General features: G+C 65.3%; 2 protein-coding genes across 5 annotated transcripts; one reads left to right on the forward strand and one right to left on the reverse strand.

Moving 5' to 3' along the window:
- Positions 1–15,178: 15,178 nt before the first annotated feature.
- Positions 15,179–47,208, reverse strand: RTKN (rhotekin). Of its 4 annotated transcripts, none has more exons than XM_039542639.1 (13): positions 36,364–36,429; positions 35,210–35,601; positions 23,732–23,931; positions 23,550–23,611; positions 22,089–22,142; positions 21,885–22,002; positions 21,274–21,498; positions 21,104–21,198; positions 20,824–20,930; positions 20,107–20,238; positions 18,552–18,717; positions 17,961–18,065; positions 15,180–16,625 (listed from the first exon to the last, which is right to left on the reverse strand). In XM_039542639.1, the coding sequence occupies exons 2-13, from the start codon at positions 35,312–35,314 to the stop codon at positions 16,228–16,230; spliced, it is 1,767 nt and encodes a 588-aa protein (XP_039398573.1). In that variant the 5' UTR covers positions 35,315–35,601; positions 36,364–36,429; the 3' UTR covers positions 15,180–16,227. The 4 variants fall into 4 exon arrangements, with proteins under 4 accessions (XP_039398572.1, XP_039398573.1, XP_039398571.1 ...); XM_039542640.1 differs by lacking the exons at positions 35,210–35,601; positions 36,364–36,429 and adding exons at positions 17,550–17,658; positions 32,088–32,405 and having other exon boundaries at positions 16,483–16,625; XM_039542638.1 differs by lacking the exons at positions 35,210–35,601; positions 36,364–36,429 and adding an exon at positions 46,914–47,208 and having other exon boundaries at positions 15,179–16,625.
- A 7,474-nt stretch (positions 47,209–54,682) lies between these two features.
- Positions 54,683–58,337, forward strand: INO80B (INO80 complex subunit B). Its single transcript, XM_039540062.1, has 5 exons — positions 54,683–54,842; positions 55,471–55,669; positions 56,028–56,146; positions 56,722–56,897; positions 57,281–58,337. Exons 1-5 carry the CDS (start codon positions 54,782–54,784, stop codon positions 57,743–57,745), a joined length of 1,020 nt encoding a protein of 339 aa, XP_039395996.1. The 5' UTR covers positions 54,683–54,781; the 3' UTR covers positions 57,746–58,337.
- Positions 58,338–65,865: the final 7,528 nt, after the last annotated feature.

Here is a 65,865-nt window from a genome sequence, read left to right on the forward strand (position 1 = left end):
CGGCCAGGGGCAGAGCAGCTGGAGCTGGGGGACTAGGGGGTGAAGTGTGTGGGGCAGGGGCTGGCGCTCTCCTGTCCCACTGGCCCCGGAGCAGGGGGCATGTGCCATGAGGGAGCCCAAGTCACCAGGGTAGGAGAGGACCCTGCTGCCCCTGGCTCCGGAGCAGTTTGGGCCCAGGCTGGGTCCTGGTCCCCCACCCCCCAAGCTCTTTCCCTGTCAGCGTCTCAACAGCCTGACTTCCTGCAGGAAAGCCACTTCCTCTGGGGCCGCGCCGGGCACAGAGCTGGGGCCAGAGAGCGGAGGGGGGGGCAGGAGACCTTTGCAGTTTGACCCCAGCAGCTGGGGATGGAGCAGCCTGTGCAGGGGAGGGGCTGGTGCTGGGCGTCGGGAGGGCTCTGCCTCTGGCAGTGCAGTGGCGGCTACGCCGGTAACCGACAGCAGGCCCCCCCCCCCGCCCCCGCTGGGCTAAGGGACAGCTGCAGCGGGCGGGGGAATGCAGAGGAGCGAGGCAGAGTGGGATATGGGGACGGCAGGGAGATGGATCTGCCCCAGAGCCCTGGACAGGAGATGGGAGGGGACCATGTTGCCCTGCCTGAGCCCCCTTTGGACTCTGTATTGCACTGGATGTGCAGGGCGCTGGCCTGTGCCGCTGCGTCAGATCCCTGGCTGTGTTACACAGACGCCCCAGGCAGCTCCTGTAGGGCAGAGCTGGACTGGGGGTGCTGTGGGGTTACCAGCTGACAGCCAGGGCCTTGGGCATGGCAGGAAGCTAAAGGAGCGGGCTTGGATCATAGAATTACAGAATATCTGGGTTGGAAGGGACCTCAGGAGGCATCTAGTCCAGCCCCCTGCTCAAAGCAGGACCAAACCAAACTAAATCATCCCAGCCAGGGCTTTGTCAAGCCTGACCTTAAAAACCTCTAAGGAAGGAGATTCCACCACCTCCCTAGGGAACCCATTCCAGTGCTTCACCACCCTCCTAGTGAAATAGTGTTTCCTAATGTCCAACCTAAACCTCCCCCACTGCAACTTGAGACCATTGCTCCTTGTTCTGTCATCTGCCACCACTGAGAACAGTCTAGATCCATCCTCTTTGGAACCCCCTTCAGGTAGTTGAAAGCTGCTATCAAATCCCCCCTCATTCTTCTCTTCTGCAGACTAAACAATCCCAGTTCCCTCAGCCTCTCCTCATAAGTCATGTGCTCCAGCCCCCTGATCATTTTTGTTGCCCTCCGCTGGACTCTTTCCAATTTATCCACATCCTTCTTGTAGTGTGGGGCCCAAAACTGGACACAGAACTCCAGATGAGGCCTCACCAGTGCTGAGTAGAGGAGAATGATCACGTCCCTCGATCTGCTGGCAATGCCCCTACTTATACAGCCCACAATGCCATTAGCCTTCTTGGCAACAAGGGCACACTGCTGACTCCTATCCAGCTTCTCGTCCACTGTAACCCCTAGGTCCTTTTCTGCAGAACTGCCCTACAGGGAGCCTGTCACAGGCCTGGGGTCACTGTCCCTGGAGGTCTGGACTGTCTCTATCCTGCTAGACTCTGGATCCAACCCCAGGGCTCGGGCTGTCAGTATAATGGCTGGTGCCTGTGGAGGGGGTTGCTGGGCTGGGGGAACAGGTGCTTGAGCTGGGGGTGGTGGAGGAGAAGATTGGTTGCCCCTCCCGTCTGACCTCCCCTTCTGCCCCACTCTAGGGCCATCTTTGCATATGGGAAGCACAATGAGCTGAAGCTCCTGGACTCGGGAGGTAAGAGGTGCCCGGGCACTGGATCCACAGCCCCTCTCCCAGCTGCCTGCCCCGCAGGAATCCACAGCTGGGGAGCGATCTGGCAGCTCTGTAACGCCCCCCGGCAGCATGGGCCGGTGTCCCGCTGCGAGTGCCGAGGGGCTAGAGAGCCCTGCCAGCGCCCCACGCCGGGACTGCACCCAGACACAGGAGAGATAACTCCGCCTCGCTGTCACAGCTCACCTCGGCCCAGCGCCCCTGGGGCCAGCCCTGACTGCCAGGGGAGAGCCCCCCTGCCCTGCTCCCTGCAGCCTAGTACCGCCCTGAGGTCAGCCCTGCCTGCCGGGGGAGAGCCCCCCTGCTACCCCCTGCCCTGCTCCCTGCGGCCCAGCACCCCCTAGTGCCCCCCTGGGGCCAGTACCGACTGCCAGGGGAGAGCCCCCCTGCTGCCCCCTGCCCTGCTCCCTGCGGCCCAGCACCCCCTAGTGCAGCCCTGCCTGCCGGGGGCGAGCGCCTCCTGCTGATCCATGACCCGCTCCCTGCAGCACAGCGCACCCAGCACCCCTCTGCAGCTAATCCAGCTGCCGTTTCCTGATCTCTCCTACCCCCCTGGCCTCTCTCCATGGGGCCAAGGGAGCTGCCCCCTGGGCGGGGGGAATAAGGATGTGTAGGGAAGCTGCCCCAATGCCCCTCCCCCAGACAGGGAGTGGGGGCAGCCAGCCCCCTGGAGCACTGTGGGGGCTGGGCCCTGCTGACCCGCCCCCCCCCCGGTCTTATTGCAGCCGGCGGGGTAGACGAGCTGGCCGGGAAGTTCTCCAGTAGCAGCATCATGTACGGCCTCTGCCGTGTCCAGGACCCCAGCTCCGGGCAGCCCCGCATCATCCTCATCAACTGGGTGAGAGTCGCGGGGGGTGGGGGGCATGGCGGGTCCCAGCCCCAGCTGGGGAGGGGGTCCCTCTGCCGGGCGCCAGACTTACTGGGGGTGCTTATAGCGCCCTTAATGCCTGCAGCAGTGAGCACCCAGCTGAATTTTTCTGGGTTGCTGGTTGGGGGAGCGGGGGCTGCTTGGGGGGCTGGGTCCCCAGTTAGGGGGGCTGCGGCCGGTTATGGGGCTGGGTTCCTGGCTGGGGGTTCTGGGGCTGGTTGGGGGCTGGGTCCCTGGTTGGGGCTGGTTGGGGAGCAGGATCCCTGTTTGCGGGGCTGGGTCCCTGGTTGGGGGTTCTGGCGCTGGTTGGGGAGCTGGGTCCCTGGTTGGGGCTGGTTGGGGAGCAGGATCCCTGTTTGCGGGGCTGGGTCCCTGGTTGGGGGTTCTGGGGCTGGTTGGAGGCTGGGTCCCTGGTTGGGGGTTCTGGGGCTGGTTGGGGGCTGGGTCCCGGGTTGGGGCTGGTTGGGGAGCAGGATCCCTGTTTGCGGGGCTGGGTCCCTGGTTGGGGGTTCTGGGGCTGGTTGGGGAGCTGGGTCCCTGGTTGGGGGTTCTGGGGCTGGTTGGGGGCTGGGTCCCTGGTTGGGGTTCTGGGGCTGGTTGGGGCTGGGCCCCTGGTTGGGGCTGGTTTGGTAGCAGTATCCGTGTTTGCGGGGCTGGGGCCCTGGTTGGGGATTCTGGGGCTGGTTGGGGGCTGGGTCCCTGGTTGGGGGTTCTGGGGCTGGTTGGGGGCTGGGTCCCTGGTTGGGGCTGGTTGGGGAGCAGGATCCCTGTTTGCGGGGCTGGGTCCCTGGTTGGGGGTTCTGGGGCTGGTTGGGGAGCTGGGTCCCTGGTTGGGGCTGGTTGGGGAGCAGGATCCCTGTTTGCGGGGCTGGGTCCCTGGTTGGGGGCTGGGTCCCTAGTTGCGGGGCTGGGTCCCTGCTTGGGGGGCTGGTGCCTGTCTGGGGATCACAGATGGCTGCTGCGGCCCAGCCCCAGGCTCCTCACCAAGTGCTGCGGGGCCTCCCCACCCGCTGACTCACTCGCTGGCAGGGCCCAGCAGCCACAACTGCTTCTCCTTCCCGCTCACTGGGGCGGGGCGAGGGGGGCGCAGGCTGGGGGGGCTCAGTGGATGGGCGGGTAGCAGGAGGGGTTTGGGGGCGGCGGGGGGGTCACATATGGGGCCCTAAGTGGCCCCTTGTCTCTCCCAGCCCCTTGGCACCCAACGGAGTGGTGGGGGGGTTGTGTGGGCTGTGTACTCCCCCTGCAGGCCTATGGGTGGGTGCAGCCCCACCCCCCGTGTGCCGCCCCAGGCGCAGGGAGCTGCGTGTGCCCCACGTGCCCTGGCACAGGCTGCACTCGAGTTCCTGACACGGCCCCCGCCCGGGGTGCAGGCCGTTCTCCGCTCTGCACACACAGCCGTGGCCCCCCTGGAGGGCCAGCTGTGGGGGGGCTGGGGCGGCAGGCACTGAGCACCCCCACTTCCACTACTCCAGCCCTGGCCTCTCCCAGCAGGGAGCGTTGTGGGGAGTGGGGCAGGAGCCCTGGCTGTGGGGGCGCTCCCACCCGCTCCAGCTTTGGCCTCTCAGCACATCGGGGTGCTTTCTTGCCCCCGACACCCGACTCCCCAGTTCCAAGAGCTCTGGCTCATTGGGGCCGGCTGCCAGGTCCCCCACACCCAGCCCTGAGGCTGTCTGAGCAGAGCTGGCGGCGAATCTGCTGCCTGGGGGAGCCCCCCAGCGAATCGATACCGTCCCGGGGTCTGTGGTTGTGGGCAGCAGGGCCCCGCCATCCGGAGCAGGGGGTGTCTCTCTTGGTCCAGACAGACCCTGCGCTCTCCGGCTCTGGGCAGCACTCCCGAAGACAACTGCACGCTGCAGGGGTCAGCTGGGGCTAGCTTAAGGGGGTGTGCGGGTGTCTGAGGGGGACGGGGGGGAAGTGGACACTTGGCCAACTTAGGGGAATGGAGGGAAACTGAGGAAGGGAACAGCCAACGCCCCGCAGGGGAGTGGACTCTGAGGGGAGCCCCAGCCCTGGTGCCGAATGCAGGGACGGCCTGCCAAGCTCAGTGACATTCTGTACCCACAGGGAGGAGGGGGAGCCGGGTCTCTCCTGGGGGGGCCCTTCTCCAGGGGCTGCAGGGGGAGCGCACGGCAGCCAGCCGCGGAGGCGCAGGGGGTGGAGTGAGCTGGCTCGGTGTGGGGCCCTGCGCTGGCACTGGCTGCCCGGCTGAGCCGATGTCTGCTTGGTGCCCAGGTGGGGGAGCAGGTGCCGGAGTCCCACAGACAGACCTGTGCGGGGCATCTGCCTGCCATCAAGGCCTTCTTCAAGGTGAGCTCCTGCCCGGCGGGGGCACCCCAGGGAACGCTGGGCACTGAGACGGGTCCATGAGAGAGAGGGGTCACAGAGACTGTCGCAAAGGGGGCGCTGTGGGGGCGGGGCAGGAGCGCTGGCTGTGGGGGGGGGCTCCTGGCCACTCCAGCTCTGGCCTCTCCCAATAGGGGGCGCTGTGGGGGCGGGGCAGGAGCGCTGGCTGGGGCTCCTGGCCACTCCAGCTCTGGCCTCTCCCAAGGGTAGGGCGCTGGGGCGGGGCAGCCAGCTCTGGCCTCCCAATAGGGGCGCTGTGGGGCGGGGCAGGAGCGCTGGCTGGGGGCTGCTGGCCACTCCAGCTCTGGCCTCTCCCAGTAGGGGGCGCTGTGGGGGTGGGGCAGGAGCACTGGCTGGGGGGGGGGCTGCTGGCCACTCCAGCTCTGGCCTCCCAATAGGGGGCGCTGTGGGGGCGGGGCAGGAGCACTGGCTGGGGGGGGGGCTGCTGGCCACTCCAGCTCTGGCCTCTCCCAGTAGGGGGCGCTGTGGGGGTGGGGTGTGTCGCTGCCCACCCCCACCAGCCCCTGCCACGTCCCTGGTGTTTGGCTTCATTTCCCTCAGACTCACTCCCTGGCCCTCCCCCAGCTGGGACCCCTGCCCTGGGCAGCCCCTGGCCTTTGGATGCTTTGGTCAGCACATTCCCGGTGCTGCCGACTCAGGCTCTGCCATTCCCAGCCTCGGCTGCGGTCCCTCCTGGCCCTGGAGCTGGGGGGCTTGCACCGGCTTTCCCCGGGCAGGAAGGGGGTGGGGGAGCAGCTGGGGCCTCTCTCTAACCCCCCATCGGCCCGTCTGTTGTTTGGGTCTGTCCCGTTCCCAGTGCTGGAGCCTTAGCTCGGTGCACGGGTGCTCCCCTCCCCCTAAGGGCAGGAGCAGGCACCGGTGAGTGGCCCTGTCCGTCCCGTCCTCCCCCAGCCCGGGCACCCAGCCCCCTGCACGGCCTAGCCCGGGGGAAACGGCTCAACCATCTGGAGCCCAAGAGCCTATCAATAGCCAGGGCTGGGGGGCTGGGCAGGAATCTGCCAGAGCCAGGCTGCAAACCAGCCAGCCGGCGTCCTGTCCCCGATGGGGGGCACGGGCCGGAGCTGGGCATGGAGCAGGCTGCATCCAGGGCCTGCGCTGGGAGAGCTGCCTGCCTCCCTCCCAGGCTGTGGCTCCCCGTCCCCGGGGGGCTCCCCATGTCCCAGGCCTGGGCGGGCAGAGGCTGACGCTGTCCTCCCCTCCCCTGTGCAGGAGGCCAGCCTGGTGCTGGGCGCCCGCCGCCCCGATGAGGTGACGCAGGAGGGGCTGCACCGCGTGCTGTCCCGGCTCACGCCAGCAGGGGGCAGCGCCTACAGGCGAGCACCAGCCAGCGGCTCTGAGGAACTGGTGGTGAGTGGGGGGGCAGGCGGGGCTGGCAGGGGGGGAGGGGAAGTGCAGGGATTGGGGCCAGACGGACTGATGCTGTGGGGTGCGTGGGGGGAGGGGCTGTTGGGGTTTCCCTGCAGATGGGCCAGGCTGGCATATGCTGCACCGGGCGCAGATGGGAGCCTGGCTGGGGCAAGGGGGGTGATGCCGCCTGCAGGGCCCTGGGACCCTCCCCCCTCACTGAGCTGCCATGACCCAGCACAGGGATGGAGATGTCCCGGGGAGGGGGCTGCTCTGAGCCCCCCCTTGGACCCATTTCTGCCTCTCCCCACAGGGCACCAACTACAGGAAAACGAACCCCGCCCTGGAGATCCGCAGGACCAAACGGGATTCGTTCTGGGCGCAGGCCGAGGTGAGCAGACAGCGCAGTCCCAAGAGACCCCCTGCTCAGGGGCATGAGCCCTACCCCAGGCCCTGCCCCACGCCCCACAGCGCCCCCTGCTGGGAGAGGCCGGGGCTGGACTAGCCCGGAGCTCCCCCCACAGCCAGGGCTCCTGCCCCCCTCCCCACAGCGCCCCCTGCTGGGAGAGGCCGGGGCTGGACTAGCCCGGAGCTCCCCCCACAGCCAGGGCTCCTGCCCCCCTCCCCACAGCGCCCCCTGCTGGGAGAGGCCGGGGCTGGACTAGCCCGGAGCTCCCCCCACAGCCAGGGCTCCTGCCCCCCCCACAGCGCCCCCTGCTGGGAGAGGCCGGGGCTGGACTAGCCCGAGCTCCCCACAGCCAGGGCTCCTGCCCCCACAGCGCCCCTGCTGGGAGAGGCCGGGCTGGACTAGCCCGAGCTCCCCACAGCCAGTGCTCCTGCCCCCTCCCCACAGCGCCCCTGCTAGGAGGCCGGGGCTGGACTAGCCTGGAGCTCCCCACAGCCAGGGTTCCTGCCCCCCACAGCGCACCCTGCTGGGTCAGGCCGGGGCAGGCCCAGCCTGGCGCTCCCCCCACCCCCCGGGCTCCCGCCCCCCCCACAGCGCCCCCTGCTGGGAGAGGCCGGGGCTGGACTAGCCCGGAGCTCCCCCCACAGCCAGGGCTCCTGCCCCGCGCCCCACAGTGCCCCCTGCTGGGAGAGGCCGGGGCTGGACTAGCCCAGAGCTCCCCACAGCCAGGATCCTGCCCCCACAGCGCCCCCTGCTGGGAGAGGCCAGAGCTGGACTAGCCCGGAGCTCCCCCCACAGCCAGGGCTCCTGCCCCCCCCACAGCGCCCCCTGCTGGGAGGGGCCCGGGCTGGACTAGCCCGAGCTCCCCACAGCCAGGGCTCCTGCCCCCACAGCGCCCCTGTTGGGAGGCCGGGGCTGGATTAGCCGGAGCTCCCCACAGCCAGGGCTCCTGCCCCGCGCCCCACAGCGCCCCCTGCTGGGAGAGGCCGGGGCTGGACTAGCCCAGAGCTCCCCCCACAGCCAGGGCTCCTGCCCCCTCCCCACAGCACCCCCTGCTGGGAGAGGCCGGGGCTGGACTAGCCCGGAGCTCCCCCCACAGCCAGGGCTCCTGCCCCCACAGCGCCCCTGCTGGGAGGCCGGGCTGGACTAGCCCGAGCTCCCCCACAGCCAGGGCTCCTGCCCGCGCCCCACAGCGCCCCTGCTGGGAGAGGCCGGGCTGGACTAGCCCGGAGCTCCCCCCACAGCCAGGGCTCCTGCCCCCCCCACAGCGCCCCCTGCTGGGAGAGGCCGGGGCTGGACTAGCCCGGAGCTCCCCCCACAGCCAGGGCTCCTGCCCCCCCCACCGCGCCCCCTGCTGGGAGGCCGGGCTAGCCAGACTCCTGCCCCCCCAGCCAGGGCTCCTGCCCGGCTCGGCTCAGTGCCCCTGGCTCAGCCAGGGGAGGTTTCATGAGGAGGGGCGGGAATGCTGAATGAGTGGTCCAGTGGTTCTCAAACTTTGTTTTTCACGGACCACTGGTGCGTCCCCGCAGTACTGCCATTGGGGAGACGCCTTGGGCCCCTGCTTTGGGAGCAGGGCTGGTTGGAGACGCGGAGGGGGGCCGGGGGGAGCTCTGCACCTGGCTTCGGGGATCGGTCCCTGCCCCCGGTGCTGGAGGCTGTTTGGGGTCCCCTGGAGCTCAGCGCCCTGTGCTGTGCCCAGAGGGAAGAGGAGCAGCGGAAGGAGGAGGAGCGCCGGCGGCTGCTGGAGGAGCGCAAGCGCTGGGAACGCGAGCGCATGGAGGAGGAGAAGAGAGAGGCAGCTGAGCGAGAGCGCAAGTTCAAGGAGAAGGAGAGGCTGATCGAGGAGCAGAGGTGAGTCCCCCAGGGCTGCCAGGCCTGGCACCCCTGCCCCATCCGCAGACCTGCCTGGGAGCCCTGCACCTGGGCCGAGCCTGGCCCAGCCAGGGCTCTCGCGCTCCTAGGCTGACCCGGGGCGCCTGCCCTGCCTCCCTGGCTCTCTCTGCAGGAAGGAGCAGGCGCGGCTGGAGGCCGAGGAGCGGAGGAAGGAGAAAGCCCGATGGGTGAGTGGAAGCAGCGCCCGCCCTGCCCCTACGTCAGGGAGCCAGCAGCCAGCACTGGGCTGGGGCCTGCGGGGGAGCCTCCTCCAGGGAAGGGCTAGGGGCTGCCAGGCAGACGCTGAGAGGGGCTGGGGGCAGCGCCGGAGCCGGGGTGGGCACTGGCTGAGTACGGAGGCGCAGGAGGTGGCACAGGGCGTCTTGCGGCTGGGGGAATCCGGCCCCAGGAAGGAGCATGAACCAAGGCAGGCAGCGGGCAGAGGACATGGGGGCGCTGCCCCCACAGCTGGCGCCCCAGTTCTCTGAAGGTCTCTGCTCCATCCCGTCCCAGGAGCAGCAGCAGCGGGAGCACGAGGAGGCCATGCGGGACCGGTTCCGGCGCAGCGAGTCCATCGAGAAGGCCGTGGTAAGTGGTGGGAGCCTAGAGAGAGCGCCCCCTGCTGGGCCGGGCTCGTCCTAGCCTCCTGCCCCCCACCCGGCCAGGGCGCCCCCTGCTGGGCCGGGCTCGTCCTAGCCTCCTGCCCCCCACCCGGCCAGGGCGCCCCCTGCTGGGCCGGGCTCGTCCTAGCCTCCTGCCCCCCACCCGGCCAGGGCGCCCCCTGCTGGGCCGGGCTCGTCCTAGCCTCCTGCCCCCCACCCGGCCAGGGCGCCCCCTGCTGGGCCGGGCCCGACCTAGCCTCCTGCCCCCCCCCCGGCCAGGGCGCCCCTGCTGGGCCGGGCCCGACCCAGCCTCCTGCCCCTCACCCGGCCAGGCGCCCCTGCTGGGCCGGGCCCGACCTAGCCTCCTGCCCCTCACCCGGCCAGGGCGCCCCTGCTGGGCCGGGCCCGACCTAGCCTCCTGCCCCCCCCCCGGCCAGGGCGCCCCCTGCTGGGCCGGGCCCGACCTAGCCTCCTGCCCCCCACCCGGCCAGGAGGCCCCCTACTGGGCTGGGCTCGTCCTAGCCTCCTGCCCCCCACCTGGCCAGGGCGCCCCCTGCTGGGACGGGCCCGACCTAGCCTCCTGCCCCCCCACCCGGCCAGGGCGCCCCCTGCTGGGACGGGCCCGACCCCAGCCTCCTGCCCCCACCCGGCCAGGCGCCCCTGCTGGGCCGGGCTCGTCCTAGCCTCCTGCCCCCTCACCCGGCCAGGGCGCCCCCTGCTGGGCCGGGCTCGTCCTAGCCTCCTGCCCCCCACCCGGCCAGGGCGCCTGCTGGGCCGGGCTCGCCCCAGCCTCCTGCCCCCACCCGGCCAGGGCGCCCCTGCTGGGCCGGGCTCATCCAGCCTCCTGCCCCTCACCCGGCCAGGGCGCCCCTGCTGGGCCGGGCCCGACCTAGCCTCCTGCCCCCCCACCCGGCCAGGGCGCCCCCTGCTGGGCCGGGCCCGACCTAGCCTCCTGCCCCCCCACCCGGCCAGGGCGCCCCCTGCTGGGCCGGGCTCATCCTAGCCTCCTGCCACCACACCCGGCCAGGGCGCCCCCTGCTGGGCCGGGCTCGTCCTAGCCTCCTGCCCCCCCACCCGGCCAGGACGCCCCCTGCTGGGCCGGGCTCGTCCTAGCCTCCTGCCCCCTCACCCGGCCAGGGCGCCTCCTGCCCCCACCCGGCCAGGACGCCCCCTGCTGGGCCGGGCTCGTCCTAGCCTCCTGCCCCCCACACCCGGCCAGGACGCCCCCTGCTGGGCCGGGCCCGACCTAGCCTCCTGCCCCCCACCCGGCCAGGACGCCCCCTGCTGGGCCAAGCCGACACGAACATCCTCCTCCCTCAGGCTGGGATGCAGAGCCCCCTGCCCGGCCCCTCGGGACCCCCCTCACTCTCTGTGCATTGCAGGAGGCGGCCACGCTGGTCTCCCAGCGTTCACAGAATCCCCGGGACTTCTTCAGGCAGCGGGAACGCTCCAGCTCCACTTCGGGTGCCCAGTCGCCCCCCTCGCCCCTGGGTGTCAGGCCAGGTGAGTGTCAGCCCCCGGCGCGGGATTCGGCTTCATTTCCTGTCCCGAAATGCTGCCTGGCTGGGAGCCCTCGGATCAGGCTGGTGCTGCCGCCTGCAAACCGAGCCTGCCATTTGCTGGGGGCATGAGGGAGCTCTTAGGGGCCTATGGGTTAAGCAGCTGCCGTGTTGCACCCAGAGGTGGCTGCATGGCAGTGGTGGGTGATGGTGCGGGAGGGGCAGTGGAAGCAGCTACTGACAGTCTCCTCTGTGCTTCCCCCCAGGAGCACCCCACAGGCCTTACCTGCGCTACCAGCGCAGCCTGACGGAGTCTGCCTACATCTTCCGACGGCCAGAGCCCCCCACTTCGCCGGGTGACTTCCTCCCGGCCCCCTCCAGCCCTCGCCCCGCTGAATCCAGCTCCAGCAGGGCTGCTCCTCCTGCCAGTCCACGCAGACCCACACCCCTGTCCCCCACCAGCCCGCCCAGGGCCCAACCCCTGCCCCCCACCAGCCCACGTGGGACAGGGCCCCTGCCCCCCACCAGCCTGCCGGGGGCCCAATCTCTGTCCCCCACCAGCCCGCATGGGACAGCGCCCCTGTCCCCCACCAGCCTGCCCGGGGCCCAGCCCCTGTCCCCCACCAGCCTGCGTGGGACAGGGCCCCTGTCCCCCACCAGCCTGCCCGGGGCCCAGCCCCTGTCCCCACCAGCCCACGTGGGACAGCGCCCTGCCCCCACCAGCCGGCCCGGGGCCCAACCCCTGTCCCCCACCAGCCTGCGTGGGACAGGGCCCCTGCCCCCCACCAGCCTGCGTGGGACAGGGCCCCTACTCCCAGCTATTCAGCCCAGGACCAAAGATTCATTCCACATCAGCCCAGATGGAACCATGACTCTGCCTCCCATCAGCCTGGCTGAACCTGGGTCTCCACCCCCGGCCCCCCATGCTAGAGCCAGGTCTCCAGCCCCTGCCAGACCCCCACCCCCTCCCAGAGCCGGGTCTCCACCCCCTGCCCACCCTGCCAGAGCCAGGTCTCCATCCCCTGCCAGAGCCGAGTCTGCACCCCTGCCAGCCCCCACCCCTGCTACCCCTCCCAGAGCCAGGACTCCACCCCCTCCCAGAGCCGAGTCTGCATCCCCTGCCAGCCCCCCACCCCCTCCATCCCCTGCCAGAGCCAGGTCTCCACCCCCTCCCTGAGCCGGGTCTCCACCCCCTGCCAGCCCCCCACCCCTGCCACCCCTCCCAGAGCCAGGTCTCCATCCTGCCAGAGCCGGGTCTCCATCCCCAGCCAGCCCCCACCCCTGCTACCCTCCCAGAGCCAGGTCTCCATCCCCCAGAGCCGGTCTCCACCCCTGCCAGCCCCCACCCCTGCTACCCTCCCAGAGCCAGGTCTCCATCCCTGCCAGAGCCGGGTCTCCACCCCTGCCAGCCCCCACCCCTGCTACCCCTCCCAGAGCCGGGTCTCCACCCCTCCCAGAGCCGAGTCTGCATCCCCTGCCAGCCCCCACCCTCCATCCCCTGCCAGAGCCGGGTCTCCATCCCCTGCCAGAGCCGGGTCTCCACCCCTGCCAGCCCCACCCCCTCCCAGAGCTGGGTCTCCACCTCTTCATTCTCTACCCTCTGCCACCCCCCCCTCCCCAGTGTCTCTGAGCCAGCCCCCAGCTACGTTTCTGCCCCTGGAGGAGGATGCCCCTTGCATGGCTCCCACATCACTCCAGGGCCCCTCCGAGGGCTCCTTGCTGGCAGAGCTGGTGCCCACTGAGGGGCCCCATGGCAGGCTCCCAGATGTGGCAGCTGGGCCCCTCGCTGACCCCACTAATCCAGCACTGGCTGGGGGGGAGCCTGCTCAAAGCTGCCCAGTTCTCTCCAGCGCAGGGTCCTGCTCCCTGGAACCTCTGCCTCAGTCCGTGCCCCCGTGGCCCTGGCATCCCGGCCCCTCCACGGCTGCAGCCCCCATGCCTGGCGAGGACCCCATGGCAGGTGGGTGTTCAGGGCAGAACGGTGCCGTTGCACACACAGGGAACTGCCAGGCTGAGCCAGCACTGGGGTCACCTGAGCCGGCGGGTCTGCCCCCCCCCCAGCACAACCCCCAGCAGGAAACCCCTTGGTGGGTCTGTCCCCCCCCGCCTGGCATGGCCCCCCGCAGCAAACCCCCCCAGGGAGGGGGCCACGCAAGGCTGCTTGGCCGGGCTGTCACTCGGGGCGTTCTGCTCTGGGGGGAGGCGGCGGGATTCCTGAATTGCCATCAGCCAGGCTGGCAGAGCGACGGAGCCCAGCCGCCCTCCGCAGAGTGAGTGCCAGGCGCTCAGCCCTCACCCATCTCCCCGTAGGTGGGGAGGCGCCGCCGGAGCCCTCCCTCGGGCCCTGCCTGGCGCCAGAGGCCAGCCTGGCCGAGCTCCTCCCGGAGTCAGGGCACAACGGCATAGCAGGGCAGGAGGCCGGGAGGTGGCCAGAGCTCAGGGACCTGGAGCTGGAGCTGGAGCCAGGAGAGAAGGTAACGGAGCCAAAACCTATAAGGAAGTTTAATGTCAGGGGCTGGCAAGTTTAGGACATGGGGCCTTTCCCCCACTCCAGGAGGCACCAACTCCACTCTGCGCAAGGGCTGGGGACTGGCTGGATCGGGGGGTGGGGAACGGGGCCTTTCCCCTGTAGGGGGCGCTGGCTCCGATCTGCCCCAGGGCAGGGGACTGGCTGGAGCGGGGGTGGGGAGGGGGAGAATGGGGCCTTTCCCCTGTAGGGGGCGCTGGCTCTGATCTGCCCCAGGGCAGGGGACTGGCTGGATCGGGGAGGGGGGGGGAGAATGGGGCCGGTCCCCTGTCGGGGGCCCTGGCTCTGATCTGCGCCAGGGCAGGGGGCTGGCTGGATCGGGGAGGGGGGGGGAGAATGGGGCCTTTCCCCTCTAGCGGGCGCTGGCTCTGATCTGCCCCAGGGCAGAGGAGTGGCTGGATCGGGGGCGGGGGGGGGGGAGAATGGGGCCTTTCCCCTGTAGGGGGCGCTGGCTCCGATCTGCCCCAGGGCAGGGGACTGGCTGGATCGGGAGGGGGAGAATGGGGCCTTTCCCTGTAGGGGCGCTGGCTCGGATCTGCCCCAGGGCAGGGGACTGGCTGGATCGGGGAGGGGGGGGGAGAATGGGGCCTTTCCCCTGTAGGGGGAACTGGCTCTGATTGAGGCCCATGGCAGGAGCAGGTCCCATGTGGCATCAGCTCAGGCTCCCTCCGCAGGCCCCCATGGGCAGGTGCCCCCATTGCAGCCCCCCCCCCGACAGCTGTGCCAGGCTGCACAGGCCCTGGAGGCCAGAGTATCTGCCCAATGGGGGGCCAGTGGGAGCGCCCTGCCCTGCCCCCCCGTCAGTGCCCCTCTCGTCCTGCAGGGCGCCCTGAGCGGCGGTGCCAAGCTCCAGCTGCAAGCGGCGTGGGATCCCCCAGCAGGTACCGCGGCTCCGGCCTCCCCCCCACTTCGGGACTCCCCCAGGGAGCGGGGATGGGGCAGCCTGGCCGGGATGCCCTGCAGCAGGGGAGGGAGGGCTGGGCCGGGCCGGGCCGGGGGGCGACTCCCCAGCAGTGGCGCCTGTTGCTGAGCTGCCTCTCTCTCCGCAGGGGACACAGCCTGGGTCTCTCTGCAAGGCGGCGCCAGGCGGGCGGCGCTGGAGGGGGGGGAGGCCGTCGAGGGCCCCTCCCCCCGCACTGCGTAGACAGCAGGGGCTGCCGGACCCCAGCACTCGTCCGACCCACAGAGCCCGCGTGGGTTCGGCTTTATGACTGCGACGTGCCGGGGGGCTGCTCGGATTGCACCCCCCCGGGCCCTTCTAAGAACCAGCAATTCCCCCCCCCGGGGGTGCCTGCACTCTGAACCCCCAGCACCCCGGTCTCTGCTCGCTGGGTGAGCCCCTGACCCACCATGTTACCCTGCAACCTGGACCACGGCCTCCATGGCCCAATAAAGGAGCTGTGGGAACTGGCCGTGGGTCTGGCTTCTCTGCCCCTCGCGCTGCCCGTGGGGCCTGGACTCCTCCCCACCATGGGGCCCAAGGCCACTGAGCCAGCCCGGCTCATCAGCAAGTCACAGGGGGGCGGGGGGGGGGCATGGCCCGGCCCAACCCTCCTGCTGGGGACACCACTCGCCCCTGCGCCCCCAGCTGTGGGCAAAGCAGCCCCCCCGCGTCCATTCTCGCCAGGGCCGGGGCTGAGGCACGTGGGGCCCAGTACCCAGGTTGGCCTCACAGGAAAGGGGGGGCGTTGACTGGAGGCTGTGGGGTGCTGAGCAGGGGGCGCCCCACCCCAACAGCAGAGAGTGGCCCAACCCCCCTCAGCTGCTTGGGGGGGAGGGCTCCCCCATGGAGGGGGGCTGAGCTGCCTCCCTCCCCCAGCTAGCTGCACCCAGGGAGGGCAGGTTGGGCTGGGGCTGGGGGGCTCCCAGCAGCTCCGGTTCCCAAGGGCCACTGGCTGCTTGTGCCCTCACAGCTGCCTGCAGGGCCCCAGCTCGCGGGGTGGGTGAGGCCAGCTGGGCCCAGTGAGCACCCTGCCCCCAGCAGGGCCAGGGGGGGGGGGGGAGCCCCTAGAACACAAAGCCCCAAATAGCGGGACTGTCCCTGTAAAACCAGGACATCTGGTCACCCCAGCAGGGCCGGTCCCGCCCCACTCCTCCCCCTGCCCCAAATCAGAGACTGGGAACATTAAATACATTTTAATGCATATTAATGAGGCAGCTGCAGCCTCGGTTCCCTCCCCCCGACAGCCAGCCCCATGGGGGAGGGGCTGTGCACACCGCTGCAGGGGAGCTGGGCTCTTTTGGGGGCGGGGGCATGGAGCCAATTCCAGCCCCAGGGGCTGGTTAGTGAGGAGAAGCCGTTAGAGCTGGAATTAGGGAATCCCCAGGCCCATCCCCCTCCCCTTCAGTGTCACCTGTGCCAAAATAATTCCAGTTTTTTGTCCCGAAGCCCCCCCCGGGTTCAGCCTTTGCTCTGAAGCCAGTTCAGCCGCCCGCCCCCCACCACGGGCCCAAGAACCCGCAGGCTGCCCCGCTCCCGGTGCTGTGTCTGTCTGGGGCAGCTCCCGGGGGAGGGGGTGAGCTCAGCACCTGTGGGGCAGGCCCTTGGCTCAGGGCTCAGCGCAGCCGGGGGAGCGAGCAGACCCCGTGCCCCAGGCTGGGGGCAGGGACGGTTGTTCCTAACCCCCTCCCCAGCAGATGCCAGGCAGCTGGCCAGGGATGCCCCGGGTGGGGACGAGGGGGCTCGGGCTCTGCTGTGGTCTCCCCACAAGCCAGGCCCCGGTGGGGTCCCTTGGCCCTGCGAGAGCGACGTCCCCGGGGGCGGGGGCTCAGCGGGAGGACGGGGTGGGGAGGTGCTGCTCAGGACGGAGAACTGACAGCGCGACCCAGCCAAGGCTGCTGCCTGAGCAGGGGGGCCATGGGGCTGGCTGGGACCCCTGCCCGGGGCATCTCCCCCGTCCCCTCCAGTCCTGGTCAGGGTGCAGGCGCCGGCTCCGGGCACCCCCTGCTGCTCAGACCTGGGACTGCAGACAGCTGCGGGGATCCCGGGTGGGGCGGCGGCCCTGGCGCTCCGACTCGGGGGTGGTGCTGCCGCTGCTGGAGGAGCTGGAGTGGGGGGGGCCGGCCAGCGGGCGCAGGGGGGCGGCGGGGCCCTTCCCAGCACACCCCTTCAGCGTGCTGAGCCTGGCGTCCAGGGAGAGCGTGCGGGGCCGGCCCCACGCCGGGCGGGAGCGAGAGGGGCTGGCGCTGGCCGGCTCAGAAGTGATGCTGGTGTGGGACGCGCTGAGCAGGGGCCCCTCGAAGAGAGACAGCCATGGGGGGCAGCCCAGGTCCGGCCGCAGCTCCAGGGCCGTCACCCGCCGCGCCAGGATGTCCGTCACGGCCTCAATGTCGTCCACAGGCTCAATAGCTATGGGGCAAGGAGGTGGGGGTCAGAACCACCAGCTCACACCTGCCCCGCTCCCCGCAGCGCCCCCTGCTGGGAGAGGCCTGGGCTGGAGTAGCCAAGAGCTCTGCCCCCCCCAGCCAGTGCTCCTGCCCCTCTCCCCCTCCCCCCACAGCACCCCCTGCTGGGAGAGGCCTGGGCTGGAGTAGCTGAGAGCTTCCCCCGCCAGCCAGTGCTCCTGCCCCTCTCCCCCCCCACAGCGCCCCCTGCTGGGAGAGGCCTGGGCTGGAGTAGCCGAGAGCTCCCCCCCCCAGCCAGTGCTCCTGCACCACTCCCCGCCCCCCACAGCGCCCCCTGCTGGGAGAGGCCAGGGCTGGAGTAGCTGAGAGCTCCCCCCACATCCAGTGCTCCTGGCCCCCCCCCCACAGCGCCCCCTGCTGGGAGATGCTGGGGCTGCAGTAGCTGGGTGGTCCCCCTACAGCCAGGGCTCCTGCCCCACTCCTCCCCCCCACAGCACCCCCTGCTGGGAGAGGCCAGGGGTGGAGTAGCTGAGAGCTCCCCCCACATCCAGTGCTCCTGCCCCCCCCCACAGCGCCCCCTGCTGGGAGATGCTGGGGCTGCAGTAGCTGGGTGCTCCCCCTACAGCCAGGGCTCCTGCCCCACTCCCCCCCCCAGCGCCCCCTGCTGGGAGATGCTGGGGCTGCAGTAGCCCAGAGGCCCTGCCCCCCCGAAAGCACTCCTGCCCTGCTCCCTAGATGTGACCCTGGCTGGTCACTGCCCCAGGGGGAGACAGGGTGTCCCTGAGGCGCCAGGCATGTGGGGGCCAGTTTGGTCCTGGGTTTGTGGAGGGGGCACTACAGACAAAGGCCACTTGGAGCAAGGGCCCTGCTGGGGTCTGGGCCTGCCTGTGCCAGGCCAGCTCCATGCGCCCCCCGCCCCGTACGTCACCTGTCACTGTAATAGGAGGAGAGAAGCGCCCGGATCTCAGCGGAGACAGCGTTATCCTGGAGCAGGAGCCCCTCGCAGGCCGCGGGCGGCACCGCAGGGCCAGGGAGAGCTGGTGCCCGGGGGCAGCCCGGGGGGGGGAGAGAGGCAGAAGAAGGGAAGGGAGGGCAGCGCCAGGAGGGGAGAGAAAGGGGAGTGGTTACAGAAACATACACCCAGGGGTGTGAGTCAGACAGGGCAGCGAGTGGGGGGGTCACCCCCCAGCAGCTGGGTTAGCAGAGAGCGGGCGAGGGCCCTGCAGACAGGAAGCCAGGACAGACAGACAGTGCACAGACCCTGTGCCCAGGCGCCGTGCCAGAGACAGCCTGCCCCCACCCCGCCCAGCCCCAGGACGGGGAGTCCCTTCCCCCTTACCCATCTCGTGGTACAGGGAGCCCTGCTTGGCCAGCGGGGCTGGGGGCTTGCGTGGGGACGGCACCTCCATCTTCATGAGCTCATCGCAGCACTGCTTCCACTGGCCTGCAGGGAGGGGAGGGGCAGGGTCACTCCACAGCCCCCCCAAGCAGCCGGGGGGGGGGGGGGCTGTGCCCTGGAAATGCCAGCTGGGAAGGACGGACTTGCACTGCCCCCATGTGGCTGCTTTGTGTATTGACACCAGCTGCACTGGGTGCCTCATCCCCCCTCTGCCCCCCTGGGCGGTGACTCTGGTGCCCTTTACCCACCGAGAGACGCTGGGGGCCTGCACCAGGGCACTCTGGCTGGCACAGCTGCCCGCCCCGGCTATGGCATGGCCTGACCCCACAGGATCAGCTGTTTGAGCTCAGAGCTCCCAGCCCCACTCGCTGCTCTGCTGTGTCGGCCTGGCTCTGCCCCCCAGTGGGCCTGGGCTCCCACTGGCTCCTGGGGTCTGGCCCTATTCCCAGGCCCAGAGTGCCCCCGCCCGGCCTCAGGCTGTACCCCCCCCGCCAGCTCCCCCCAGGCTCCAGCTCTGCCCCACGCACTCACTCAAGTCGTAGAAGTGCTGCCAGAAGGCCTCCATCCAGCGCTGCGTGTCGGCCCGGCTCTCCGCCAGCAGCGTGTGCGTCACCTCCTCCCCCCCGTAGCGGTTGGTCACCGACATGCTCTGCAGCTTGTTCCTGGGGTCCTTCTCCGTGGCCCGGATCCGCGTCTCCTGCCACAGCAGAGACCCCTCAGCCCGGAGCCCAGCCCCCCGCTTCCTGCCCCCCGACAGCCCAGCCCCAGGCCCGACACCTCCCCGCACAGAGACCCCCCAGCCCCCCGACACAGCCCAGCCCCAGGCCCGACACCTCCCCCGCAGAGACCCCCCAGCCCCCCGACACAGCCCAGCCCCAGGCCCGACACCTCCCCCGCAGAGACCCCCAGCCCAGCCCCAGCTTCCTGCCCCCGACACAGCCCAGCCCCAGCCCGGACACCTCCCCAGAGACCCCCAGCCCCAGGCCTGACCTCCCCGCAGAGACCCCAGCCCAGCCCCCAACACAGCCCAGCCCCAGGCCCGACACCTCCCCCGCAGAGACCCCCCAGCCCAGCCCCCAGCTTCCCCCCAACACAGCCCAGCCCCAGGCCCGACACCTCCCCCGCAGAGACCCCCCAGCCCAGCCCCCAGCTTCCTGCCCCCCGACACAGCCCAGCCCCCGGCCCGACACCTCCCGCAGAGACCCCAGCTTCCTGCCCCCGACACAGCCCAGCCCCAGCCCTGACACCTCCCAGAGACCCCCAGCCCCCGACACAGCCCAGCCCCAGGCCCGACACCTCCCGCAGAGACCCCAGCCCAGCCCCAGCTTCCTGCCCCCGACACAGCCCAGCCCCAGCCCTGACACCTCCCGCAGAGACCCCAGCCCAGCCCCAGCTTCCTGCCCCGACACCGCCCAGCCCCCGCCCCGACACCGCCCCCGCAGAGACCCCAGCCCAGCCCCAGCTTCCTGCCCCCGACACAGCCCAGCCCCAGGCCCGACACCTCCCCCGCAGAGATCCCCCAGCCTCCCGACACAGCCCAGCCCCAGCCCTGACACCTCCCAGAGACCCCCAGCCCCGACACAGCCCAGCCCCAGGCCCGACACCTCCCGCAGAGACCCCAGCCCAGCCCCAGCTTCCTGCCCCCGACACAGCCCAGCCCCAGGCCCGACACCTCCCGCAGAGACCCCCAGCCCCCGACACAGCCCAGCCCCAGGCCCGACACCTCCCGCAGAGACCCCAGCCCAGCCCCCATCTTCCTGCCCCCCGACACAGCCCAGCCCCAGGCCCGACACCTCCCCCGCAGAGACCCCCCAGCCCGGAGCCCAGCCCCCAGCTTTCTCCCCTCCGCCGCCCCGACAGCTCCCCCGCTGAGCCCAGCCCAGCAGGGAATCCAACCTCAGCCCTCCAAGCAGCAGCCCAGGGCAGGGGCCCGCAGTTGCAGGGCGCCAGGCCCCGGGAGTGAGCTGGGACCCCGAGGGGCCACACTGTACCCAGCCCCTCAGGCAAGGGGCTGGGACCGGGGACGCGCTGCAGGGACCCACCCTGCCCCGATCTACCCTCAGCTGCCCCCGCCCCCTCCACTCACCTTGTTGATGGCGATGGTGAGTGCTGGCTCCACCGGGGCCTCGGCGTCCTGGGGCCGGCGGTAGCAGAGGAGGTTGGAGCCCCGCAGCACGCAGAACAGCCGCGCCCAGCTCTGCTGCTCGCCCACCTGCTGCTGCAGCCGACAGGCCAGGCCGGGTTACTGCAGGGCAGGGGACGTGCCCGCAAGGGGGAAAACGGGCTCGTTCCCACCCCACGTCCAGCCCCAGTTGGCAGGACCCTGCCTGATGGCTCCCAGCCTGCCTCACACACCGTCGCTGCCCACATGGCCCCGGGTCTCTGGGACGTGGAGACCTTCGCACTAGAGACTACGCTGAGACCTGGCAAACTCAGTCACCCAGGGCTGGGAACGACCTCTGGTCACCCCGGAATCGCCGAGCTTCCAAGGCACGAGCCGATCCAGCGTGCGCCCCTGCCTGGCCCAGGCCGAGCGCCCAGCCAGGGACACCGGGCTGGCTGGAGAGCGGGAGAAACAGACGGCCTGGCGGGGCATAAAGAGCCACGTGATGGGAAAATCCACCAGGGCCCTGGGGAACATGAGGCTGGAATGGGGAACTCAGAGGGGAGAGGCTCCCATGTCCTCCCAAGTCAGCCCGTCCCCACCCAGGAGCCGGATCAGGCCCGGCCCCCCCAGCGGAGAGAGGCCCCGTGTCCAATGCCCTCCCCAGCACAGCCTCTCCAAGCTGGGATGCAAACTTACCTGCAATTTCAAGAAGCCGCACATCATCTGCTGGGCCATGCAGTTGGGCTGGGCAGCCAGGCGGCAGCACATGCTGCCATAGAGGGGCAGCCAGAAGGAGCTCTCCTCTGCGGGGGAGACAGGGCGTCAGCGGGGTTACGCGGGGGTCTGTGGGGTGCAGCGAGGGGCCAAGCGGCCAGCAGAACTCTCTGCAGGTATCACCAGTACTGCCAACCCCATGCCCTGCCTCCCTGCTCCCCCACCCGCCGCCCCGGCACCCCCCCCCGCCCCGCACCCTCACCGTTGCTGGTGATGGCCAAGTCATGGGTGCGGAAGCTGTCCTGAACCTCGGCCAGGGAGAGCACGGTGTGGGCCAGCAGGTGGTACTTGGGGCCCCTGAAAGGGGGGAGAGAGGGTTAGGGTCCAGCGGGCCCCGGGGTGCACGGCAATGAAAGGGCGACGGGTACTCACGCCACGCTGGGGGCCGGCAGCAGGAGGGGGCTGCTCCCCCCATTACTCACGGGGCTCCCTGGGGCCCCGTCCAACGCCGCGCGCAGCCGCTTCCCGGAGGAGCGTCCCAGCGAGCTGCTCAGTTTGCTGGCCAGCTTCTTCGGGGTGCTACCGAGCGCAGAGTCCTCCTCCAGCCCCGCACTGTACAGCTCCACCTTCAGCTCGAAGTCCGGGCCCGCCTCCGTGCTGCCGGGGACAGAGCCATCAGAGCCCGGCGACCGTGGGGAGCGCCACGCCAGGCCACCCGAGCAGGGGCACGATCCCTGGGTGGGGGCTCCCGCTTACTCCAGTCCCACCTCTCCCAGCAGGGGGCGCTGTGGGGAGTGGGGCAGGATCGCTGGCTGCAGGGGCGGGCTCCCGGCTACCCCGACCTCTCCCAGCAGGGGGCGCTGTGTGGAGCGGGGCAGGATCACTGGCTGCAGGGGGAGGGGGGGCTCCCAGCTACCCCGACCTCTCCCAGCAGGGGGCGCTGTAAGATGCAGGGAGGGGTGCTGGCTGTGGGGGTCTCTGGGAACATGCCCCCTGGGGAGGGGTAACTACTGCACAGGGAAGCCCTGGGGCCGGTTACTCACAAGAGGACTCCGTTCTCGAAGCAGATGTCCGTGAGCGTCCGGTCCACCAGCACCATCTTGGTGTCATAGATCTCCACGCCGAGCTGCAGCAGGCAGAACACGGCACAGCGATGCAGGTCTGGGCAGGAGGGAACACGCCAGCGTCAGAGAGAACCTCACCCCTGCAGGGGGCCCGCAGGGCCCAGCCCCACCCCTCACACTCACCTCCCTTGTTTTTGAAATACTCCGTGTCCTTCCACATCAAGGGGATCCGGAGATCTGGGGAGGGAGGAGAGATGCCAGACAGCTGGGGGTGGTAACCAATGGGAGGAAGAGGCACAGAGTACGCATGGGGTGGGCGCTGGGGGGCACAGGGCAGGTCTGAATCACAATACAGATTCGCTGAGCCTCTGAGTGACCCCCAGCCCCCAGGCTGAGCTCGGGGGCAGCTTCCCCCGCCCCTCACTCCCAGCAGCTTCCTCCTCTTTCCGTCCTCTGCTGCTCTCCAGACCAAAGCCAGGAGCACCCTAAACGCCCCCAGAGATGCTGCCCACTTAGAAGTCACCTTGCCCGGCTCTCCCAGCTGGGCTTGAACTGATGAGGGCAGGCAGGGAGTGGGCGCCGGTCGGCGGGGCCGGGCCGGGGCGGGCAGGGAGCGGGCGCCGGTCGGCGGGGCCGGGCCGGGGCAGGCAGGAGCGGCGCTGGTCGGCGGGCCGGGCCGGGAGGGAGCGGGCGCGGGCCGGGCAGGCAGGAGCGGGCGCGGTCGGCAGGGCCGGGCAGGCAGGGAGCGGGCGCCGGTCGGCGGGGCCGGGCCGGGGCGGGCAGGGAGCGTGCGCCGGTCGGCGGGGCCGGGGCGGGCAGGAGCGGGCGCCGGTCGGCGGGCGGGCGGCAGGGAGCGGGCGCCCGGTCGGGGCGGGCAGGCGGGCAGGGAGCGGCGCCGTCGGCGGGCCGGGCCGAGGCGGGCAGGAGCGGCGCCGGTCGGGCGGGCGGGCAGGGGCGGGCGCCCGGTCGGGGCGAGGCGGGCAGCGGGCGGGCGGGCAGGGAGCGGGCGCCGGTCGGCGGGGCCGGGCTGGGGCAGCCAGGGAGCGGGCGCCGGTCGGCAGGGCCGGGCCGGGGCGGGCAGGGAGCGGGCGCCGGGCGGGCCGGGCGGCGGGCAGGCAGCGGGCCGGCGGCGGGCAGGGCCGGGCGGGCAGGGAGCGGGCGCTGCCCGGGCGGGGCGGGCAGGCGGGCAGGGAGCGGCGCCCGGTCGGCGGGCGGGCGGGCCGGGCGCGGGCAGGGAGCGGGCGCCGTCGGCGGGCCGGGCGGGGGCAGGCGGGCGCGGGCGCGGCGGGCCGGGCTGGCTGGGGCAGGCAGGGAGCGGGCGCCGGTCGGCAGGGCCGGGCTGGGGCAGGCAGGGAGCGGGCGCCGGTTGGCGGGGCCGGGCCGGGGAAGGCAGGGAGCGGGCGCCGGGCCATGGCAAGATCGGACCAGGACGCCCTCCCCCTCGGGCTCAGCTGCAGCGCTGAGCTGCAGAGTCCCACAGGTCCAGCGTCCCCAGCAGATGTCCAGCTCGGGGCCCCCAGCGGAGCTCCGGGAGCCGGCACCTCCCCAGCTCTGGCACTAATCACTCTGAGGAAGTTTGGTCTCTTCTCCTTGCAGACCTGCTGCCCCGCCCCCCAGCCGTGGGCACAGACCCACTCCCCTTACCTGACACGCAGACCTTCCCCCTGCAGGGTAAGCGATCGTCCATGGGGCCAGCGTCCGAGGGGCTGCCGGAGAAGCACAGAGCTGTGACCAACATCCAGTGCCGCATGTCTGCCCCACTGCCGCATCCCAGCTCCCCCCAGCCCCCAGCCCCAGGTCCCTGTGCCCGGTCACGGGGTCCTCACCGCCGGGCCGTCCTCTGCGCCACCTGCGCCTCCTTCATGCGCTGCAGCTCGGACATGTAGGCCATGATGCGGCTGTTGCAGACCAGAAGGCTCTTGGTTGCCTCCAGCGCCTGCTCCCGCTGTGTGCAGGCTGCCAGCAGCTTACAGGCACCTTCGCGCATCCGGAGCTCATGGTCAATCTTCTTCTGGATGTCCGTGTCCTGGGGAGACGGGAGGGGTCAGTGGGGCTGGAGGCACTGGGGGAGATGTGGGGGGGTCAGTGGCGCTGGAGGCACTGGGGGCAGGGCCAGTGGGGCTGAGGGCACCAGGGGAGGGGTCAGTGGCGCTGGAGGCACTGGGGGCGGGGCCAGTGGGGCTATGGACAGCGGGGGAGGGGTCAGTGGGGCTGAGGGCACTGGGGGCAGGGCCAGTGGGGCTGAGGGCACGGGGGGAGGTGGGGGGGGGGGTCGGTGGGGATGGGGGCACCCGGGGGGTGAGTGGGGCTGAGGGCACAGGGAGGAGCCAATAGGGCTGGAGGCACCAGGGGGCAGGGCCAATGGGACCATGGGCACCAGGAGAGGTGGGGCAGGGCCAGGGAGCCTGGGGGTAGGGGCCTGTGGGGCTGTGGGCACCAGGGGAGATGGGGAGGGGTCGGTGGGGCTGGGGGCACCAGAGGTGTCAGTGGGGCTGGGGGCACAGGGAGGAGCCAATGGGGTTGGGGGCACCAGGGGACAGGGCCAATGGGGCCATGGGCACCGGGAGAGGTGGGGTGGGGCCAGGGAGCCTGGGGGTACTGGGGGGTGGGGCCAGTGGGGCTATGGGCACCAGGGGAGGTGTCAGTGGGGCTGGGGGCACCAGGGGGCAGGGCCAATGGGACCATGGGCACTGGGAGAGGTGGGGCAGGGCCCCAGGGAGCCTGGGGGTACTGGGGGCAGGGACAGTGGGGCTGTGGGCACCAGGGGTTTGCGCCATGAGTGGGCAAGGGAGGGGTAGGGCAGCTGTGGGCACCATGGGGAGAGGAAGGGGTTGGGGAGAAGCATTAAGGGGAGTAAACATGCAGAGCTGGGCCATGCAGCACCTGGGGGGCCAGCCCCACAATGGATAGGGAGAATTCTGAGGGTACCTGGAGCTGAATCCCAGAACCCCCCAGCTGGGCTGGTGTCTCCCATGGGAGGGGCTGGGACACCCAGCCCTGGGGGTTGGGGAGCTGCAAGCCTCGAGGGGTATGGGTCACCCCCCAATGGACCAGGACGGAGCCCAGGCCCTGCTGTGGGGTGTGCAGGGGGCTTGGGGTTGGAGTCAGCCAGAGGTGCCCCATGGCAGAGCAGCTCAGGGAGGGGCTGTGCACGGAGACAGGGGCATGGCTGGCACAATGGGGTGCCTTGGGGGATTCAGGAGGGCACAGACCCTGCCCCCACAGAGACAGCTGTACAGGGCCCACTGGCCCTGCTGCCCCATGAGGAGCTGAGCGACAGGCCCAGCCCCAGGCCACCTGGGCACACAACAGGTCCCTGGCCACCCGGGGAGCCAGCCTGGGGCACCCCAGTGACAGGGGCAGGTGTGGGGAGGGCACAGAGGGTCTGGAGCTGCAGCCATGTCAGAGCGAAGGGGAATCCACACCCAGGCTCCAGGGCCCTGGGGTCAGGAAGGAATCCACCCCTTCTCCCAGGCCAGCTGGCCAGGCACCAGCTAAACTCCCATTGGAGCGGAGGCAGGGAGATCCCAGGGAAGGCAGCCCCAGGGAAAGGGCAGGGCCCAGCATCCGAGGGTGGAGCTGCAGGTCCCAGGGGGAAGCCACAGGCTCCTGGGAACCAGCACAAGGGCTGGGAGGTGGGAAGCGGCTCCAGGAAGCAGCCCCAGGAGCTGCCTTGGCTGCTGAGCTCAGGCTGCCTGGGCCAAACCCGGAGCAGGGGGTGGGCCTGGGCCCCCTCCCAGCATGAGGGCGGCGTAGAAACCAGGGATTTCCCTACCCCCCCCCCCCAAATTTCCCCAACCCCAGCTTTGTGAACTAGTTACATGCAGTGTTGCCAGGGTAGTGATTGTTTGGAAATTTGAATTGAAATTGAAACATTAACACACACGTTAAAAGCATATAAAGTGTATCATAAAATACGAGCATCTGAAAAAGTATCATTGATTTGAAAAGTATGAACACAGCCTAGCTTCCTGATACAGCTGTTGTTTTTATGGCGATGTCAGTGCGTTCATTTCAGTGACGCTGGCCAACCTAATAATTTCAAGCTATGATTTGTAAGCAAAGTCCCAGTGAGCTCCCCCTGACAGCTAGCCATGAGCTGGGGCGAAAGGCTTCAGGACCAGATTGTATTTACATTCACACCTAATCTACCCAGGTATCCAGCAAACAGAGCTGTGTTGCCCAAGTGATAGATTTTGGCTGGGGTTGGGTTACAAATCACTTGAATGCGGCCGGGGGGGAGAGAATGAAATGTTGTTGTTCTTACTGTATGAGTAAAGGGCAGCAGAGCTGTACTTAGCCTGTGCTGATGGAGGGCATCGAGAGAGGGAGGGGACAGGTGTTTTGCTTGATGGTCTGCCTGAGTCACAAGTACTATCTGACCTGCCCCTCTCCGCTGTTTAAAGACAGAGCTGATTAGGCTCCATAGAGAGTCTTTTGTTCTAAGTGACCTCTGCAGCTGAAATCACTGAGAATCACTACGTGCTTAGACCTGCTGTGGGACAGTGTTTCTGTGGAAGAGACGGCCCAGCCTGCACTAGCAGCGAGGTTCCTCCACTGAGAGCTCAGCTGAAATCGCTGAGAGCTGGTGGAACCTCAAGAGACCAACTCGCAGAGGTCACAGTGGCAGGTGGCAGCAGAAGGTGATGGCGCAGGGCCATTGGCAACAGAGCGGTAGAGTGAACGGTGGCTCAACGAACAACAGTGGCCAGAGCAAACAGTGAGCAGCTGGAGGAACGAGCAAGGTGCCTTCTTACCCCCCACCTGGGAGGTGAACTCATGTGAAAGCCCCTCTGAACTCTGAGTCTCCACTGACCCAGGACAGCACCGGTGTGTGTTAATGAGGCTGTTAAGAAGGCTGGAGACACAACACAGTTCATGCGAACAAACATGGCCGTGGCATCCTACTTTCTATTTAAGCAAGAGATACCACACTACAAACTGGAGGCCAATGTTAAGCGCATTGTCACTTGTTCATCCTGAAGTTGAACACTGACCAGCAAATGCTCACTATCTTTCTGCAAGAAACTCAACTGACTGGCTAGAAGCATGCGGTGCAACAGTGAAAGACTCAACAATTGAAAAACTGAAGAACTCTCTCACCACATTCAAAAAATGTGCATACATGAATGCACCGATGCAAATGGGCATCAAGTATTAAGTCATTGTGTACATTATCTTGATGTCAGGGGTAGGCCAGTAGATGCATTTCTAGACGTTCAAGTTATAGAAGAGACATCAGCTGTATCTGTGACAACCCACATCTTAGAAGAGTTAAATGCTTGTCAGTTGGACCCCAAACAGATGGCTGCTTGTGCATTTGATGGAGCTGAAAACTTCTCTAGAAGACATGGTGGAGTACAAGCTTTGCTCAGAGAAAAGTGTAACCCTAAGCTCTCCTATACACACACTGCAGAAGCCATCTACTCCAGCTAATAATAGTACGAGCTGCAGACTCTTCAAAAGACATTTAAAGTCTTCATTATATTCTTTTTTCAGCAAGAGTCCAAAAAGACTGAACATCTTGGAAGATTCTCTGGGACTGAAGTTCAAATTAGTCCAACCTGGGAAAATCCTGTGGCTTTCTCATGAGCAATTCTTGGCTATTGTCTTAAAATTACTCCAGTCGTTGTTACTGGCTTTGGAAAGTATCTACCAAGATGGGATGGATCTAAGTAGTGAGGCTGGTGGATGACTTTTGCTACTACGTTCAGAGAAGACTATTGCCATTCTCTCTCTCTCTCTCTCATAAGTCTACTGTTGAAACCACTTGTGTCATTACACAATGCCAGCTAGGCATCTGCTACAACAGTAGTAGATCTCTGTCCAGCAATAGAAGCTACATTTGGATCAATCAGAGAGCTCTCCATTGAACAAGTACTGGAAGAAGCAAAGACTTCAGTCCAGAAGTTGACTAATGAAGGCATTTATATTGAATCCTTAAGTGAAGAGGACAGGAGGTGTTTGTTAAGACAACTGAAAAAGTACAGACTTGATTCTCACAAATTCTCACAGCAACTTCTAGATTCTACTCAACCTCTGCGTAGCTTTTACAGATCCCTGTCCTATAAAACACCGACAGTTGAGTGGAGTGAGGCACTACCAGCAATGGGGCTGCCATGTGATCAGGACAGAAGAGAGAATTTGAACACAGAGTGGAATATCATATGGCAAATGAATGAAGATTTGACTTCAACTTCTTTTTTATCATCACTAGTGGCTCGACCCGATCTTTGTGTTCTGCTTCCTGGGATGAAAGAAGTAGGAATTCATCTCTTGCTACTCCCAGTCACAACCACTGTAACAACAGCTACAGCTGAACGTTCTTTTGCCTCATTGAATAGAACGTTGTGTTCTGACAGAAGTCCCCTTCTGCCTGATCACGTGAATGAACTAATGAGCGTATCAGCTGCAGGGATGGACGTACTGGACACATGAGAAGCCACCAAAGATGAACGCGTTGCATTCAAGAAGTTCGTTAACAGAGTTGTGCAAAATTATAACAAGAAACCAAGAAAGATGTAGATTTAGTGCTTCCTAGAAGGCTTGAGGAGCCAACTTTAATTTGTGTGGTGATTTTAAAACATGAGTTAAATCTAATAAAATGGTCATGAAACATTTTTCAGTTTTTACTCGGGTGCCAGATAGCCCCCCCTCGCCCTCACAGGCTCAGCTCTCATCAGCCCTGACACACACACCCCGTAAATTCAAACTCCCCCCAATTGCAATTCCTGGGGAAAACACTGGTAGAAACCCCAATTCAAGGACTGCTGAGCCCAGGGCAGGGCTGAAGAGCGGCCCGAGGGGGCGACACTGGGACTCATTACCTGGTAGGTGCCATGGCAGGGCCAAAGCTGAGCAGCAGGGATGCTAGAGGAGACGCCGGTGGCATAGTGTAACGAAGTGGGGCGTTTTCTTGTGTTTTCCAGGGGGTTGCATGCAGAGGGGGTGGGGCTCAGTGTCCCTGGTTTAACGAGGGAGGGGAGAGGGAGTTTGTTGGTACAGAGGACTAGAGAGGGAACTTGGGACCCCAGCCAATGGCCTGGAGGCTGGAGACCCCAGCAACTGATGACCTGACGACCCGGAGACCCAGCTCAGGAGTCGCAGCCGGTTCTGGCCAGTGGGAGGACAATGGGCTACGGAGAGAGGACCCTGGTGACCTGACCAGCCGGTTCCAGCCAGAGGACAGAAGAGGGGAGAGGAGACCCAGGTGACCCTGTTTACGATCCTGTTTACCAGGATCGAAGACAATGGACAGAGGGGGCTTGGGGCCGGAGATATCAGAGGCCCAGCTGGGAAGCAGGGGGGCTCTGGGCTGGAGAGGGGGAGCAGGCAGAGCCCCCCTGGCTGCAGCGGGACTGGGATGTGCTGGGCTGAGGGAGGCCAGGCCTGAGGCCCTGAGAGTTTCCTGTGCTGGGTTCAATGCTCGATAAACCCTCCTGTGTTACGCTGGCTGAGAGTCGCTCTGGGCTAGAGAACGGGGGGTGGCCCGGGGGACCCAGAGCGAGGGGACTCCCTGAGGGGCCCACGGCAGAGACAGACGTGCTGAGGCTCAGAGAGGTGCGGCTCCAGGAGGTGGAGGGGCCTGACCCCGAGAGCGACTGGACCCCTGAGAAGGGCTGTCGCACTGAAGGGGGTCCCCCCATGGACCGCACGGGGCCAAGACCTGTGTGTCCGTGACACACAGTTTCCAAGGCCAGGAGGGACCCTTGTGCTCACCAGTCTGACCCCACAGACAGCCTGGCCTGAGACCTGCCCCCACTCAGCCTTGCAGCAGAGCGCTTAGAAAATCGGCCAGTCTGGACAGAGAAGTGGCCAGGGATGGAGAATCCCCCAGGCCCCTGGGGGTACGGGAGCAAGGGCTCATCGCTCACCCCGTTGCAAACGGAGCCCTTCTTGCCAGGCTGAATTTCTCTGGCTTCAACTCCCAGCCCTTGCGCCGTGTTCGCCCCCCCCTCTGCCGAGCTGTGTCCCCAGGCAGGTACCTACAGACGGAGCAGGTCACCCCCGAGCCTGCTCTCCGGGACGCCAACTCGACTGAGCTCCCAGAGTCTCTCACTATGCGGCCGGTGTCTAACCCTACGGTCATTCCCGTCTCTGACCCCTCCCCAAGGTATCAACCTCCTTCCGGAACTGGGGGCACAGGCCTGCACCATGACCCTGGGGGCACTACAGCGGGGTGGGGCCCCCGGCAGCAGCAGGGGTCCCCTCCCCCAAGCAGCAGGGCATGGGGGGGGCTATGGGACTGGGGGGCCATTGGTCCTGTCACAGGGGCGAGACTAGGAGAGCCCACTGGGCCGATGTTCCTGCACGTGCCCCGCCCAGGCCCCATAGGTGGCAATGGGGGAGCCAGCTGCACAGCCCCCATGGCCCTACGTCCGTAGGTGGGGCCTGGCAGACGCCCGCTTTCCCCTGGAAGCGACATGGCCCAGACCTTGCCCTGTGCCATGCAGGCAACCAGACCCTGCCCACATCTGCAATCTCACGGGACAGGACAGGACCCGGGGGGGGAGGGGGGGCGCATGCGGGACCCAGCGCCCAGCCGAGACCCAGCGCCCCCGCTCCCCCACCAACACACACACACTCACCCCAAGCCCACCAGGTCCTGGGCACCCCAGTGCCAAACACAGCAGGCCGCAGGCCCCCACCCCCGCCAGCACCAAACCCTGTCCCCGCCAGCGGAGTTGGGGGGGGGGGAAGGGAGAGCGATTTCCTTCTTCACAAATCTTGTGCAGCCGTCAGGAAATAAGCTCTGGTTGCTAAGCCACTGTCCATCTGCCCCCCATTCCCCAGTCCCCTGCCAGCCCCCAGCACAGCTGGGAAATGCAGCAACCCTGGGCCAGAGAAAGGATCGGGGCCAGAGGTCTCATCTGCCTCTCCCCCGTTTCATAAGTCCCTGGGGAAGAGGGCCGGGGTGGGGGGAGTCTGTAGGGCCAGAAGCGAGTCTAGACACTCCCCAGTTCCAGGTCACTGGGCGCTCCCACCCCATGACCCAGCACCCCACAGCGGCCCCAGTCTCAGCAGGGTAAAACACCAGCTGCCCCTGAAGCGTCACAAGTCCCACGGATTGAAGACCAGAGTCCCCAGAGCACCCCCCAGACGGACACTCCCCCCAGTGCGTCCCATTAGCCAGGCCTGCAGAGAACGGCTGCACAATCGCTCCCCAGAGGGTGCGCTGCCCTGATGAGACACGCCCGGCACGGCACGATGCAGCGACGTCTGCCCGAGCTGCCCCATTCCCCTCCCCAGGCTGTTCGCTCTGCACCCGTGTGAACACTTCCAGTACCAACCCCCCTTTCGTGACCGCCCAGCTCCCCACGAGGCGCAGGGCTGGATGGAGTGGGGGCCGTGGGGCCGCCGGCTGCTCTCACAGTTTTTGGTGGAGGGATGAGGAATTCAAGCTCCTAGATTTAAATTCCCCCCATCTCTATCGAAGAGGGGAGGAGAAAATCAGCCTCAGCCTGGAGCCCTGGGCAGGCCGTGGGGGGGGGGGGGGCTGCACCTTGGCATGAGCCTCCTCCCTGCTTCACAGGGCACGGCTGCAACCCCCCACAGGGCAACGCTGCCCCTCATTTGTTCCTGCTGGGCATGCCTGCTCACACGTGCCCGTCACCACGCAGCGCTCCAGGCACTGAGCCCTCGCTTACAGCAGCAGCGCGCCAGCTGCTGAGAGAAAGCAGCCCAGCCCGCCAGCAGGCAGGACAGGCCCGCTCCCTGCCCGCGGGCACCGCCCTGCTGCCAGGTGTGCCAGCTCTCACCACAGCCAGGGGCGGGCCCGGGGAGGTGCCCGGCCTCCAGCCAGGGGTGATTCCCAGACTGCCAGGGATGGGCACACGCTGAGCAGGCCCCTGGAGGAGATGCAGGGATGGCCCCAGGCTAGGAACAGCCCCTGGGATCCAGCCCCACCCCTGAGGCGCTGAGCCCTCCATGCTGGGGCAGGCGCAGGGCCTGGCTGACACTCCTCCAGGCTGCAGCATGGCTGGGGGTGGAGCAGCATCCCCCACCCCCACCCCAAGGAGCCTCTAGGTGCCTTTGCGCCTGTGTCCCGAGTCTCCCTGGCCTTGCCCCATCCCCGCGCCCACCCGGTCGGGCTCTCTCATCCCCCCCCCCCCCGCCTGCCCCCCGAGCCCATAGCCCAGCTCCCTCCCTGCAGCGTCTCAGCGGGCGCCCCCTGGCACTCACTTTGCCGATCCTGCAGCTGTCCATGCTGGGAGCTCCCAGCTGCCCGCGGGCTCCCCCTCCTAGCCGCGTGCCCCCAGCATGCCAGCGCCCCGGCCCATCGCCCCCAGCCTGCGCACGGCTCCGGGGGCTCTGCAGCGCTGGCCTGGCGGCTGACGAAGGGCTAGGGAGAGCTGAGCAGTGCGATGCCAAGCTCCCTGCGGAGCCGGCGCTGGGGAGGGAGGGGGCCGGGGAGCCGGCAGGGGAAGGGGGAGCAGCAGGAGCTGTTTCCCGGCAGCTCCAGGGCTGAGCCGGCAGCTCCAGCAATTCACACCATGGAGAGTGTGGAGGAAACGGTGACATCACCAACTGGCTATAAATAGCATGGGGGGGGGGGCAGACAGCTGCACGGCGAGGGGGATGGACAGCTGCCTCCTTTCCCAGGTGGGGGGGGCACAGCTGCAGCCACCAGGGTGAAGCCAAGAGGGGGCAGCAGCTGCCTCCCACCCCCAACTCAGGAGCAAGTGATGGGGGGGCTGAGGCACCCCAAGGGGCCTGGGCAGAGGGACCCCTGGCACCCCGCCCTGGTCACAGGGAGCACCCACCGGATGGGCTCACCTTGGAGGTGGGCCCCAAGACAAACACAGGGTGTCCAGGGAACGGTTCCCCCCACCCCGAGAGGCCGGGCGGGACAGTCTGGCCCTACTCCGGGAGGGAGGGCCAGGTGACGGTGTGGGGAGGGGCACAGCAGGGCAGGGTGGGGGCAGGTCTCCCGCAGCTATGGGGGGCATGGCCCCTTGTGGGGCCAGAGTAGGCCCCCACCCATTGGCACTGGCTAAGCCAGTTGTGTTTGGTCTCATGCTGCCTGGGGGCTAGAGGTGATTAACAGCCGATTTGCTAATAGGATTGCTCATAGGATTGCTTGGTAAATCCCGGAGGGGGGGGGGGGGGTTGGAGCTGGACAGACACTAGGTTTCCCCCTGGCCAGGACAGCTCAGCAGGGGGTGCTCTCCCCCTGCAGGGCTGGAGGGTCACAGGTTCAAATCCTCCCTTGGCTGGATCCTGACTCAGAAATGACCCCCCCCCACCCCCACCCCAGGGCTGGGGCAGGACACAGACACCAAATCGCAGGCCTGGAGTGAGTGCCTGGCCAAGGGCACCCGGGGGCTCCCCAAAGGCAGGGACCCGGGAGGTAACACCCAGCCCCTGGCTGCTGGCCAGGGAGGGGCTCCCTACTCTACACCCCAGCACCCCAGGAAGGGAAGAGCAGAGCGGATGGAGAGCCCAGGACGGGGGGAGACGGTGGCATGTGGACAGAAGACCAGGGAGAGGCCAAAGAGCAGGGCAGGAGGGGCCTATACCCAGAGCTCCCTGCAGCGCTGGGAGGAGGAGAGGGGCCTGGATGTCCATGGGGCTGGGAAGCAGAGGGTAACCGAGCTCTGGCTCACACTAATCTGCTGCACCGGGGAGGGGGGAGACCCAGCCCCGGGGAGGGGCAGCAGCACCTGGCCGGGAGCGGCTCAGCCCTGGGCCTCTGCGGGCAGGGGCACTTGGCGCTGACTGAGGGGGTGCGTCCCCTGCAGGCAGAGTGGGGGCCAGCTCCTTGCCCTGCAGTGGGGACTCCCCCAGGCACACAGCTCCTGAGCACCCCCGGCTCACGTCTCCTCCCTCCACTGCGCCCCCACTGCCTGGCGCCCCCCGCCCACTCTTCTGGATCCCCGCGCACCCCACTGGCGCTCACACGCCCACGGCAGCCGCCCTGTTTGCAGGCACAGCCACGACCCACGACGTGGAAATCAGCCGCTGTCTGCTGATTAAAAGCAGCTTGGAGAGCCCGCAGCCAGGACCCCCTCCCCCAGCCTGCAAGGGGAGAGAGCAGAGTCCCCACAGCACCAGCCCCTGGCTGCCAGTGCCCCCCACCCAGCGACGGGCACAGAGGGGAAAGGACGAGCCCCGGGCACGGCAGATCTGGAAAATGAACCGAGTCCTGGCTTCCAGCACCCCACCAACCCTCCAGACCCCACTCCCCTCCCAGAGCCGGGGACAGAACCCAGGAGTCCTGGCTCCCAGCTCCCCCTGCGCTAACCTTCCAGTCCCCCCACCCCTCCCAGAGCCAGGGACAGAAAATGATCCCAGGGGCTGGTTTGCCTGAGAGCAGGAAGCTGGTGAGCAAAGCCTGCTGCAGCAGCTTCCTGGCAGTCTGGAGGGCAAGGGCCAGCCCCCGACCTGTCTGCATGCTCCGTGCCACTGCCCAGCTAAGGGATGCCCAGACACAACCCGGGTGCCGTCCCCCTTGGCTCTGTGCTCTCACCGGGGCTCGAGTAACAAGGGCCAGACTACAGCTCCCAGCATGCACGGCTCAGGCCACGCCGCTGGCTGGAAAACTGGGTCTCCCCACGGGAGCAGACACATTCGGGTGCTTGCTCTGCCCAGGAGCACACACTGCCAGCCTGGTCTTTGCCGTCAGAGTCTGGGCCCGTCCCCTGCACCAGGCCCCCCTCCAAGGCACCATCCGCACACGAGCCCCCCGCCAGCCCTGCACACCGGAACTGATGTGAGTCCCTGCCAGGCTGCCCCATAGGGCCAGGCTGCACACGCTGCCCCACGGAGCCCGATACCCGCAGGAGCCCACACAGCGCCCTGGAACCATGCCAGCCTGTTCCACCCCAGCCAGGATGCCACACGCATTCCTGAGCTGAGGGCCCCCGCCCACAGGGAGAGTCATGCTGCACGCTGACTGGGTGGTGGGAGTCGGGAGTGTCAGAACCCAGGAGCCCGGGCTCCCAGACCACTGTTAATCACCTCACTGGGATCCCTCAGCACAACCATTCTGCTCCAGCCCCAGCCCGAGGCACCTGCTGCCTGCAGCCCTGGGGGGCAGGACGCTGCCCCCAGCAGAGCCACCACCAGCCAAGCACTTCAACGTCCCAGCAGCCCCTTCAATGCCCGACAGCCCCAAAGCCCCAGGCTCCAGCATGGGCTGGAACTCAGCAGAGCCAGGCCGGGGGTAACCACGTGGTCTCGGCCCTGACGGGCCATAGGGATCCCAGGATGGGCACCCTCCCTGGTACGGCCTGTGCCTTGCCATGGTGAGAGGCAGGCTGGGCACTGCAGGACGCCTGGCAGGGGCACCGCGGGAGCCGTACCTGCAGGCTGAGCGCGATCTGCCGGATGTACAGCATGTTGAGGTCCTCCAGGATCCGAAGCCTGTCCTGCATCTCTGCAAACCTGTCCCTCGCCGCCATGTCCATGGAACCGGTTACACCCCCGGCCCGGCCCAGTCACTGGCAGCCCCAGGGGCCCTGCCCAGGCGCCTGCTCGCCAGGGCACAGCCAATGCCCATGTCCACCCCCCGGAGGGCCAGTGCAAGGTGCCTGCGAGCAGTGCCCCGAGCTCTGCTCCGCTCTGGCTGAGCAGCACAGGACGGGGCTCCCCGATCTCGCCAGGGCAGGCGGGTACGTGGGGCAGGCTCGCTGCCTCCTCGCGTTCCCCCTGCCCCCGGCTGTCTCCGTCAGCGGATTCCCAGCCACGGGCCCAGCTGTGAAGAGAAAAGGCCCATTCATCCCAGCCCCAGTAATGCGCATTTTCCTCCCACAGAACAAGCAGCCAGTGTGCAGGGGCCGGGGCAGCGCCCCCCACTCGCAGCCCAAGGCCGGGGGGGGCAGGGGCCGGGGCAGTGCCCCCCACTCGCAGCCCAGGGCCGGGGGAGGGGGAGGGCCCGGGGCAGCGCCCCCCACTCGCAGCCCAGGGCCGGGGGCAGCGCCCCACTCGCAGCCCAGGGGCAGGGCTTGGGGCAGCACCCCACTCGCAGCCCAGGGCCGGGGCAGTGCCCGGGACAGCATCCCCCACTCACAGCCCAGGGCTGGGGGGGGGGGGCCGGGGCCGGGGCAGCGCCCCCCACTCGCAGCCCAGGGCCGGGGGGGGGGGCCGGGGCAGCGCCCCACTCGCAGCCCAGGGCCGGGAGGGCCTGGGGCAGCGCCCCCCACTCGCAGCCCAGGGCCAGGACCCGGGGCAGCGCCCCGCCCGCAGGCCGGGGGGGGCAGAGGCCGGGGCAGCGCCCCCCACTCGCAGCCCAGGGCCCGGGGCAGCGCCCCCCACTCGCAGCCCAGGGCCGGGGAGAGGGCCCGGGGCAGCGCCCCACTCGCAGCCCAGTGCCGGGAGAGGACCCGGGCAGCGCCCCCACTCGCAGCCCAGGGCCGGGCAGCGCCCCACTCGCAGCCCAGGGCCGGGGCAGTGCCCGGGGCAGCCCCCGCCCTGCACACAGGTCAGGGTCCCTCCTCGGCTCAACCCGCCCCGTTACCTTCGCCTCCTCCCGGCGCCGGTTCCCAGCTGCCCGCGGCCCGGCCGGGCGGCCCCTGCCCGGCTCCCTCCCGCCCAGCCCCGCCCGGCTCGGGTTACAGGGGCGGCCCCTCCACGCCGGGCTGCGGGGCCGGGCCAGAGCCGCGCTGGCTCCAGCCACTGCCGCTGCCCTCACCGCGGCCTCCGGCCTGGCCCCACTGGGCGCCCCCGGGGTCCCGCGCTCAGCCCGGGCCGGGGGGCGGCCAGAGCCCACGGGGATGGGCGGGGAGCGCCCGGTTCCCCGGGGTCCCGCCCGGGCCCTGCAGGGGGCTCCCTCTTCTGGTGCAGAGCGGCCCGGGCCGGGCCCGCCCGGAGCCACGCGGCCACTTCGTGGCAGAGCGGAGGGGGGAGCCCGGGGCCCCCGCTCCCGGCAGGGAGACTCCCTGGCCCGGACGGGGCAGGGGCAGGGCCACTGCTGGGTCTGTGCCCAGCCCACGGTGCCCCCAGGCAGGAAACTAGGGGGGCAGGGGGTGCTGCAGCGCCCCCGGGGGCCTGGCTGCCCGCCCCACGCCCAGGGCCTCAGCTTGGGGGGGCAGGGCCTGGCTTTCAGCACCCCCCACTATTAACAACGTTCAGGCGCCACTGGCGGTGCCCGGCTTTGGCAACCCCCTCCAGCAGCCTCCAGGCCCTGCCTTCGCCAGGGGGCTGCGTATCCCAGAGGGGCCAGGCAGGGAACCCCTCGAACCCGGGACAGCCCCCCCTCCCCTCCGCCAGGAGAAGTGAGACAGGGAGATGGGGCCCATCCTGCAACCTGAACACAAAGCCCCAACCCCATCCTGTCGCGTCCCGGGGCAGGAGGGGGACAGATGGATCGAGGCGGGAAACGGCCCCCACATTGGTGCCCAGATGCCACTCCCCACCCTCCCCAATGTGACATGGTGCCCAGACAGCCCCCAAACCCCCGATAATGCTCAGGCCCCAGCCAGCCCCAAACCACTGATAACCGTCAGCCCCCAGCCAGCCCCCAAGCCGACACTCAGCCCCCCCAAACATCCCCCCTTCCCCAGAGAACACTCAGCACCCAGACAGCCCCCCACCCCCCAAGATGAGGCTCTGCACCCAGCCTGCCCTCTCTCCTCCTAAAACACATGGTGCCCACACAAGGCTCCTCCCCCCAGGAATGTTCAGCACGCACCCAGGCCCCCCCCACCCCCAGAACTTTTGGCACTCACACAGGGCTGAATGTCCCCCCCCACCCCCAGGCCCTGCCAGCTCTAGCCAGGCTCCAAGCAGGACAGGTCTTGTTTGACCAAAGCCCCTCCCCCTGCCCAAATTGCCCCCAGAGCCTCCCTGCACCAGGCTCCGAGCTGCTCCAGGTGCCACCCGCTGGGGGGACTGCGGTTTCCAAGCACTCCAAGGGCACCACCGGGCAGGGGCAGGGGATGGCGCTGCCCAGGGACCAGCAGGGCTGGGAGAGCTCCCTAAGGGCAGGAACCATCGTGCCAGACCACTCCACCTTGCCAGGCCACAGGCCCTCCTCCTCCCCGTCCAGGCACCAAGGAGGCAGATGCTGCCCCAGGCTGGTCTGGGAGCAAGAGCCCCACCCAGAGCCAAGTGCCAGCCACAGGCTCCTGGCACCTCAGACCAGTGCACCCCGCCCTGAGCAGCCTGCCAGGAGCCCCCATGGCACTGAGCAGCGGGCACCAGGAATCCCAGCCCTCGGCCCTGCAGCACACAGCTCTGGGGACACCACACAGCACATGCCCCTCCATCCCAGCGTCAGGTTGCCTTAACATCCACTGTGACCAACTACCCTCTAACCCCTGCCCTTCTGGGTCCATGCCAGAGCCACCTAGGCACAGCCAGCCCCCAGCCACTCAACACAGCCCACTGGTCGCCTTGGGGGGAGGGGCATCATCTCCCCCCAGCCCTGCCCCTGGGGATAGCAACGGGGGGTGACGGAGCCCTTTCAGGGGGCATCAGTCTGTGGACCGGATTGGATGAACAGCTGGGGAGAGAAGAACTGGCAAGAGAGAAGATAGGAGTGCTATAGAGGAAGTGTGCCCATTCCCCTCCCTGCAAAGGGAGCCAAGGGGTGCCTGCCCCCGGCACAGGGCAGCAGGGGTGAAGGGGGCCCCAAACACTTCCCCTCCTCCCCCACCCCAATGGCCTGGGCAGTAAACAGGGATAAGGACCAGCCTGGAGAGAACCAGGCTAAAGTCTCCAGGGAAGATGTCCTGAGGGGCAGCAGCTGGTAGGAACGGGGACTCCGGGGAGAGAGCCCTGCAGAGCCTGGGAGGGGGCCTGAGCCCAGGGAGGTGAGGAGTTCTCATTCCTCGGCACTAAGCCTGGACTTTGGGTACCCTAGCGGGGTGAGAGCCCCCCTGGCACTCTCAAGGCAAACTGGGTGCAACACTGGGTGTTGCCACAAGGGGCGCTCTGGGGTGGTAAGGCTGTCACAGGCACTACCCCCAACCCTGTCCCATCCCGCAGCTCCTGGGGTGGCCATAAGAGCTCTCCCCTGCACTGTGCTGATCTGCACACCAGGGGGTGCTCAAACCCACCCTCCCCTGTACAAGGTGGAGCCAGGAGGACACACCTGGGCAGGTGCCTGGTGAGGGGATGGGTAGGACCAGCAGGCATGTCCCAGCTCCCCATGGAGATTCGATCCTGGAGCCCCTGCGTAGAGCTGGCAGTGCCAGGGGTGCAGGCTGCTCAGGACCGTAGGGCCCACAAGGCCTGGCCCAATCCCTTAGTGGCAGATCCCAAACCCATAATCCTCTGCAACTGAGGCAGGGAGGGAAGGCACAGCACAACCTAGCCCGGTGCAAGCCAGGCTGGGGACAGGCAGCCTCGAGGTAGGAGGTGCTGTCCTGCGGGGGGGCACACACACACACACACACACACCCCCTCGAGGGCCCTTCCAGTGCTACGGTTCTATGAACACTCACAGCCAGTAGGGTTGGGCATGGGAAGAGGCGACGGGTAATAGTGGCACTAGGCATAAGTACAGTAAGCAATTGCTTAGGGCCCTGAGCAGCTCGAAGGCTAGTGAACAGGAGCGGCTAACAGGGGAGTTTAGAGGGGCAGCATGGGCGAGGGGCTGGGTACAACTTATTATTCTTTAAACTTAAAGCCAAAAACACCGAGTGATACCAACAAAACATCAAAGGAATGAGCTGCATGAGTAAAAAGTCCCATAACAGAGTGGGAGCTACCCAGTTTACTGCATCCAATGCAGCATGTCTGATTACCTGCCCTATGGGCAGGTGGTGTATAGAGCTCCTGGCCCTCAGAGACCATGTATGGGCTTTGGAGACCAGAGTGGCTAAACTGGAGGAGCTAAAGGAGACAGAGAGGTACATAGATGAGACTTTCTGGGACACCGTAGAACGGTCCCACCCCCGGTCTGACAGCCTCTGTGCTGTTGAGGAGGATGAAAGCCTCAGGGAAGGAGACCATCCAACAAGAGCAGAGGGAAACGATCGAGGTATGTAGGTACCAATCAGGGGCGGCTCTAGGCACCAGCGGGCCAAGCGCCCGCTTGGGGCGGCATCCTGGGGAGGGCGGCATTTGGCCCCGGTGGAGCTCCCGCCGGCATGCCTGCGGCAGGTCCACCGGAGCCCGGGACGAGCGGACCTGCCGCAGTCATGCCTGCGGCGGGTCCCGTCTTCCCGCGGCTCCGGTTGAGCTCCCGCAGGCATGACTGCGGCAGGTCCGCTCGTCCCGGGCTCCGGTGGACCTGCCGCAGGGAGCTCCACCGGAGCCAAATGCCGCCCTCCCCAGGATGCCGGAGCCGCGGGAAGAGGGGACCCGCCGCGGGACTGGGGAAGGGCGGCGCAGCGCTCCGCGCTGCTTGGGGCAGCCTACTTTGTAGAGCCGCCCCTGGTACCAATGACATAGGGAAGGGTAGGAGAGGGGTCCTAGAGGCCAAGTTTAGGCTGCTAGGTAAGAGATTGATGTCCAGGACCTCCACAGTAGCATTCTCTTAAACGCTTCCAGTTCCACGTGCAGGGCCAGTTAGACAGGCAGAATTGCAGGGTCTCAATGTGTAGATGAGATGATGGTGTAGGGAGGAGAGATTTAGATTTATTAGGAACTGGGGAAACTTTTGGGAAAGGGGGAGCCTATGCAGGAAGGATGGGCTCCACCTAAACCAAAATGGAACCAGATTGCTGGCACTTAGTTTAAAAACTGCTCTACGGTCTTTTTAATGTTAAGGGCTGGGGAAAAGCCGACAGGTGCAGAGGAACACGTGGTTCAGACAGAGACATCCCTTAGGGGAGGATCTATTAATGGAGATTCTCTATGTCCTAGTAGGGAGGAGAGGAGGGAAGATGATAAAATACGGGTAGGATCTGATGAGAAACAGTCAAATGAAAGAAAGTCCTGTTCAATTACATCATGTAATGGCAGACAGCCAAAAAGTGACGAGTTTTTAAAGTGCTTATAAACCAATGCTAGAAGTCTACATAACAAGAGGGGTGAACTGGAGTGCCTCGTATTAAATGAGGCTATTGATATAATAGGCATCACAGAAACTTGGTGGAATGAGGATAATCAATGGACACAGTAATACCAGGGTACAAAATATATCAGAAGGACAGAACAGGTCGTGCTGGTGGGGGAGCAGCACTATACGTGAAAGAAAGTGTAGAATCAAATGAAGTAAAAACCTTAAATGAACCAAACTGTACCACAGAATTTCACTGGATAGTAATTCCATGCTCTAATAAGAAGAATATAGCAATAGGGATCTATTACTGACCACCTGACCAGGATGGTGTTAGTGACTGTGAAATGCTCAGGGAGATTAGAGAGGGTATTAAAATAAATAAATAAAAATCAATAATAATGGGGCATTTCAACTATCCCCATACATGTCATGACGGGGTACATGTCACCTCAGGACGGGATGCAGAGAGAAAGTTTGACACCTTAAACGACTGTTTCTTGGAGCAGCTGGTCCTAGAACCCACTGAGGAAAATAGAAAGGAGCATAAACTCTGACAAATGAAGTGTAAAAATACAATTAGGAAGGCCAAAAATTAATTTGAAGAACAGCTAACCAAAGACTCAAAAAGTAATATCAACATTTTTTTTTAAAGTACATCAGAAGCAGGAAGCCTGCTAACAACCAGTGGGGCCACTGGACGATCGAGATGCTAAAGGAGCACCCAAGGACGATAAAGCCATTGCAGAGAAACTAAATGAATTCTTTGCCTCGGTCTTCATGGCTGAAGATGTGAGGGAGATACCCAAACCTGAGCCATTCTGTTTAGGTGACAAATCTGAGGAACTGTCCCAGATTGAGATGTCATTAGAAGAGGTTCTGGAACAAATTGATAAACTAAACAGTAATAAGTCACCAGGACCAGATGGTATCACCCAAGAGTTCTGAAGGAACTCAAATGCGACATTGCAGCACTACTAACTGTAGTCGGTAACCTAGCATTTAAATCAGCTTCTGTACACCAAAGGACTGGAGGACAGCTAATGTGACACCGATTTTTAAAAAGGGCTCCATAGGTGATCCCAGCAATTACAGGCCGGTAAGCCTGACTTCAGTACCGGGCAAACTGGTTGAAACTATAATAAAGAACAAAATTGTCAGACACGTAGATGAACATAATTTGTTGGAGAAGAGTCAACATGGTTTTTGGTGAGGCATGATTTCCCTTTACAATCTACTAGAATTCTTTGAGGGGGTCAACAAGCATGCGGACAAGGGGGATCCAGTGGATATAGTGTACTTAGATTTTCAGAAAGACTTTGACAAGGCCCCTCTATATCCACCAAAGGCTCTTGAGCAAAGTGAGCTGCCACGGGATAAGAAGGAAAGTTCTCTCATGGATTGATAACTGGCTAAAAGATAGGAAACAAAGGGTAGGAATGAATGGTCAGTTTTCAGAATGGAGAGAGGTAAATAGTGGTGTCCCCTGGCGTGGGGGGGTCTGTAGTGGGCCCAGTCTTAGTCAACATAGTCATAAATAATCTGGAAAAAGGGTAAACAGTGAGGTGGCAAAATTTGCCAATGATACAAAATTACTAAAGATAGTTAAGACCCAGGCAGACTGCGAAGAGCTACAAAGGGATGTCTCAGAACTGGGTGCCGGGGCAGCAAAGATGGATCGGTCCATCAATGGCTATTAGCCAGGATGGACAGGGATGATGTCCCTAGCCTCTGTTTGCCAGAAGCTGGGAATGGGCGACAGGGGATGGGTCACTCGCTGATTCTGTTCTGTTCATTCCCTCTGAAGCACCTGGCACTGGCCACTGTTGGAAGACAGGACACTGGGCTGGATGGACCTTTGGTCTGACCCAGTACGTCTGTTCTGATGGGGGGGGGCCTGATTTAGTGTTACCCCCAAAATACAGTTTGTCTGATTGACCGTGGACGTTTGATGAGTCTCTCAGTGGGGTGGGCTGGGCTGTTTTCTGGTTTGTGGAAATATGAGTGTTTTTAGGGGGCGGGGGCGGGGTCAAGGCGGCTCCTGGTACTGGGGCAGGCCAGGGTGGCTGGCGGGGAACAAGGCAAGGGTAGTGACGTCAGCCGGGGACTGCTGGGGTCAGGTGAGAGCAAGGCTGCAGCTTGCTGGGGGGGGGGTGGCATTCACAGCAAATGTGAAAAATCAGGACAGGGTGGGGGCTAATAGGAGCCTATATAAGAGAAAGACCCAAAAAATCGGGACTGTTCCTATAAAAATCGGGACGTCTGGTCACAAGGGGGGGGGGGAGAGGAGGGAATTAGCCTTCAGAAGTGCCAGTCCCAGCCTTGCCCTAGGCAGCAGAGCGGGAATTCCCGGCTCCAGGAGAGAATCGGGCCTTTGTTCCACCTGCTGCCAGGTACAACTCCTCCAGTTAACCCTTTCCATGCACAGGGCTGGGCGTGTGCAGACTGCCTGGGGAGCCTGCAGAATGAAGGGGAGAACCTGGGACCCAGCACCATGGCCCAGGGGGTGCAGCAAGTCCCTCGTGACCCAGGTCTCTCTCCCCCCTCCTGGGAGGGGAGCAGGGGATGGGCAGATGACTCAGGCCTGGTCTACAATAGGAAATTAGGTCGGTTTAAGTCCATCACTGAGGGGTGGGGAAATCCCTAAGCAGCGTAATTGGGCCAACCGGAGTCCCCGGGTGGCCAGTGCTGGGTGGATGGAAGAACTCGGCCGTCGAGCGGTGGATTAACTCTGCCCACAGGAGAGTCCCCCCTTCCCCACGGAGCAGGCAGCACCCCACACTGACACGCTGCAGCATCTGAAGGGTGGACCAGGCCTCAGTGCCCCGTGCTGGCAGGCGGCTGCTCCCATCCCAGAGCACAGACGGGGGCTGGGAGACTCCTGGGCTAAGGAGTGTGCCCTGTAAGCAGCCCCAGCTTCCCCGCACAGAGCCCGGACACCCCTTCCCTGGCTCAGCTTGGCCACCCATGGGCCCTCCTCAAGATGAGGCTGCAGAGGCAGGCAGCCCCCAGGCGTATGGGGAGCAGACAGTCAGACGCTAGGTGCCCACGGCCCAGCCTGCGGAGGCTCGTGGTCGCAGCCCCACGGGCACCTCCTGGGGCACATACTTTTGCTAACAGGGATGGGAAGGGGGGGCAGAGGGCTCCCCCCAGCTGTAACGCTTCTGCCAATGACCCTGCACCCCCCAGCCCCACGGGGCTGGCTGACACTCAGGGGGAACGAGGACGCACTGCAGCCGGGCACAGGGCGGGCATGAACTCCTCATCTGCAGGCCCACAAGCAGCACTGGAGAGACTCAGCAGGGACGCAGGGCAGGAACCCGGGCGAGGGGCATTGCCAGAGTCTCCCTGCCAGGACCAGAGCCTGCCACCTGGGGGCAGATTGCTCAGCATGACTCAGCTCTGAGCCACCCATGGGCCCCCCAGCCACAACCAGTCCAGGCCTGGCTTCCCCGGGAGCTGTGCTGGGTGGGGCACGCGCCCCATGGGTTTGGTTTCCACCAGTGTGATTCGCTCAGCAAGGGGGCGGTGCTGTCATGGGGGAGCTGGGGAGAGGGGGGCAGAGCCAGGCCTGGGGCCCCCCACTGGGGCCCAGGTTTCAGTCCTAGATCTCGCCCCTGGTGCTGGGAACGCTGGGCCCAGCACCATGCTGCTTGCACCAACGACCGTGTGACACCAACAGGCCGGGAACCCACCAGCCAGCGCCCACCCCAGCTGCCCCCTACCCCCAGAGTCACTGGCCAGGCCCCGCAGGGAGGAGTCGGGTTTGAAATCCCACAAGTCCCAGGGAGAGATGGGAGGCCTGGCCCAGCTCAGCCTGGCTCCAGCAGAGAGAAGGGGCTCGCTCAGGGTCACAGCCAGGCAAGGGCAGTGCCAGGGGGAAAACCCAGGAGTCCCGACTCCCAGTCCCACTCTCTCCCTCCTAGCACCCCTCAAACGGCCGCTCAGCTTCACCCCTCCCTGTCTGAGAAGGGGCAATGGCAGCACCCCGCCCTACAGGCGGCAGAGCAGTGTGCCTGGGGGGCAGCCACCTCCCACCGCTCCCCCCGGCAGCCGACGGGGCACTGCCACCACAGCCGTCCCCCAGCGGGGGCCCCAGGCGGCAGAGCAGTGTGCCTGGGGGGCAGCCACCTCCCACCGCTCCCCCCGGCAGCCGACAGGGGGCACTGCCACCACAGCCGTCCCCCAGCGGGGGCCCCAGGCGGCAGAGCAGTGTGCCTGGGGGGCAGCCACCTCCCACCGCTCCCCCCGGCAGCCGACAGGGGGCACTGCCACCACAGCCATCCCCCAGCGGGGACCCCAGGCGGCAGAGCAGTGTGCCTGGGGGGCAGCCACCTCCCACCGCTCCCCCGGCAGCCGACAGGGGGCACTGCCACCACAGCCGTCCCCCAGCGAGGGCCCCAGGCGGCAGAGCAGTGTGCCTGGGGGGCAGCCACCTCCCACCGCTCCCCCGGCAGCCGACAGGGGGCACTGCCACCACAGCCGTCCCCCAGCGGGGGCCCCAGGCCAGTGACACCCCTCGCCGGGGGGGGGGGGGGCAGCCCCTTGCCAATCCCCCGCTGGCTTGTTGCCCAGTTAGAGCAAGTTAAATGGCCTTGAAGTCAGCGAGAAACCCAGTTTTCCAGTCCCGTGGCCAGCGGCCTGAGCATGATCTCAGCAGGGTCGGGCTTGGCCAGCGGGTGGGTGGAAGGCCTGGAAGTCTCCAGGTGCCGCAGGGCGGGGGCTCCGGAGGGGGCGCTCTGCTCTCCCCTCCCCTCAGTGCTGACCCCAATGCTCCAGCGAGGCACTGCGGGGTGGGGGGCATCTCCTCACAGTCTCTCCACACGTTGTGACCCCAGGCCACTCGCTCAGGCCTGGGGAGGGCCGGCTCGGGGGTCCTGGGCCGGGCCGGCTCGGGGGTCCTGGGCCGGGCCGGCTCGGATGGAAAGAGGAGAGTCAGGTGGAGGGGGAATCTGTGCTCTGCAGACCGGGCTGACCCCAGCGACCCAGCACAGGGAAGGACTGTGCTGCAAGGATGGGGAGCGCCATGGGGGTGGGGGGTGTCTTCCCTAGCAGTGCCAACCCCAATGCTCCCATTTGGGGGCAGGGGGCTCTGGGGGGGTCTCCCCTGGCAGCGCTGACCCCAATGCTCAGCACCTCACTAGGGGGCTGTGGGGCAGGGGGCTCCGGGGCAGGGGACTCCCGAGGGGGTCTCCCCTGGCAGTGCTGACCCCAATGCTCAGCGCCTCACTAGGGGGCTGTGGGGCAGGGGGCTCCAGGGGGGTCTCCCCTGGCAGCGCTGACCCCAATGCTCAGCGCCTCACTAGGGGGCTGTGGGGCAGGGGGCTCCGGGGGAGGGCTCCCCTGGCAGTGCTGACCCCAATGCTCCCATTAGGGGGCTGTGGGGCAGGGGGCTCCGGGAGGGGTCTCCCCTGGCAGTGCTGACCCCAATGCTCCCATTAGGGGGCTGTGGGGCAGGGGGCTCCGGGAGGGGTCTCCCCTGGCAGCGCTGACCCCAATGCTCAGCGCCTCACTAGGGGGCTGTGGGGCAGGGGCTCCGGGGGCACTCTCCTGGCAGTGCCAACCCGATGCTCAGCGCTGCACTAGGGGCTGTGGGGCAGGGGGCTCCATGTGGGGTCGTCCCTGGCAGCACTGATCCCAATGCTCCCATTAGGGAGCTGTGGGGCAGGGGGCTCCGGGGGGTCTCCCCTGGCAGTGCTGACCCCAATGCTCCCATTCGGGGTCTGTGGGGCAGGGGGCTCCGTGGGGGGGTGCTCCCCTGGCAGCGCTGACCCCAATGCTCCCATTCGGGGTCTGTGGGGCAGGGGGCTCCGTGGGGGGGGCTCCCCTGGCAGCGCTGACCCCAATGCTCAGCGCTGCACTAGGGGGCTGTGGGGCCGGAACAACGTCTGTTTGGGGAGCCCCAAAAGCCCACAGAAGCTTTCCGGCCCCAGAACTGCCCAAGCCGGCAGGGGCAGAACCTGGGGCCGGGGCCGGGGCGCGGCCGCAGGTGAGAGCGGAGACCCGGGGAGGAGGAGCCGGAGACGGGCGAGGCGCAGGGGGAAGCGGGGGACCCCGGCCGCCCCGAGGCGTTGGCAGCAGCGGGGGTCCGGGGCTGGCCGGGGGCGGGGCGTTCCTACCTGGGGGGTGTCCCCGAGGAGGCTGAGCCTGAAGCGGCCCCTCCGGATCTCCATCTCCAGGGCCGAGCCCCGCGCCACGGTCACTCGGCTCCGGTGGTTCCGGCAGAACATCCTGGCGCAGCCGGGACCGGACCGATCCAAGCGCCTGCGGGGGATCGGAGCCGCTGTGGTCCGGGCTGCAACCCTGGGAGGGCGGGAGCCTGGCCCGGTCCCCACTGGTTCGGTTCCGAGCTCACTGCCCCGGCCCGAACCCGCGCCCTCCGGCCGGTCCCGCTCCCGATTCCCCAGGGAAGTCTCCAAACTTCGAGTCAAACTCCGCCCCTCCGCCCCCGGGCGGCACCTGGCGGGGGCGGGCAGCGCTGCAGCCCCGAACCGAACCGGGCCCGGGCGGCACCTGGCGGGGGCGGGCAGCGCTGCAGCCCCGCACACGTGGGTAGCAAGGCGCACGCTGCTTTTATAAAGAACCATCGAGGGCCTCCCTGGCCGGGCACAGCTGGTGTGGGCTGGCCCCGGGGTGCTGGTTCCCTAGGGCGGGGATGTGGGTCAGAATCCTCTGGGGCGGGGGCCTGCGGAGCTAGGCAGCAGCAAGCACGGAGGAGCCTGTGCAGAGAGTTGGCAGGAGCCCCATGGCACTGCCAGGCCTGCAGGGGGGACAATGGGACAGTGTGAGACAGCACATGGGAGTGCATGGGGGGGTAGTGAGTGTGTCATCGTGAGGGGACGTACGTGTGTGTGCCAGGGGTACCTGGGCGTGTCCCTGGGTGAGTGCCCATGTGAGTGCACGGGGGGGTGAGTGTGTCATCGTGAGGGGACGTACGTGTGTGTGCCAGGGGTACCTGGGCGTGTCCCTGGGTGAGTGCCCATGTGAGGGCATGGGGGGGTGAGTGTGTCATCGTGAGGGGACGTACGTGTGTGTGCCTGGGGTCCCTGGGTGTGTGCCCATGTGAGTGCACAGGGGGGATGAGTGTGTCATCGTGAGGGGACGTGTGTGTGCCAGGGGTACCTGGGTGTGTCCCTGGGTGAGTGCCCATGTGAGTGCACGGGGGGGTGGGTGTGTCATCGTGAGGGGACGTACGGGTGTGTGCCAGGGGTACCTGGGCGTGTCCCTGGGTGTGTGCCCATGTGAGTGCACGGGGGGGGTGAGTGTGTTGTGAGGGAACGTACGTGTGTGTGCCTGGGGTCCCTGGGTGTGTGCCCATGTGAGTGCACGGGGGGGTGAGTGTGTCATCGTGAGGGGACGTACGTGTGTGTGCCAGGGGTACCTGGGCGTGTCCCTGGGTGTGTGCCCATGTGAGTGCACGGGGGGGTGAGTGTGTCATCGTGAGGGGACGTGTGTGTGCCAGGGGTACCTGGGCATGTCCCTGGGTGTGTGCCCATATGAGTGCACGGGGGGGTGAGTGTGTCATCGTGAGGGGACGTACATGTGTGTGCCAGGGTACCTGGGCGTGTCCCTGGGTGTGCCCATGTGAGTGCACGGGGTGAGTGTCATCGTGAGGGGACGTTCGTGTGTGTGCCAGGGGTACCTGGGCGTGTCCCTGTGTGTGTGCCCATGTGAGTGCACGGGGGGGTGAGTGTGTCATCATGAGGGGACGTATGTGTGTGTGCCAGGGGTACCTGGGCATGTCCCTGGGTGTGTGCCCATGTGAGTGCACGAGGGGGTAGTGAGTGTGTTGTGAGGGGACGTACGTGTGTGTGCCAGGGGTACCTGGGCGTGTCCCTGGGTGTGTGCCCATGTGAGTGCACGTGGGTGTAGTGAGTGTGTTGTGAGGGGACGTACGTGTGTGTGCCTGGGGTCCCTGGGTGTGTGCCCATGTGAGTGCACGGGGGGGTGAGTGTGTCATCGTGAGGGGACGTACGTGTGTGTGCCAGGGGTACTGGGCGTGTCCCTGGGTGTGTGCCCATGTGAGTGCACGGGGTGGTACTGAGTGTGTCATCGTGAGGGGACGTATGTGTGTGTGCCAGGGGTACCTGGGCGTGTCCCTGGGTGTGTGCCCATGTGAGTGCACTGGGGGGTAGTGTGTCATCGTGAGGGGACGTACGTGTGTCTGCCAGGGGTCCCTGGGTGTGTGCCCATGTGAGTGCAGGGCGGGGTGCAAGCCACGATGTGGGCCCATGGGTACGTGTGAGCCTGTGCGCGTAGATGGATGCCTGCACACACCCATGCATGTGTGTGCACCAGCGGGTGTCTGGTGGTGACTGTCCCCCCGCACACTCGTGTATGGAATTGGCTCAGACACTGTGGACCCAAAGGTGCTGGGCTGATTCCTGGGCTGGCTCTGCCCAAGGTTGCACAACACTGTGCCCCTGTCCCGCCTCCCGAAATGGCTGGAGCTGCTTGGTAGGGGGCCCCTGTCACACTCGTCCTCCCTGCGGTGCCAGACACGCCCCATGTGTGTGTGCAGCCACGTGCTCAGACATACCCACGTGTAACACCCTTGCGCACACACACACACACACACACACACACACACAAAGAGCTTTGCACACAACCCATGTTTGCACATGTGACAGGCACACACCACAATTCCTATTTCCACCCACACCCTTCACATATTTGCTGACTCTTATCATGTCCCCTCTGTGCCAAGCCCGACGGATTTAGCTCCTTTAATCTGTCCTCGGGCAGTGACCCAACCTCAGCAGCTCTGTGGCGCTTCTCTGAGCTCCCTGCACTGCCTCACTCTCTGGGGGTGAGCAGCGCACACCAGCCTGGGCGGGCTCTCCCCGAGGGGCACGGAGGGGAACTCTGGGCTGCATGCAGCTGGGCCCCCGGCCTGGCCAGCCTTTGCTCCATCCATTTCTGGCCTTTACTCTAGTTTGACTGGGAGCTCTCTGGGGCAGGGGCTGTGCCTCTGGGTCTGTGCAGCCCCCTGGCTCTGGCCCATGCACCCACTGCAACAGAAACATGGCAGTGGGGCGGGGTTGGGGGGGGGCTGAGCCCTCAGGAAGCCTGGGAGGCCCCTGTGGGGGGCAGCTCCTGGGGCATGGTTGGTTGCAGCAGGGCTGTGTTGCTGACTCTGCCAGCTCACAGTGTTGCATCATTAACCTGTGGAACTCACTGCCACAGGCTCCCCCTGAAACAAAGAGCTTAATGAGGTTCCAAGAGGACTGAATGCTCCTGGGCAGCAGTTGTCAGGACCAGCCATGCCAGGGCTCCCAGGCATGGGCTTAGCTCTGCCAGGGACAGGAAGGAACACTGTGAATTTGGCATCTTCAGAAATTCCGGCCTCGGGGACTATTTCCTTCCTTTGCCTCCTGCCCACGGCTCCTCCTGCTGGCTAAGGGATGGGGCCCACACAGCAGCTCCACAAAGCTGTGAAACCCACATGGGGAAAAAACTCCCCCTGAATAGGCCCCATGTGATACCAGCCTGGAGGGGAAAATCCAGCATCCTGGGCTGGGAGGAGCAGAACGAACACACACACACACACACACACACACACACACACACACACACACACACACACACACACACACACACACAAAATCTCTCTCTCTCACCCTGCCCACGGCTCAGCTCCCACCCCCTGCATTGCACAACCCCCTGCGTACAAGCAGGGGCAGGGCAGGCACCATTACACAGACAGCAGCTCGCTTCGGAGCTGTATAAGCAGCCAGGTTGCCTTGGGCTGTGAGTGTCTCAGGTCTCACCAGCTAGGCTGGGTCAGTGCCTGGATGGGCGACTTCCAGGGAAAATCCAAGGTGCTTCAGGCAGAGTGTGTGTGTGGGTGTCCAGTAGGGGGTGCTCTCCCCTCCCAGGCACAATGCTGGGGGGTGGGCTGTCCTCTGAGTCATAAGAACATAAGAACGGCCGTACCGGTCCATCTAGCCCAGAAAGTCTCTCTCTCTGCCCCATCCATCCCAGCCTCTGCCGAACAGAGGGCTAGACACTCATTCATACCCATCCTGGCTAATAGCCATTGCCCATGAATAATTCAGTCCTTTTTTAAACCCTGTTCTAGTCCCAGCCTTCACAACCTCCTCAGGTAAGGAGTTCCACAAGTTGACTGTGCGCTGTGTGAAGAAGAACTTCCTTTTATTTGTTTTAAACCTGCTGCCTATTAATTTAATTTGAAATTAATTTGAGTCCCCACATTCAACTCGCCTTTGCCGTGGTGCTTATCCAAGCTTGACAGGCCTTAGCTGAGAGCAGAGCCTGGCCTGCCCTGACTCGCCAGTTCCTCGTGCTGCCCCGTCCGTCCGTCCGTCTCTTGAGTCATGGGCTGGTTTGATTGAAAAAATGCTCCCGCTCGCACTGCGATCTGCATTTGTTCATGAGTCGCTGTGACTCAGCCTGACACCCACTCGGAGCGATTCGGGGACCGTCTGGCCTCCTGCGCCATCGCCTGTCCCCCAGCTGCCCTTGCAGCGAGCTCAGGAACTTGGGCTGCACTGAAGCATCTTCCGGAAGGGCCCGGGGAGGGCCTGGGCTAAGGACGTACAAGGTACAAATTCGGGTTGCTATTGTGAAGCTGTATTACGAAAATCTAGGTGTGTGGATCCACCACTGCTAGCAGGGCCTGACGCATGTACACCCCAGACAGACACGAAGGGAATACGGCGCGTAGACCTCACAAGGGTTGTTCCAAAAAGCAGCAGCATCCTTAGAAAAACTAGTTCAGCTGATTCCTCTGGAAGGAGGAGGGGAAGGGAGAAGCAGTGGAAACTTACCAGGAGTAGAAAACAGACCAGGTGACCAAGGGGAGTTTAAATCAAGAAACAGTCGGGAACATTCTGGGGAATCTTTTCTTCAGTCCAGGAGGGAGAGATCACCCAGCAGGAGCAGCTTCCTGGGGCAGCAGAGGCATGCAGCTTTTCCTGAGCCCAGATGGCCCCAGTGATTCCGGACAACCCAAGGGATTCGTGCCCTAGCCCAGAGAATGCCCTGGAGTTGGGAGGAAACTGAGGCAGGGGCATGCATTTAGTGCTTATTGCTTTGTAGGATCTGTGCTCTCCTGTGCTTTACACGATTAAGTATCAAAGAGAATAAATGTGTTAGACTGTGCAAAGTGTGAGTGTGTGTTGCCTGCTTCACAACTCCTGCTTGCCCCTGAGAGTGAAACTGACCAGAACCTTCACACCTTTGGGTGGAGTTTGGGGTGAGTGTGTGTTTAAGTGCCGGGGAGTCTGAAGTGCTCAAGAAGAGGGTCTGCACCCAGCTGGAGAGTGTGCCTAGGGACCCTGAGATTGGGGCAGTGGCGGACTCCATTCAGGCTCCAGAAGCATAACACCCCCCAGCATATCCAGCGCACAGAGATCCGGATTCCTCTCACAGCAGTCCTAGTGGGTGGCCAGGCTGGGGGTGCAGTAGGATCTGCAACAGGGATTCAGTCTGGCTTTGAAGCCATCCAAAGATGGAGAATCCCCGACCTCCCTTGGGAGTTTCTTGGAGTGGTTAATCACCTGCACGGTACTGAATTGTGCTTAATTTGGGAGATCTTCACCATCAGAGTGAAGGGCTGTGAATTCCTCGGGGTGGGGGGGCAGATTGCTGTGTGAGGCTGGCCTGGAGGCTAATGGTTCGAGCTCAGTGCCTTGACGGAAAATCCCCCGAGCAGCCGCACCTGTAAATTAACAAAATTGTATGTGTGGGAACACGCCGGGTGCTATCCAGCCGGTGGGGCTGTGCCCAACAAGCACTGGGTTCCCTGTCCCAAGCCCCTGTGTGGTGTCCTGCAGTCTGGAGCCGTTCACGACTGTGAGTACTGACTTCAGGACAGACCGTGAGAAACAGGGCAGACACCCACTGGCAGATTAGCCACTGGGCCAATGGGGCCCATGCCCAGGGGCCTCAGACAATTGGGGAGCCCTGAAAAAATGGGCACCCACGTGCCCTGACCCACTCCACCTGCCTGGCGCTCCTGCCAGGGAGCAGTGTCGGGATGCAGGTGCTTGGACCGCTCTGCCCACCTGGCACTGGGGGGTGGGGCAAGCCTCCACGCCCCAACCCCATTTCCCTGGCAGGAGTGGGGGGAGCAGGGTGGGGCTGCCAGTGGAAGGGGTGGGGAGGGGTCCCCCACTTGCTGTGGCCCAGGGCCCCACAAAAGCTTAATCCGCCTCTGCAGATACCCCAGGCTGGTGTGTGTCACCAAGCTTGTGAAACGTGAATTCCTGGATCATTATAACAATCTTACCCTGGAGTCACAGACAGGCCCCTCAGACTCTCCAGTCTGTCCTGCCACCCAGACAAACTGGACTCAGTGATAAACGGCCACTTACACCAAAACTCACACCACATTCCAGTCTCAAGAGAGCAGTCACTTACCCCCAGATCAGCCGGGACCCTGGATCTTACACGGCAGACGATGCCAGTAGCCAATCCTGTAGTACACAATCTCAGGGCTTATTAACGAGGATAAAGAAATGAGTGTTATTTACAGGGTAAAGCCAGCAACCATCTGCACACAAATGAGTTCCCATCTAAATCCGAAGAGTGACCAAGTGGTAGTGATTTGCCAGTTCAAAGTATCTTTCAGGGCAGACCCAGCGGTAAACCCTGGGGGTCTCAGTGGAGAGTCTCTGGCCCAGTCAGAGTTCAAACAACCAGGAGAGATGGGAAATTGTCTTGTGACTTTGTTTTATTTCCTTCATTCAGCTTCCAAGTCCAGAGGAGGGTGGAGCTTCCTGGCAGGTAGCATTTCCCAGGTGAGATAGGGCCATTAACCAATCCTTTCTATTGGGATAGTCCTTGATGCCCCATCTGATTTTGATAGGCCTTCTGGATGGGCGGTGGGGAGGGGAACCGATTCCTGTGCCTGAGTTCACAAATTCAGAGCAAACATTTTCAAAGTTATCAAGTAAAACATACGTGTTTTCTTATAGCCTGGAACCCAGATACCAGAGTGAGATGAACGCAGGCAGCAACATGCAAGTATGTCCTAGTCTAACCACTAAACACATCCTAACACCTGGTTTGAGCAAGATGAACATACGGGTGACCCGGTCTGGGCTCCGGCTGTGATACTGCCAACTCTTAGCTAATGCCTGCGGCCTGGGCAAGACCTGGCAGCGTCACACGTGGACACACCGAGGAGCACTGGCCCTTTCTCCAGTGCGTCAGAGCAGGAGGGTTGGAAGGGACTTTGCCTGTGCTGAACGGGAGGCGAGGGAGGAAGCTAGGATGATGTGTGGGCCAGACTTTGGACTCTCTGGGATGGATGGGGGAAGGACCAGTGATCACCAGGAAGTGTGCAGGAGCCTGACCCTCGCACGGGAGGGAGGGCCTATGCCCAGGGCAGGCGCCTTGCCCCAGGAAGGCCGAAGTGTCAGCACCTACGAGAAATGCTGGTCCCTTTGCCCAGCTCCGGTCCGACAACACCGCACCAAGCGTGTGGCCACGGGAGCCCCTGGGTTCACGGGCAGGGGGACTGAATGCCCCTCCTCGTTCCCGTCACCGGGCAGCTGGCCGCCCTGGACTGCAGGGCTAGTCCCCCCATTTCCAGGTGGGGGCTGGGGCCCAGGGAGGTACCAAAGTCACAGGGAGTTTGGGGAAGAGCAGGAACTTGACCCCAGGCCTCACAGGCTACTGCCCAAAGCCCTGGACCATCCTTCCCCTCACGTCACTAGCTGCTTAAGGCAGTGAAATCAGACGCTTCTGTGCATGGACCCCGGTGCTGCTCCCTAGTGCGCAGGCCAAGCACCCCACTTGGGCAGCTCCTCTCGGACCTTAACTCTAGCCCGGTCACAAAGTGCCCAGAGGCGTGTTTCTAGAGGGAGCCCTTTAGCGGCGGGCTGCGCCCCGAACAAAGATGGCCACTGGCCACGGGGGAATGTTCAGCGACTGAGCGCCGTGCGGGGCGGAAGCGGGGCCCGCGTCCGTCCGGAATAGCCTTCCCCGGGCTGCCGGCCCGTAGCTGAGCCTGGGCCCGATGAGCAAGGCGTGGCGCAGGGGGGGCGCCCCCGGCGGCAGGATGGAGGGGGCCGAGGCGGGTGAGGAGCGAGCGCGGTCCCCAGCCCCCCCCCCGGCCGCTGCCGACACCTGGGCCCGGCCCCCCGCCCTAGTAACGTCTCGGGCTGCTGGGAACGGCCGGGGGGGGAGCGGGCGGGAGGGGCGGGGGAAGCGGGAGCGGGCGTGGGGAGCGGGGGCGGGCGGGGGAAGTGGGAGCTGCTGGGGGATGGGGGCCGGTGGGGGCGTGGGGAAGCGGGAGCGGGCGGGGGCCGGTGGGGGGGGCGTGGGGGAAGCGGGAGCGGGCGGGGGGCGGAGGCTCGAGGGGGGACCTGGCGGGGGCCGGTGGGGGGGGCCGTGGGGGAAGCGGGAGCTGCCAGGGGGGAGCTGCTGGGGGGATGGGGGCCGCTGGGGGGGCAGGGGTTATATATGGCCTGCACTTGCTCCCCACCCCAGCCATGGGGCCCAGCCCCCGGCTAAGCAGAGCTGGGGTGAGAGCGGGACAGGAGTCATAGGAGCTTGGGGGGCCTGTTGGGTCTCCCCCCTCCCCTGGGGAATCAGGGCAGGTCGTCCCTTCAGCTGGTGCCCAGCCCCCTGGGAATGCCCCAGGCCCGGTGCCCCGGTGCCGCCCGTGGGCAGCGAGGTGATGTGAGCGTCTGCGCGTGTCCCCAGGGGACCAGGACGAGTCCAGCGGGCACGGCTCCCACAAGAAGAAGCACAAGAAGCACAAGAAGAAGCACAAGAAGAGGCATCACCATGAGAACGTGGGGCCCAGCTTCTCCTCCGAGACCCTGGAGTCCAGCCCCTTGCTCCCCAAGCCCCAGCTCAAGCTCAAAATCAAGCTGGGGGGGCAGATCCTGGGCACCAAGAGGTAAGGGGGGCCCCAGCCTCAGCTCTGGGTGACGGGCGTGGGAGGGATGTGCGACAGTTTCAGGGCCAAGGCTTATACTTCAAAATAGGACTCGCCGTACTGGCGAGACGTGGCCAGGATCCATGCCTGGATCAGACCAGCCTGATCCCTCCCTCCAGGATCAGCAGCCCCCCTCCGTGTTCCCACCCTGCCTCCCACCTCCCCAGAACAGACCAGTGGGCCCCCTGCCCTGGAGCTGTGCACTGGCCCGTGCTGGCGTTGCGCCGGAAGACGCACACCCACAGGTCCTAGTGCGGCTCTGCGTGGGCGTGCAAGCTCTGCTGCACCCTAACGGGCAGGGTCTGGGCTGTCTCTCCAGCGTGCCGACCTTCACGGTGATCCCCGAGGTGCCGCGCTCGCCTTCCCCCCTCATGGTCGTGGACGACGAGGACGAGCCCATGGAGGGGGTCCCCATTGAGCAGTATCGGGCCTGGCTGGGTGAGTGCTAAAGGGGGATCCTCGCTGCGCAGCTCCACAGCGTTCCCAAACAGCAGTCAAGGAAGCCCAGCCCCTGAATAAGGGGTGAGAGGGGCCCCTGGGGCAGCCGCATGGCTGGGGTGAGGCCCCTGGGGCGGGGAGGTATCGGGGATCCCACATTCGCTCGGCCAAGCTCTAAGTGCTCTCGTTTCCCTCCCATAGGCAGTAACACAATAGCTGTAAACAGCTTTGGGGGACCCCAGCTTCTCCCCCGTGTTGGGCTGCCCCAGCTGCCTGGCTCTAGAAGGCTGGAGGCTGCTCCCTTGACTCTGTTTTGGCTTGGCTGGTGAGGCTGTGGGTGCTGCCCAGGGAGCCAGAGCTGAGCTCTGCCGTACTCGGGTTTCCCCTGGTGGGAGCCAGAGACAGATCCCACGCCCAGGGGCCAGAGGAAGTGTGCAGCCAGGTCCTAGTCGGGGTCTGTTGGGGGTGTCCACCCCTGGAGACAACAGTCCCTTGGGAGCAGGCCAGCCACTGGGAGTTACCACCTCTCCTGGGCCCCCTGTAACGCTGTCTCTCCCCATGCTGGGACTGCGCAGATGAAGACAGTAACCTGGACCCATCGCCCCTGCCAGACCTGGACTCGGAGAGCTGCTTCCCCGCCCGCGAGGACGAGGAGGAGGAGCGCTGGCTGGATGCGCTGGAGAAGGGCGAGCTGGACGACAACGGCGAGCTCAAGAAGGAGGTGGATGAGTCGCTGCTCACGGCCAGACAGGTGAGGGGGGCTGGGAGCCCTGCAGGGGTCAGTCCCTCCCTCCCACGTGGCCTAGGAAGGCTGCGGGCGGCTGGTGCCTGCTGCCCCGTGCCGATGGCCCATGTGCAGCGGTTGTGGCTGCAGCGGCCTGCTTGGTGCAGAGTGGAGCCAGGGTAGCACAGAATCCCCTGTGCCCAAAACTCTCCCATGTGTGGGGCTTCAGAGCCCTGTGTCCTGCCGGGCTCCCTGCCTTCACTGGACAGGGAGGCCCTGACACACGCACGCTCCCCAGAGCCAGCCGATCCCCGCCCAGCTGGGGCTGGATTGGAGCCCCTCCCGCTGTGGGGAAAGCCCCCTCAGCCCGTGCATTGGGTCTGAGCTCCCTTGTGCTCTGCCCCCCGCAGAAAGCCCTCCTGCACAAGCAGCAGAGCCAGCCGCTCCTGGAGCTGCCCATGGGCTACAAGACGAAGGAGATGACGGAGGAGATGCTGGTGAAGCGGGAGGAGCGAGCCCGCAAGCGGCGCCTGCAGGCGGCCAAGAAGGCGGAGGAGAACAAGAACCAGACCATCGAGCGCCTCACCAAGACCAACAAGGCCAAGGTGAAGACGCTGCGGGAGCGCAAGGCCAAGCAGGCCCCGTGCCCCATGATCCGCTACTGCAACGCCGCGGACCGGATCACCGTGTCCTTCCCGCCCGGGGTCACGCTGCCGCTGCCGCCCTGCACGCCACCGCCCGTGCCTGCACCCACCACCTGCGGGGTCAGCGGCTGCCCCAACCGCAAGCGGTACTCCTGCTCGCGCACCGGCGTGCCCCTCTGCAGCTTCGCCTGCTACCAGAAGAACCTGCAGCTGCAGGAGGCGGTCGGCTAGGGCTCCTGGCGCTGACCCTGCTGCCAGGCTCCACCTCTGCAAGGGCTTGGCTGAAGATCCCTGCGTCCCTCTGGGGAGGCCCAGGGGGGCCGTTCACGCTCCATCAGCTCAGGACGCAGCTGCTGCCCTTGTGACTGCGAGCTGAGGACCCTGGCATCCGGGACCCCTCCTGGGACTGGCTCATTCCCTGGGAGCTGAGTCAGGTCTGAGCCCAGAGTCGCTGCAGGGTTGGGCCTGTCTGCCCCAGGCCGGCACGGGGGCCCAGAGCAGCTTATGTGACTCCTCGTGTCTCTCCCTCCCTCCCTGGTGACGGGAGGGGTGGGAAATGGCACAGGCCGCGTGGAGTCTCCAGGCCCTGCCAGGAGGAGGCGTATCCCGCCCTTCGGTGCGTGGCTGTGCTTGGGGGAGGGAGGAGCTTCTTCCAGCTGTCAGTGGCCGGGCCCCTACACTCCTCCGCCCCAGTGCAGGAGGGGTAAATCAGCTAGCCCCATTGGCTGGGGAGAAAGTCTCTGCTGGATGCGCTCAGAGAGCCCCTCCCCCCAGGGCGGGTGCTGTGGGGCTGAGGGATGTGGGTGGCCCCCCTGCTCCCACTCACGCTCAGTAGCTATTGATGTGGGGGGGGGGCAGTTGAGTGGGGTCAAAGCGGATGGAGGAGGTGGGGGGGCGTTTCTCCAGGGAGAGGGCTTTGGGCTGCCCCAGGACTGGCAGGGCTGCCTCCTCCTGGCCGAGCTGTGTCACTGCAGCTCTCCGGACCGCAGTGTTTGTGCGCGGGAAGTGGGAGTGTGGCTGGTGGGACGCTGCAGGGCCCCTTCGTGCCCTCCCCTCCGCTCTCCTTGGGGCCCAGGGACGCTCATTACCTGTAACGTTCATTAAACCCCACAGTACAGAGGGAAGATCTGTCACTCCGGTGGGAGCCTCCCTTTGATATTGGGCTGGTCTGGGGGCGGGGGAGCCCTGGGCACTCAGGTTCTGTTGGGGGGGGGGGGTTCAGGCTGGTCTCTGCTCCATGCAGAGGGGGAAGAGCACCCAGCCTGTGACCTCGGCCACCCCACTTCCAGAGCCCCCTGACTTCATCATCAGGTCCCCTGGGGGAGCGGAGGGGCAGTTAGTCTCGTTGCTGAGGCAGAGGCTGTGGGGCCTGATCCCAGAGCCGAGATGTAGCCAATGGTCGCTCCCCCTCTGAGCTTGCCCAGTGTCATTCACTCGTCTCCTCGCACCCGCTCCTGAGCGCCAGCGTCTGGTGACCAGCACTAAGCGGGGCCTGGTGTGTGGCCCAGACTGGGATTCCCTCCACGTGCTCCGAGCTCCCTCTGCTGGAGCCGGGTCCCAGGAGAGTCGCGCTCTTGGGTGCACATGAAGTATCGTCCTAGAGCGGCAATTCCTCACTCTTCCCCTCCTCCTGTGCCGGGGCCGGCAGCGCCTCTGCCCCCTCGCCGGGCCCAGTGGCCCTGTGCAGAGCACTGGGTGTGGGAATCCCAGGGCTGGCAGTGCCTCCCCTGCACCCAGCGACCCTGTGCAGAGCACTGGGTGTGGGAATCCCAGGGCTGGCAGTGCCTCCCCCGCACCCAGCAACCCTGTGCAGAGCACTCGGTGTGGGAAGCCCAGGGCTGGCAGCGCCTCCCCCGCACCCAGCGACCCTGTGCAGAGCACTCGGTGTGGGAAGCCCAGGGCTGGCAGCGCCTCCCCCAGCTCCCTTGCACCCAGCGACCCTGTGCAGAGCACTCGGTGTGGGCATCCCAGGGCTGGCAGCGCCTCCCCCGCACCCAGCGACCCTGTGCAGAGCACTCGGTGTGGGAAGCCCAGGGCTGGCAGCGCCTCCCCCGCACCCAGCGACCCTGTGCAGAGCACTGGGTGTGGGCATCCCAGGGCTGGCAGTGCCTCCCCCGCATGCAGCGACCCTGTGCAGAGCACTCGGTGTGGGAAGCCCAGGGCTGGCAGTGCCTCCCCCAGCTCCCTTGCACCCAGCGACCCTGTGCAGAGCACTCGGTGTGGGAATCCCAGGGCTGGCAGTGCCTCCCCCGCACCCAGCGACCCTGTGCAGAGCACTCGGTGTGGGAAGTCCTGGGCTGGCAGCGCCTCCCCCAGCTCCCTTGCACCCAGCGACCCTGTGCAGAGCACTCGGTGTGGGAAGCCCAGGGCTGGCAGTGCCTCCCATGCACCCAGCGACCCTGTGCAGAGCCCTCGGTGTGGGAATCCCAGGGCTGGCAGTGCCTCCCCCGCACCCAGCGACCCTGTGCAGAGCACTCGGTGTGGGAAGTCCTGGGCTGGCAGCGCTTTCCCCAGCTCCCTTGCACCCAGCGACCCTGTGCAGAGCACTCGGTGTGGGAAGCCCAGGGCTGGCAGTGCCTCCCCCGCACCCAGCGACCCTGTGCAGAGCACTCGGTGTGGGAAGCCCAGGGCTGGCAGTGCCTCCCCCGCACCCAGCGACCCTGTGCAGAGCACTCGGTGTGGGAAGTCCTGGGCTGGCAGTGCCTCCCCCAGCTCCCTTGCACCCAGCGACCCTGTGCAGAGCACTCGGTGTGGGAATCCCAGGGCTGGCAGTGCCTCCCCCGCACCCAGCGACCCTGTGCAGAGCACTCGGTGTGGGAAGTCCTGGACTGGCAGCGCCTCCCCCAGCTCCCTTGCACCCAGCGACCCTGTGCAGAGCACTCGGTGTGGGAATCCCAGGGCTGGCAGCGCCTCCCCCAGCTCCCTTGCACCCAGCGACCCTGTGCAGAGCACTGGGTGTGGAAAGTCCATTTAACTTCTGGGTGTCGCTTTAGGGCTTAGGGCTGGCAGCCCTGGTGCTAATAGGGACCCTCCAATAACACTGCTGTGTGCACCCTTCAGAACGAATGGTTTTACCCTCCAGCGTACCAGGCTTCCCGTCCCCACATACCGTACGTCCGGCCTGTGGAGCTGTGGGGAGATCAGGGGCTTCGGGGCTCTAGGAATGGCCACTCAGCAGCAGCTCACCTGGCCCCCTCACCCAGGCTCCTGTCTCCGGGGTGCCAGGCCAGCTCTTCGCAGGAAGATGCGAGAGGGTCCCCCCGCCCCCATTGGACCGTTCAAAGGAGAAGCGCCTTCCTGTCCTGCGGTTAGGGTCTCAATGTGGTCAGGGATGGCTGGGGCTGAGCTGACCCCGGCCCCCACCCTCTTCCTGATGCAGGTCAGCAGGATGGACTCAACGTTTGTGAGCTAACCTTGAGCTCAGCCTCCTCCCCAATCTGGAGAACCTCCCACCTCCCCCGGCTGCCATCTGCCTGTCCTTCCTAACCCACCTCATCCCCTCGGGGGTAGCAGGGGCGGGGCTCGGTGCCTATAGACACAGCCATTCCTTGCCAGCTTCCTGCAGAGCCCCTGCTTTCAGTGGCACCCTGGGGCAGGGAGTTCCCCAGGACAACGGAGACGTGTGTTTCCTTGGATTGCATTGTCATCGCTCCTCAGACAGGGGTCTCTCTGACCCCATTGGGAGCCCCCTTGGCTTCTGCTCTGTCCTTTCCCCACGCTGGCCTGACCAGAACTGGACACCAGACCCCAAGGCAGGGCGGCCCCTTGGTTTATCAAATGCCCCAAGCCCGGTTTGCCTGTTACCCCCCCCCCCCTTCTCTCTGCATCCCAACAGCTCGTGGGCTGCTGCATAGAATCCTAGAATCTCAGGGTTGGAAGGGACCTCAGGAGGTATCTAGTCCAACCCCCCTGCACTCTGAGCTGAGCTGCCTGTGATGGCAGTGGGTCCTGCCCCGGAGAACTGAGCCCCCAGAAAGTGCATGAGGAGGGCAGATTAAACCCACCAATGGGCCGTGGCATCTCTCAGCCCTGAATCCCAGGTCCTGCCCCTTCCCCTGGCTGGCTCTGAAGTTCCTCATGGGCTTCTCTGTCCTACAGCCTCCTACCACAATCGGGTGGCCCGGCTGCCTGGCCCTTCCAGCAGTTTATGTTGGTTTCAAGAGGAAAGAGGAAGGACAGAAAGAGCTGCTTCCCTTGCAGTTTCTGGCGGCTGTAGCCCAGGGGCTGGGCCCAAGCTGGCTGTGTGTGTGTTTGGGGGGGGTCCCCAGGTGGGCTCCAGGGATCTGGCTCCGAGCCCTGGCTGGATGATGGCGTGCCCACCTCGCCCCTTCAGGCTGCTTGGCCCATCGCAGACCCAGACAGGTCAAGGCAGCAGGTGGCAAACATCATCAGATCCAACAGAGGCACCTCAGGTAAACCAAAGTCATCTAAGCTCAGAAACCAGAGCCAACGCGAACAGATTTTATGCTCGTTAAGACCACCACAGAGCAAAGGCTTCCCACTAGCAGCTCAGAGACGATCGCCGAGACCTGTCCTGGGACACCACCATGCACGGTGACAAAGATCGCAGCTGCAGAAGCCCCTGTCTTCCCCAGTCCTTTCCCTTGGACTCTCGCAGGTCGCCTCTGCTCCCACCCACCAGCCGGTCACGCCTGGGCCCTGTTCTGCGGTTCAGCTGTCAGGGTCGAGGATGTCACAGCCCAGCCACTGCCCTGACCCATCCGCTCCCTAAGGTACGGCCAGCGCTCTCCCAGCTCCCCGGTAACGAGAGCCACGGCTCTGATTTCACCACGAAGACTTCACCCAATCCCTCCAAGGCTCTGCTGAGACCATGGGTAGTGTGTGAACTGGGGGAGGCTACCCCCCCCCCCCCGGCAGCTGCCAGTTCCCCAGCCCTGGGCCACCTGAGCACCTCCAGCCCAGAGCGCTGGGGGGGGTGAGCACTGGCCCCATCTACCTGGGCCACAAGCCCCCAGCCCAGCAGCAGGAGGGACTTGTGGGTGGGGCCACACGGCTGTTAGGGGAGAGTCGGCCTCCCCTGGCCTGTGATACCTGCCCCCATGGCTGAGGCTGTATTACAGGCCAGGAGAACCTGGTTTCAGCTTCCACCAGCGGTTCCTTGGCCAGGAGCTGAGCCCACCCAGGCAGTGGGCACGTGCTGTAAATAGGACGGGTAAATAGAGCTGTCGCCTGCATGTCCCTGGCCCTGACTCCGTGTCTGGCCCGTTCACCCGGCTGCAGGTAGACGTTAATAGGAGTGGGAGGAGAATTGATCCCTGTGGGATTCCCCAGAGGAGGGACCTATCGATGGAGGTGCAGATTCCCCTCAGGAAGGACTCAAACCATTCTAGTGCCTGACCCCTCAGCGGTGTCCCACGGGCGATGGTGTTGAATGCTGCAGAGGGGCCCCAGGGATGGGAGGGGAGCTGGTCACAGCACTAGGCAGGTGAGACACAGCCCTGTTATTTATCCATCATCATGCACGACCACAACACCAGCCCCAGGCGGAGATAAGATGAGCTCAGGGCTGAGGAACTGCGGGCGGAAGCTGAAACCCACAAGCCGGAGGTGCCGCTGGCGGGGAGAGGGCAGCACTTTGAAGAGTTTGCAGCCATGGCGCAGTCCTCGGTAGTGGAAAGTTCATGCCCACAATTGGTTGGCTCAGTCAGTAGTTTAGGGGGCTCCCAGATTCCTCTTTGGAGCTGAACTCTCACATAACAGCACTCACAAGTAATGCCTTCTACCCAGGGGCGGCTCTAGCTTTTTGGCCGCCCCAAGCAGTCATGCGCGGGAGGCGCCCCGGAGCCGCGGGAGCAGCGGACCTCCCGCGGGCATGACTGCGGAGGGTCCGCTGGTCCCGCGTGGCTCGGCTGGACCCCCCGCGGCTCCGGACGGTTCGCGGACGCGGCAGCTCCACTTGAGCTGCCGCAGGCATGCCTGCGGGAGGTCCAGCCGCGCCGCGGGAGGAGCGCCCCCTCCGCAGTCATGCCTGCGGCAGGTCCGGTCATCCCGGGGCTCCGGTGGACCTCCCGCAGGCATGACTGCGGCAGGTCCACCTGCTCAGCCTGCCGCTCACCCCTGCTGCAGGGGACGCCCCCTAGATTTGGCCGCCCTAGGCACCAGCTTGTTTTGCTGGTGCCTAGAGCCGCCCCTGCTTCTACCCCCTCTGGCTGGCTAGGAGACGCTGTCCCAGCCCGGTGGCCAGTGACCTGGGCCCGCTTAGACAAGCCCGCGTCACCTCCCAGCTGGACTACAGCAGCGCAACCTCCCTGGGCGTGAAGCCACCCCTTGAGGAAACTCCTGCTCCAGAACCCTGCAAGGCATCTCCCCCGCACTGCGAGCCCAGCAGGGCCGTCCTTGGCTCTGCGCTGGCTTCCCATAGACTGTGGATCAAGTTCAAGGTTTCAATCCTTGTCTTCCAGGTCCTCAGTGATCTGGGTGCAGGGTGGTAAGAGCTCCCTTACGTCTCTGGGAGGAGGAGAACTCTGCTCCGCTGGCACAATGGGCCTCTTTACAATAAGGGTAAAGCTCTTCTGTTCAGGAGCCAGCGCTTTCCTGGGGCCAGTCCTGACTATGCCATGAATGTCCCCAGACAGGAGCGGGGGATGTGCCTGTATCAACTTGTGAAGTGTTCTGGGCCTGGGCTGAAATACCGGCACCGTGGCTGCACTTCAGCCCTGCCCAGCCTGGGAACGGCAGGTAACACCTTAGAGGGACCCGCAGGAAGAGCCCTCATGAAGAACGCATGGGGGGGGCATCCACTCTCTATAACCCCAACCACTGGCCCACCCCCATGGAACATACAAGGGCCCAGAAGGGAGAGGGCACTTCAGCATGGGAGCACACGGCACAGAGCTGGTGGCCCTGTTTAAGAGGGGTTCTGCTGGTGGCCCTGTTTAAGAGGGGTTCTGCTGGCAGGCTGTGGCCGCCGCACGTGAGAGGGCAGAAGGGACTCTGCCTAGCGGGACTTGCCCATGAACCAGCAGGGTGAGCTCTGAAGAAGGGGCGGATGTCTCAGGCCTTCTGTTGATTTCAATACTCCAGGGCTTTCTGGGTAAAGAAATCCCTTTGCTGAGGCTGTGTGCCTTGCTTTCCTGCCCTCTGGCCCCACCGGGGGCAAACTAAGTGCCCCTGTGACGTTAGGAGTGTGATAGAATATCTCATTGAAGGATGACAGGGCCAGAAAGTGTTAATTAACTCACCGACTGACCTGACCCAGGGCCGAACTTTAAAGACTGGTTAGGAAGATCTGTGAATTAATAGAGCTTGGAAATGCAAGTCTGCATTGTCAGAGGTAGAAGGGGAGGTGTTTGTTCAGGTCTTGTGATGTCAGCAAACAAGTCTTGTCTATTGCTATGGCTTTAATTCAAGGATAAAAAAAAGGAATATTAACGTTTATAATGATACTTGAGTGAAATAGTACTATTGTCTGTGTGTCTTTGAAGGTTGTGATAACCTGTATCTGAACTGTTTAATGGATAAATTACCCTGTGCTAATTGCCAGGAGGTTTGGAAGGAGTTAAGCCCATTGTTTTCTCAGGCCGAAAGGCTGCTGGAAATGTATGAAGACCCTGGGACAGGATCCTGCTTCATCTCAGATCTGCTTTGGGTTTCAACAGGGGGAAACCCTAAGCCACAAGGATTGAGATCCCCAGTCATTGACTGACATCACCCTGAATATGGACATTGAACTATAACCTATGGACTATTTCTAAAAAGACTTTTGGCAACTACAAGCTCATCTCTGCTACGTATCTGAACCTCAAGAATTGAATTCAAGTCTGTCTGTAGATTGATCTTTCAACCAACTCTCTTTCTTTTTCTTTTTTAGTAAATTTTAGTTTAGTTAATAAGAACTGGCTGTAGCATGTATTTTGGGTAAGATCTAAGTTATAATTGAACTCGGGTATGTGGCTGATCCTTTGGGATTGGAAGAACCTTTTCTTTTATATGATGAAATAAGATTTTCAAAATTTATCATCATATATTTGACATGTGTGTCTGGACGGAGGCCTGAGGCTGGGCATTTTAAGGGAACTGTGATGTTTCAACTCCTGAGTAACCAGTGAGGTAATACAGAGGCTGTTCTGTACTGGTTGGTAAACCTAAGTATTGGAATATCCACCAGCTTCTTTGGTTTGTCTGCCCTGTTTTGTTTGGGGTTCACCCTAATTGAGTGACCTCCGCTGGCTCCCCCGGGCAGCCCCGTCACACCCCGAGCTGGAGGGAACTCGGGGAGAGCCTCTGGCAGTCAAGGGCTGCTGGGCCCCACAGCCCAGGGAAGGGGGTCAGAGACGAGGTCTAAGCTTCGGTGCCTGCCCTAAGGCCCCAGAAGTGGAAATAGGGACTAG

The sequence above is a fragment of the Mauremys reevesii genome, linkage group 5 (assembly GCF_016161935.1).
Source record: "Mauremys reevesii isolate NIE-2019 linkage group 5, ASM1616193v1, whole genome shotgun sequence".
In the NCBI taxonomy this organism is placed as follows: Eukaryota; Metazoa; Chordata; order Testudines; family Geoemydidae; genus Mauremys; species Mauremys reevesii.

What these genes read in the sequence shown, in the direction of transcription:
- INO80B (XM_039540062.1), top strand. Translation starts at nt 54,782, where the DNA reads ATGAGCAAGGCGTGGCGCAGGGGGGGCGCCCCCGGCGGCAGGATGGAG. An exon ending in GATGGAGGGGGCCGAGGCGG is followed by an intron (nt 54,843 to 55,470) that starts GTGAGGAGCGAG and finishes GCGTGTCCCCAG; the next exon opens with GGGACCAGGACGAGTCCAGC. An exon ending in CAGATCCTGGGCACCAAGAG is followed by an intron (nt 55,670 to 56,027) that starts GTAAGGGGGGCC and finishes CTGTCTCTCCAG; the next exon opens with CGTGCCGACCTTCACGGTGA.
- RTKN (XM_039542638.1), bottom strand. Translation starts at nt 47,024, where the DNA reads ATGTTCTGCCGGAACCACCGGAGCCGAGTGACCGTGGCGCGGGGCTCG. An exon ending in GCGCAGAGGACGGCCCGGCG is followed by an intron (nt 23,612 to 23,731) that starts GTGAGGACCCCG and finishes CTTCTCCGGCAG; the next exon opens with CCCCTCGGACGCTGGCCCCA. An exon ending in CTGCCGGCCCCCAGCGTGGC is followed by an intron (nt 21,199 to 21,273) that starts GTGAGTACCCGT and finishes CCCCCCTTTCAG; the next exon opens with GGGCCCCAAGTACCACCTGC.